This window comes from Microcaecilia unicolor, chromosome 8, assembly GCF_901765095.1.
Source record: "Microcaecilia unicolor chromosome 8, aMicUni1.1, whole genome shotgun sequence".
Taxonomy (NCBI): Eukaryota; Metazoa; Chordata; class Amphibia; order Gymnophiona; family Siphonopidae; genus Microcaecilia; species Microcaecilia unicolor.
In genome coordinates, this window is record NC_044038.1 from 225722326 (window position 1) to 225788945 (window position 66620).

At 44.0% G+C, this 66620-nt stretch overlaps 2 protein-coding genes across 9 annotated transcripts; both read left to right on the forward strand.

Annotated features, from left to right (window-relative positions):
• Positions 1-5091: 5091 nt before the first annotated feature.
• On the forward strand, positions 5092-47073 carry LOC115475562 (ankyrin repeat domain-containing protein SOWAHA-like). Of its 6 annotated transcripts, XM_030211370.1 has the most exons (10): positions 5095-5531; positions 12066-12127; positions 14490-14786; positions 17735-17887; positions 29571-29633; positions 31693-31794; positions 33432-33443; positions 34823-34825; positions 36704-36790; positions 46467-47073. In XM_030211370.1, the coding sequence occupies exons 1-10, from the start codon at positions 5408-5410 to the stop codon at positions 46572-46574; spliced, it is 1011 nt and encodes a 336-aa protein (XP_030067230.1). In that variant the 5' UTR covers positions 5095-5407; the 3' UTR covers positions 46575-47073. The 6 variants fall into 6 exon arrangements, with proteins under 6 accessions (XP_030067235.1, XP_030067230.1, XP_030067231.1 ...); XM_030211375.1 differs by lacking the exon at positions 17735-17887 and having other exon boundaries at positions 5092-5531; XM_030211371.1 differs by lacking the exon at positions 33432-33443.
• A 194-nt stretch (positions 47074-47267) lies between these two features.
• Positions 47268-51881, forward strand: LOC115475563 (ankyrin repeat domain-containing protein SOWAHB-like). 3 transcript variants are annotated; one of them, XM_030211378.1, is made up of 6 exons: positions 47268-48252; positions 48731-48803; positions 49127-49219; positions 50668-50691; positions 51238-51450; positions 51488-51881. In XM_030211378.1, exons 1-5 carry the CDS (start codon positions 48112-48114, stop codon positions 51432-51434), a joined length of 528 nt encoding a protein of 175 aa, XP_030067238.1. In that variant the 5' UTR covers positions 47268-48111; the 3' UTR covers positions 51435-51450; positions 51488-51881. The 3 variants fall into 3 exon arrangements, with proteins under 3 accessions (XP_030067238.1, XP_030067237.1, XP_030067239.1); XM_030211377.1 differs by having other exon boundaries at positions 51238-51881; XM_030211379.1 differs by lacking the exon at positions 50668-50691 and having other exon boundaries at positions 51238-51881.
• Positions 51882-66620: the final 14739 nt, after the last annotated feature.

Consider the following 66620-nt stretch of genomic DNA (forward strand, 5'->3'; position numbering starts at 1 on the left):
TGCTATGCCAATTATTTTTTCAGTACCATAGTCACTTCCTGAGGGGTGATGGGAAGCTCTTTCCAGTTAGCACAAGCACCTCCCATCTACCCCAGTTTCTGATACTTCTGTCTCAGAACTCCTTTTGCTAATCTTTATGTGAACTGGAGTAGCATGGCAACATTACTCCTCCAAAACAGATATGCTCATCATCAGGAATGAGGAAGCGATATCCTATGTCTTTGATGGCCGCCATAGATAATTAAGTCAAGAATCTAGCTGTGATTTTGGATCCTTTATTTAATCTTTAATTATATTGCTGCTAAGTTGTATTAATGACTATTTTTAAGCAATAGTTTATTATGGAGACATCACCCTTTTTGAAATTTGAACTCTTTTTGTACAGTCAGTGGGCCATGTTTTAACAGCAGCCCAATAGATCTGTAAAGTGCATCAGCAAGGACCGTGTTAGCATGCCCTAAATATACATCCACTATTCCCTGTTAATGTAAATTACACCAGATGTCGATTGGCTTTTGAATGCATTTAAAGATTTTATCATTGCCCTTGCAAACCCTCCAAGGAAATGGTCTTCCATATTTGAAAAATAAATTGAGTTAGAACACCCCTCAACTGCAACTTTGCTTACATTAGAGTGCGCTACTTTCAAAAGCTAATCAAAAAATGTACTGTTATGTCCAATAAAAAAAGGTATCATCTTATTTTCTTTTCCATGTTTTATTTTGCTTTATTTCTATTGATTACCTTTAAAAGTGGACTAACACAGCTACCGCATCTCTCTACTCCTACCTCTAAGGCAGTAAAAAATGTTTTCCTTGTACCCCTTCCCAAATATTAGCATGTACCAGCCATCCACAATTTGGGAGGATAAAAGAAACCAAGGCTACATGCATACGAGAGTCAATTTTATTTACTTACCAAGTACAGATATAATTATAGTTTCTCATGAGAGATCAGTACAGTTACATAAAAAGGTGTTCACTGTCTGCATCTCTGAAATACTGTTCTGATTCAGCAGCTTATATCGTTTGTTTCAAACAATTATTTACATGGCTTTTTCTGCAAATCATCCTTCTCATAGATTATTATCTGGTTCTCACCATCTGCTTTCCTAAACCTGTTTAAACCACATTCTCCCTTTTTGTTTACACTAGTTTCTTTCCCAAGCCTTAACAAGGACTTAACAAGGATCTGGGTTTTCTAGCCCACTATAAACCATAAGTTGTATTTCACTGCTTATCACCCTCCCCTCCCCTCCCCACAAACATCCTGCTAGACTATGGAATGCTTTGAAGTCCCCATGCACATCTCCTACCCACACTGCTAGACCATCTATGAGGGACTGTTATCTACACTGTCAGCTAACACATTTGCTTATTTCCGATCTGATGAAGAAGGGCAACCTTCGAAAGCTAATCAAGAAATGTATTAAGTTATGTCCAATAAAAAAGGTATCATCTTATTTTCTTTTCCATGTTTTAATTTTGTTTGGTTTCTATTGATTACCTTTAAGAGTGGACTAACACAGCTCTTTCCCAAGCCTGCATGCACGTAAGGGTATCATAATAGACCATAAATTCCACAGTCCAGCAGGCTCGTCAATCTCTGATAGATTCCAGAGTCACACAGACTTATCAATCTCTGGCCTTTTTGACCCATTCCATAGTGCATGACTGTGCTCATAATTCTACAAAAAGACGAAAGTTGGGGCGAGGATCTTGTCTGATCGCACCTACTGTGCTTTGTAGAATACATTTGCAGGAGGAGAGGAGCGAATACAGTGGCAGGATCACACCAACAGCTCCTGCTGCCATAAGAAGTTTCGAAGGAGAAAGGAGAACTGGTGGGATAAGTGGGAGGCTTTTCTGAAAACTGGAAGGCGCAACCCCATGGGCTGGAAGTTCCTAACCCTTAACGTAAAAGATGAATACAGAATGGTAGTTCCAAATAATTTGGAATGAATACATTTAATCTGAACACTTGCATATGGATTCCTGCCTTCTTGCCTATACACCAACCCTGTTGGTACTGGTAAACTATGCATGTGGAGGTTCATTTTCATAGATTTAGAAAGTTACATAGGTTAGTTACTATGTAAGTCTGCACTTTGAAAATGGCACCATAAGCTTTTTGCAAAGAAGGTACAGCTGGTTTGAGACACCGGGTGTTTTTTTTTTTTTTGGGGGGGGGGGGGGTTACATCTGACTTATTTATTTTATTTTTTATTTATTTGTTACATTTGTATCCCACAATGTGGCTTACATAGTACCGGAGAGGCCTTTGCAGGCTCCGGTGTGAACAAATACAGGGTGATGTTGTGGTAAGATCAAGTTCATGTGGCACAGCCACATTAGGGAATCAGAGAACGGAAGAGTTGTGTTATGTCCATTACGTGCTTTAGTTTGGTTGTGTTGTTTTTCTAAAATTGATGTTTAGGCTGTATGCACCCGGTGCTTAAATGTCCGTTATGTCCATTACATGTTACATAAGTACATAAGTAGTGCCATACTGGGAAAGACCAAAGGTCCATCTAGCCCAGCATCCTGTCACCGACAGTGGCCAATCCAGGTCAAGGGCACCTGGCACGCTCCCCAAACGTAAAAACATTCCAGACAAGTTATACCTAAAAATGCGGAATTTTTCCAAGTCCATTTAATAGCGGTCTATGGACTTGTCCTTTAGGAATCTATCTAACCCCTTTTTAAACTCCGTCAAGCTAACCGCCCGTACCACGTTCTCCGGCAACAAATTCCAGAGTCTAATTACACGTTGGGTGAAGAAAAATTTTCTCCGATTTGTTTTAAATTTACCACACTGTAGCTTCAACTCATGCCCTCTAGTCCTAGTATTTTTGGATAGCGTGAACAGTCGCTTCACATCCACCCGATCCATTCCACTCATTATTTTATACACTTCTATCATATCTCCCCTCAGCCGTCTCTTCTCCAAGCTGAAAAGCCCTAGCCTTCTCAGCCTCTCTTCATAGGTAAGTCGTCCCATCCCCACTATCATTTTCGTCGCCCTTCGCTGTACCTTTTCCAATTCTACTATATCTTTTTTGAGATACGGAGACCAGTACTGAACACAATACTCCAGGTGCGGTCGCACCATGGAGCGATACAACGGCATTATAACATTGTGTTACAGAGATTAGGCATTTAAGTTGGATCGGTAGGGTATGCCTTTTTAAACAAGGTAAGTGATGACTGATTTTGATTATCTACATTAACCATAGGCTGATTCCCCAGCTTAAACCGTATCTAGACGGAAAGATTTTGCCGCTTTAGTGCTCACGCAAATTGGATACTATAACTGTGCCTCCCTCTGTGTCAAAATGCTCTGTTTTTCCTGGGTGTGTTACAAACCATATTTTTAACTAGCTTGAAGTGATAGCACCACACCTCTATATCGCCCCTGAAGTGGCCACGTCGGTCTGTGTTGTATCCGACTTTCTACAATAAAGGTTCTTTATTTTCTTCACCGTGTCTGCTTCTTCATCCTCCATCCGATTTGGAGTAGCTTGCCCATCTGCTTTTCAGAATCAAAGATTTGCCTCAGTCTGCTACAACTTTTGCAAAATACAGCTGCCAAATTATTGGTCTGAAAAAAGAAAAAAACCTACATAACCCTATTTTGAGGGATTTACATTAGCTTCCTGTGAATGAGATAGGTTCAAAGTATTGTCGAGATGCTATAATTACCCATGGAGTTTGGGGGAGAGGATACCGCTTTCTGCATCGGCCCCTATTTTAGTCATTTATCTGTGATTGCTAACCTTTGGGAGGATCCTGCTGAAGCCTATCTAAACCTCCACTACCCAAGCTGCAAAGGACTCAAATACAAATCAACTTATGCATCCAGCTTTTCCTACATAAGCACACAACTATGGAACGCATTACCAAAAGCCGTGAAAACAACTTATGATCACCTAAACTTCCGGAAATCATTAAAAACTAACCTGTTCAAAAAGGCATAACCTACCAACCCAACTTACTACGAAACCAACGAACGTAACGGATATAACTTAACTCTTCCTCTATACGATTCCCTAATGTTTGTTTCATATGAACCTTATTCTACAATAACCATCACTGTGTAACTGTTTATACCGGAATTGGCGAACGCCTTTACAGTACTATGTAAGTCACATTGAGCCTGCAAATAGGTGGGAAAATGTGGGATACAACACCCATGTGCTCCCAAGGACTTCTCATCCTCCTGCTGCTTGTGGAAGGGTAAAGGACTCCGAAATCATGGCCATACACAGCTGCTGCTCCTCTGCAAATTCCATGGTGGTGTAGCTAGGTGGGGCCACGGGGGCCTGGGCCCCTGCCAGCTGAAGACTTTGCCCAGCACTGGTCTGCAGCAGCGACACCTACCCTGCTCTCTCTTCCCCTCACGTTGGCCACACTCCCTTTAATGAAATTGAGAATGTTCAGTTTGACTAAAGGGAGGCAGCGCTGGCCAAAGTCTTAAGCTGGTGGAGGCTGGGGGACCCCCGTCAGCCAAGGCATTCGTGGAAGCAACCAATTTCAGGGTCTATGCCAGAACCGGTGGTGGGAGGCGGGACTGGTGGTTGGGAGGCGGGAATAGTGCTGGGCATACGTTCTGTGCCAGAGCCGGTGGTGGGAGGCGGGGATAGTGCTGGGCAGACTTATACGGTCTGTGCCCTGAAGAGGACAGGAACAAATCAAGGTAGGGTATACACAAAAAGTAGCAGATATGAGTTTATCTTGTAGGGCAGACTGGATGGACCGTGCAGGTCTTTTTCCGCCGTCATCTACTATGTTACTATGTAACATGTACCCCCTCACCTTGTGCTCTGGCCCCCTCCCACTTGGAAGTCTAGCTACGCCCCTCATCAAAACCAGATCCACGAAAGGGTGGCAAGAAGGCCAAAGATTTCCGTAGCACCATCTAAACGAAGTACTTACCGAGAGAGGCATGAACTTTCCAAAGGGGGTGGGGGTGGGGTGCAACCCGTGGCTCTCTCGGAGCGACTCCTTCAAACTCTACCCCCCCCCCCCCCCCCCCCCATGCCTATTTTTCCAGGCGCAGAAGAGGCCAGATGTCCACGGGTAGCAACAGGTTTCCCCGCGGGCGGCCCCAGTCCGTTACGTTTGCCCGTGTGGTGCGCATGCGCAGGAGGAGGAACGCGTATCAACTCCCCCTCGCTCTCCCTATCCCTGTTCCTCGAGAGGTGCGGCGCGAGCTGGAAGTTGGGCGCGCGGAAGAGCTGTCGGTGGCTTAGTTTAAAAAACCCAACCGAACATACTCGCCGTGCAAAAGAAATATCCCGCTTCTGAGGCAGCAGCTGGGTTGGGCGGGAAAGCCGGCCCTTTGGCGATATTGATTAGGAGTTGAGGTGTGTGAGCGCTGGCAGGGACTGTTGCGATGCTGTAAGGGGATGGGGAGCCTGAGCGAGGAGGAGCTGCTGCGGTTCCTTGCCGCAGAGGGTGGGAAAGCCAAAAATTCCGAGCTGCTAAGCCGATATCGAGAATTCATTAGCCACGGAGACCCCCAGCTCCGAGGTAAGTGAGAAGGAGGAACAGCTGCTCCCGGGGTGGGTGGAAGAGGAACTGTCAGCTACAAAAAGTATTATTATTTGTATAGCGCTACCAGACGCACGCAGCGCTGAACATCTGACACAGACAGACAGTCCCTGCTCCATAGAGCTTACAATCTAAAAAATACAGACAGACAAGACCAGTGGCGTTACTGGGCTGGATGGCACCCAAGGCGGATCGCCGATGCGCTCCCCCCTGCTAAATGACACCTCCCCCCCCCTCTGGCGAAATGACACCCCCCCCCCCCCAGGTGCACGCCACTGGGGGGGGGGGGGTGCCGTGGCGCACAGCTGCTCCAAGTTCGCTAACTTCGCTCATTCGCTGCAGCTCCCTCTGTTCCGGGGCAGAGGGAGCTGCAGCGAACGAGCGAAGTTAGCGAACTCGGAGCAGGCGCGCGCCGCGGCGTGCACCCGGGGCGGACTGCCCCCCCCCCCCCCCCCCCCTTGGTACACCACTGGACAAGACAAGGGCGAGGAAAGAACTGGGTGAGAAGGAACAAGGATAGGGGAATTGTAGTGGTTAGGAGCCAAAAGCAGTGGTGAAAAGGTGGGTTTTCAGCATAGATTTGAAAACAGGTAGAGATGGAGCTAGACGTAGAGGTCCAGGAAGTCTATTCCAGGCATAAGGTGCCGCGAGAGAAAAGGAGCAAAGCCTGGAGTTAGCGGTGGAGGAGAAGGGGGACGACAAGTAAATAGAATAGCATCAGGTGCCCAGTGGGGAAGAGTCTGGCAATGGACAGAGATGGAGGAGCAGTGTAGGTCTGTGCTGAGCCCAGCTTAGGGGCCTGCAGTTGTTGTAGCTACAGTTGGAAATTGGAGGATAGGACACTAGTGGCCCTATTTCTGCAGTTTTATGTGCGCAGTGGAGATTGAGAAACTAATGACTCTAAAGTTGCTGAATGAGGTCATCTAAACAAACAGGCGAAATCATCATTAACTGGTTGGCAAATATTGAGGTCAGGATGTTAATACTGAGTCGATGTTGTGTGCATTAAGAAAACAGAACCTATTCCAGATTTATTGTCCCAACACACCTTTGACAAGTAGAACCTTCCCCCAGCTGGTGTGTCGCCATCCTGTGTCTCTGCTGTTGCTGTCAGATAGTGTATCAGGCCTGCACTGTGGAGTCAAATTCACCCCCACCCCACTTGTTGGAAACTCTTTTCCTTTGCCTGATGCAGTTGTCACAGCCCAGTTCACTCTGTAGTCTTCTGTCCCTGCTCCCAGGTTCCCTCTTATGCTGACTGCCCCCACAATCCATTTGCAGCTCTGTTAACTTGCATTGGCAAATTTGGAATTGAGGAGGACAGAAGCTACTGCTGCATGGGCCAAAGTGGCTACCTGATAGCCTACCTCTCTCTTGCCTCTTTTCCTGATGTTACTACATCTTAAGCAGACCATGGCTGGGCATGTTTTTCCCCCGTCTGATTCTCCCTTTACTACTCAACAGAGATGCAAACACTGATTCAGAAAAGTTTAAACTACATGCCACAACAGGGGCACCTCCCCCAAAAAGAGAAGCAGCCGACTGTGCCAGCCCCAGAGAAGAGCAGGAGGCCAAAAGTAGGGCATCGCAGAGCGGAGTTGATCTTTGCTGGAAAAGGAGCTACCAAGGAGAGGGACATGTGCATTGTAGAAACATAAGAGATGCCATACTGGGTCAGAACAAAGGTCCTTCAGACCCAGGCTGCTGCATCTAAGAATGGTCAGTCAGGGCTACTAGGAAGTATTTTGCTGCCCCCCCCCCCCCCCCCCCAAAAAAAAAAAAAATCTTTCCTGTGAGTAGCCTTCCAAGGTCTACTTGGCTAATAATTTGTTCACGTTCTTTTCCTTTCCAAACCCCTTTAATTCCCAAGGCAAGATAACTAAGTGCCAGAACCGGTGGCGGGAGGCGGGACTGGTGGTTGGGAGGCGGGGATAGTGCTGGGCAGACTTATACGGTCTGTGCCAGAGCCGGTGGTGGGAGGTGGGGCTGGTGGTTGGGAGGCGGGGATAGTGCTGGGCAGACTTATACGGTCTGTGCCCTGAAAAGGACAGGTACAAATCTAGGTAAGGTATACACAAAAAGTAGCACATATGAGTTTATCTTGTTGGGCAGACTGGATGGACCGTGCAGGTCTTTTTCTGCCGTCATCTACTATGTTACTATGTATGTAAATGGGGAAATTATCAAAACTGTCTGCAGACTCCACAACCTATGCCATAACACGAGGGACTGATAGAACAATAGGCAGAACTTGATATAAGTGAAGGGGAAAAGGTGGGTCTGCAGAGAAACATACTACTACTACTTATCATTTCTAAAGCGCTACTAGATATGTGATGAAAAGGGGAAAAAATGAAGAAGTGTTATGAAGAAAGGAAAATTATTTTTAAAAAATAAGGAATTGGGGAACAGATTGCATGTGGATGATACATAAGTATTCCAGGGCAAAATGGCCTGTTTTGCAGTGGTACTGGCTGGGAAGAACAATATCATTAGCTCACTAGTCAGAATTGAGAGGGAGGGAGGGGGGATGCTGGAACTTCCCTTAAAAACATTAATGGCCCGTTTCATTTCAGTGAGAAACGGGCTTTTTTTTTACTAGTGAATTAATAAAAGACTTTAAACTGAATTCTTATCTGCACTGATAACTAGTGGAAATTCTTCAGAATTGGGGACATATGTAAAAAAAAAGTGACTGCCCAGATACCAATCTAGCCGCTAAATTTTAGACAACTTGCAAAGCTCTAACACTGGATTTAGCTAAACCCAGATATAGAGCATTAGAGTAATCCAAGCCACTAATCACCAAACTGTGATCCATCAGCCTAAATTCTTAAGCAGGAATGCAACCCTTCAATCTGCTCAATATCTTCAACTTAAAAAAAAAAAAAAAGAATTCTGAATCACCTTTTTAATATGTGGTTTGGAATTCAATGAGACATCTAGAATAACTCTCAAATTACGAACCTCTGATTTCAAGCACACACCATTATCGCACAATTTAATTGAATCGGGAATCTGTTCTTCCCCACAATTTCCGAACAACATCACTTGAGTCTTATCAACGTTAATTTGAAATAGCTTGTGTGTCCCTTCTCTTGAAAAGTATGGGGACCCCCTGTTCTATAAACTGTCCATTTAAAGCATGAACCTGCATTCGGTCTTAAGCACATAAGCACCGCCATACTGGGAAAAGACCAAGGGTCCATCAAGCCCAGCATCCTGTCTCCAACAGTGGCCAATCCAGGCTTCAAGAACCCGGCAACCCCCCCCCCCCCCCCCCCCCCCCAAAAAAAAAAAAAAAAAAAATTATAATAATGTTCAATGGACTTTTCCTTCAGGAATCTGCCCAAACCCCCCTTAAACTCAGTAAGGCCAGCTGCTGCCACTACATTCTCCGGCAACAAGTTCCAGAGTCCAACTACACGCTGAGTAAAGAAAAACTTTCTCCTATTTGTTTTAAATCTACCATATTCTAGCTTCATCTTGTGTCCCCTGGTTGCATTATTGTTTGAAAGTGTAAACAAGCGCTTCACATCTGTCCGCTCTACTCTGCTCATTATCTTGTAGACTTCTATCATATCACCCCTCAGCCGCCTTTTCTCCAAGCTGAAGAGCCCTAACCATCTTAGCCTTTCCTCATAGGGGAAGTATTTCTATCCCTTTTATCATTTTCATCGCCCTTCTCTGCACCTTCTCCAATTCCTTCATATCTTTTTTGAGATGCGGCGACCAGAATTGGACACAGTATTCGAGGTGCGGTCGCACCATGGAGCGATACACTACTACTACTACTATTTGACATTTCTAAAGCGCTACTAGGGTTATGCAGCGCTGTACAATATAACATAGAAGGACAGTCTCTGAGAGCTTACAATCTAATTGACAAATGTACAGACAATCAAGTAGTGGCAGTCAAATTGGGGCAGTCTAGGTTCCTTGAGAGGTATCAGGTTAGGTGCCGAAGGCAACATTGAAGAGGTGGGCTTTGAGCAAGGATTTGAAGATGGGTAGGTAGGTGGCTTGGCGTAGGGCCTCAGGAAGTTGAGGCGAGGCAGAATGGGCAGAGCCCGGAGTTGGCGGTGGTGGAGAAGGGTACTGAGAGGAGGGATTTGTCCTGTGAGTGGAGGTTTCGGGCGGGAACGTAAGGGGAGATGAGGGTGGAGAGGTAATGAGGGGCTGCAGACTGAGTGCATTTGTAGGTGAGAAAGAGAAGCTTGAACTGTATGCGGTATCTGATCGGAAGCCAGTGAAGTGACCTGAGGAGAGGGCATTATAATGTCCTCGTGTTTGTTTTCCATCCCTTTCCTAATAACACTCAACATTCTGTGCGCTTTCTTAGCCACCGCAGCACACTGAGCAGAAGTTTTCAACGTCTTGTCAACGATGACTCCCAGATCCCTTTCTAGGTCTGTCTTAAGCGTCTCTTTGTAAGGCAGGGCAGTTGCTCTCAGCTCACTGGAAGTGCTGTTTGTGGTATTCCCACTTATGGTCTCGCATGCTTGTAAGCTGGCTGAAAAGGTCAATATGATGCTCTTGCCCTTTTTCCTCCAAGTTGGCACCCAAGGCTGGACTTTTGGCGACAGCCCTTCAGTAGAGAATGGTTACTTGCGTAACCAAATACAGTTTATTTAACATGTAGAGCTTTATCATTTTAATTAATGTTGTCCTGATAGAAAAATACCATGTTGTGCAATGAAACAATGCAGGAGTTGCATTCTAAAACTTTGTGGAAGCTTCCACTCTTATTGTCACTGGAAAGCACCAGTATTTAGATGTTCTGGCAATGAGATCTGGTATACTAATCTCAAAGGCCTTGTGACAATGGGATACATGTGAGAAGGGAAACACGATATCCCTTTGCATTGTTGTTGTGTTATATGAGACTTATCAACCGCCTGCTCTCTGAAGCTGAGATTGAAGGCGAGAATACAATATCAAGAGGCTGATAACACACACATCAGGAATTACAAAGTATTACAGGAATAAAATTATTTTGAAAAAGCATAACATCATATTCTACTTAATATGAAACAATATGTTTTCAGTTCTTTACGAAAAGAGTAATAACTCATTGAGCGCAATTCCACCAGGAGATCATTCCATAATTGAACAGCTAAAAAATAGAAAAAAGTGGGAAATAAAGCCTTAAATCTCACATTCTTGATCATAGGAAAGGCCAGAAGTAAATGATTACACCTTCTAGAGGTTGCATTAAAATTTAGCATTCTCACCAACAGAGATAAATCTTCTGGACAAGCACCCATTAAGGTCTTAAAAACTAAGCATAACACTTTAAAATGAATCCAAGCTTGAATTGGTAGCCAGTGTAACTCCTTCAATAAAGGAGTCACTTGATCTATTTGAGATTTTTAAAAAAATGAATTTTGCAGCCGAATGTTGAATTAATTGACTTTTAGAAAGCAACTTAGAGGAAACATCAGGAAAACAACACTTTGCTGATGTTCTGAGGTCATAAACTGGTCAGATTTTCAAGTAAATTAATCCCAGTTCTTGTTGAAACTAGCTACAGAGGTCTGACTCATTAAGCTTTTTCCCCCATTAACCCAGAATGGGAGCTGAACCTTTGTAAATCAATCCCACAATCCAAGCACAATCACACCTTTTTTGTTATAAACTGAAGGAGCATTCTCCTCAAACAATGGCTTGAAGTATCTATCTACTTATCATTTCTATAGCGCTGCAAGACATACACAGCGCTGTACACCATACACAGAAGACAGTCCTTGCTCAAAGAGCTTACAATCTAGATAAGACAGGTAAACAGGCAGAACAACTAAGGGTAAGGGAATAAAGAGGTGAGGATAAAGGACGGGGCAAGTGAGTTAGGAGTCAAAAGCAGTGGTAAAGAGGTGGGTTTTGAGTTTGGACTTGAAAACGGCTAAAGATGGGGCTAGACGTACAGGCTCGGGAAGTCCATTCCAGGCGTGAGGTGCAGTGAGATAAAAGAAACGGAGTCTTGCATTAGCAGTAGAGGAGAAAGGGACGGACAAGAGAGGTTTATCAACAGAACGGAGCACTCGAGGGGGAATGTAGGGGGAGAAAAGAGTGGAGAGGTACTGGGGAGCAGCAGAGTGAATGCACTTATAGGTCAATAGGAGAAGTTTGAATAGAATACGGAAACGGATATGGAGCCCAATAAGAGAAGTTTGAATAGAATACGGAAACGGATAGGGAGCCAGTGAAGTGACTTAAGGAGAGAGCTAATGTGGGCATAGCGACTTTGGCAGAAAACGAGTCTCGCATCAGAGTTTTGGGTTGATTGAAGAGGAGAGAGATGGCTAAGAGGGAGGCCGGTGAGTAGTAGGTGGCAATAATCAAGACGGGAGGTGATAGGAGTGTGGATAAGGGTTTTGGTAGAGTGCTCAGAGTATGCAAACATGGCTGTTCCATTTAGATTTGCTTTTTCAGTGTTAACTTTTTAGAAATGTGACAAGATGTGCCCCGGGTTTTCAGTCTTCTCCTTAACTGCTTTTTTATTCTGTTTTTTAGCTCAACACCGGGAGACCTTCAAGGATATCATTAACAAAGTGGCAGTTGTGAAGCAAGAGGCTGTAAGTATAGCCAGCTTTCCAAACCATATCATCACTGCCAGTCTGCTTGTCCCTCTGCACATCCACTTGTGCTGTGGGAGCTGACTGCTAGGTGGAGAGGGATTGTGCAAGTGTTAACTCGCAAAGAAGACATGGCCACACATTACATTAAAATATATAGTAATGAGGCCATTTAGTATTCCAGGCAGTGCCCAGAAGGAAAAGTGTCTTTTGCCATGTGGACAATATGGAAACTTTTTTTGCCGGGTCTGGGGCAGCCAATCACAAGTTTTGACTTTTGCAACCAGAAGAAATACCTGCATGTTTAAAAGACTGCCCATGTCAGAACAAAAGTGACAGCACACATTGCATCTGTTCTGCTTGCTTGCTTGCTTGCTTGCTTGCTTATTTATTTATTTATTTGTTGCATTTGTAGCCCACATTTTCCCACCTCTTTGCAGGCTCAATGTGGCTTACAATACATCATGGATAGTGGAAATGAGAAGGGAGTAGACATTTGGTGTTACAGAAGGATTTTGGAATGCATGGTAGTAGAATACATGATAGTAATATAACAGAAGGCATTATTAAACATTTCTGGATATAAATGGGATTTTCACATGTTTTGGTCTTTGTGGTATATCTTGTCAAAGAGATGGGTCTTTAGTAGTTTATGGAAGTTGGTCAGTTCATAGGTCGCTTTTAGGTTGCGTGGCAATGCTTTCCAGAATTGCGTGCTCATATAGGAAAAGGTTGATGAGTGCATTAGTTTGTATTTCAGACCTATATAAATATCGATCTAGCAAAAAGCTTATGTGCAAGAAATTATTGTGAGGCTGATAATTATGTGCAGAATGAGGCACTGATGTGTGCTGACACACACACACAAAAAGCTGTATATATTGCAAAACCTTTGTATGCATGTGTCCAGCAGGCTCCCTCCAATTTGCCCACATTATTTGCATAGACATAACTTGCATTGTGCCAAAGTATTACGCTCACAGTAGAAGCGTGTGGTTCTACCTGCAGCTTTCTGCATCAGCCTCTGGATTTCTTAGCACAATACTGTAGGGTGAACTGCTCCCCCCCCCCCCCCCCCCCCCCCCAGATTCAGTGTGTATTTGGTTACTGGTTTTCTCTCTTAGCCAACCACAATTCAGAAATTCTGCCATGACCACCGACTTTGCTAATAGTATGTTAACAAATAATCTGAAACGGAAGCCAACCAAAATCCAGGTTCGAGTTTCAGCTGAAAATACCAGTGCACTTTTGGCTGACCCTCCCCCCACCCCCAAGCAGTCGCTCTCTGCGACCTCTTGAAGGCCCTTTAAATCTCCTGGTAGTCTAGTGGCTCTTCAGGGCAAGAGTGATCCCCAGTCACTCTTGCCCTTGTCAGTTCTGCAGCCAGCATAGGCTGTTTTCAATCTCGAAATGGCTGTGGATCCGGCAGGGGCAGGAGAAACTGGGGATCGGTCTTGCCCTGAAGAGCTACTTAGACCACTAGGAAACTTTAAAGGTAGGCCGGTAAGGGCCTTTTGGGTGATGGGTGGTAATTGGTGGACGCGGGCCTAAGAGTGATAGCGGGGGAGAGGGTTGTCCTGTTTCTGCTGAAACCGAACTGCAAATTTCAGTTGCTGGTTTGGTTTCAGTTGAAACAGTGGGTGACCAAAACCAGGATTCTTGAACTTGAAATATTCAGTTACATCATGGGAGAAGAGTGTCTAAGCAGAACATAGGTGGCTGTTACAGATGTAAGAGATTTTTCTTTCCTATACACCATCTCGACGTTCACTTATGAGCATCTGACTACTTTAACATTGTAAATGACCAAAGATGAAGACCTGTACGGTCCATCCAATCTGCCCGACAGTTTGGCCACAGCATAGCTTAATCGTATGTTATGCAAAGTCAACATACACAACAATGTGCCATTATATCCATCCCTCTAAAGGGTGGGCCAGCCCCCAGAGTCACATAGTTACAATACCTGAAAGCTACTGATTTTGGGGTTCTTTTCCAGAATTAAGGTGTGCTTGTGAACTATAGAAGTCTCTATACAATGTCATCATCTTTTCTTTACATTTATGGGACCACCTGCTTTGCAAAAAAAAAAAAAAATGCTTCAATATGGTATATAGGAAGTTAGTAAAAAATACAATATAGTACAGCATAAGCAAACTCCTCCCCCCCCCCCCCCCCCCCCCACTTTTCACTAAAGGGTAGAGTTATATAGCCATATGTGAAGGGGAAGCCCAGGCCTTCATAATTTCTGGGACACTTCTCTCCAGATTGACAATTTGTAGGGTTAAGAAGCTTCTGGAACAACTGGGGTGGGGAAGGAATGGAATATGTTTGCATCATCTTGGATACATTTTCTTTCTAGGGAGAGAAGTATGTCATCCTGAAGAAAAAATATCAGTCCTTGATCACCAGCGTGGAAAACACTGCGAAGCATGGTACCTCAGTGGACGCTGTGATGCCTGATCACCCTGAGGGCATGGTGTTGATGGAGAATCAGCTTGCCAGTACTGTACCCAAGCTAATTGTCTCCATGTTGGAAGAAGGATCTTGTGAAGGGCCAGATGGAGAAGCTTCCAGGAACTCAAGTGGAAGTGTCTTACACACTCCAGAGATCCATGTTACGGACTGTTCTGTCTCTCAGGTGGACTCCACTGCCCAGGTGAGCAGGTAAAAACCTTTGGGTTATAGCCCTCAAGCAATTCACACTAGAGATACAGGATATACCTTTAGTAAAGCTAGAGAAATCTCTGGACGATAAACCGGAGCAGGGGCATAGCCAGACAACAGATTTTGGGTGGGCCTAGGCAAGAAGTGGGTGGGAACCAAGTGATCCCCCACCACCACCCAAAAAAAATATATCAGCTGGCGGGAAAACACTTCTTTCCACCTTGGCAGTCTGCCGCAGGCATGCGCTGAAAACTGAGCATGCGCAGGTGCCAGTATCATGGAGAGTAGTGTTTTCGTTACCATCAGCTTCAACTGGTGGAGCTTGGGATACCCACCAGCTACCACTAAACATATGCTACTGTTGGGTGGGCCTTAGCCCTAAATGGGTAGCCTAGCATTGCCCGGTTGAGTAGCTTGTAGCAGACTTGACTGCTGAGCTGCCTCTATGGTGAGTAATATTAAATGGCCACAGGGGAAGTAGTAATTTGTGGCTTACGATGAGGTTTTGGTAGGAAAAGATTGGTGAGGTTACTTTTTAAACAGTTTTGGTTTTTTTAAGGTTTTATACTGTGAAATCTATTCAACTGTAGTACCAGTTAATGTGTAAAGGTCCAGAATGCTAGCATATACATGCCAAATATTCAGCTATTTTATTTATTTATTTATTTGTTACATTTGTATCCCACATTTTCCCACCTATTTGCAGGCTCAGTGTGGCTTACATATGTGCTATTCTGTACATACGTGCATCAGGGCAGGGTGTAGCCAGACCGGCAGGAGGGGGGGGGTCCAGAGCCCGAGGTGAGGGGGCACATTTTAGCCCCCCCCCCCCCCCCCCATTTTTGGCCCCCACCACTACCCACCCCCCCCCCCCCCCCCCCCCCCGGGTATCTTTGCTGACGGGGGTCCCCAACCCCCGCCAGCCGAAGTCCTCTTCTCCGGCGCGGCCGCGTTGCTGATCTGCAAGGCTTCTGTTTCTGTGAGTCTAACGTCCTGCACATACACGTACCGCAAAGGTACCTAGTGGAGGGGGAGGGATGGCGGCGGAAGGGGGGGGGTCAAAGGGGTTGGGGGTCAGGGCCAAATCTACGGGGGCCCATGCCCCCACATAGCTACGCCCCTGACGTGCATATCTTACATGGCACGTATTTTGCAGGTGGGAGTCTGAGCAGGAGGTACATTTATGTGCATAGACTGCCACCAGTATTACACTCGGAAATTCAGTCCCGTGTCCGGGCTCCAGCATTGAATTTCCGGGTATAGGTTGCCGGCTAAAATATAGCCAATTAAGTGTGATGTTTGGCACTTAACCGGCTATGAAGAACTGCATAAAGAAAGGTCTGCGTATTATCCTGTCTTGTTTATGCTGTTATCTTATCCAGTTAAGTTCTGAATATCGGCACTTAACCAGCTGAGTGTTGACTCCGCCCCTGGGACGCCCCCAAAATGGCCAGTTTTGGCTTAAGCGCTAACTGGACGTTTTCAGCCGCACTATCTGGTTACGTGCCACTGGAGGAGTAGCCTAATCATTAGTGCAGCAGCCTGAGAACCAGGGGAGCTAGGTTTGATTCCCACTGCGGCTCCTTGTGACTCTGGGCAAGTCACTTAACCCTCCATTGCTCCGGGTACAAATAAATACCTGTATATACTATGTAAACCACTTTGAATGTAGTTGCAAAAACCACAGAAAGGCAGTGTATCAAGTCCCGTTTCTCCTTCCTTATTTGAGATTCTACATGGAATATTTCATGGAATATTGCTACTATTTGAGGTTCTGTTGCTACTATTTTTAGATTCTACATGGAATGTTGCTAGTGGAGGAGTAGCCTAGTGGTTAGTGCAGTGGGCTTTGATCCTGGGAAACTAGGTTTGATTCCCACTGCAGCTCCCTGTGACTCTGGGCAAGTCACCTAACCCTCCATTGCTCCGGGTACAAATAAATACCTGTATATACTATGTAAACCGCTTTGAATGTAGTTGCAAAAACCACAGAAAGGCAGTATATCATGTCCCGTTTCTCCTTCCTTATTTGAGATTCTACATGGAATATTTCATGGAATGTTGCTACTATTTGAGGTTCTGTTGCTACTATTTTGAGATTCTACATGGAATGTTGCTAGTGTAGCCTAGTGGTTAGTGCAGTAGACTTTGATCCTGGAGAACTGGGTTCGATTCCCACTGCAGCTCCCTGTGACTCTGGGCAAGTCACCTAACCCTCCATTGCCCAAGGTACAAAATAAGCACCTGTATATAATACATAAACCACTTTGATTGTAACTACAGAAAGGCGGAGTATAAAATCCCATCCCCCATCTTAGTTAGTCTTGGACAGGTGATTTAGATGGTGAGGAGCTTCCCCTGGTTGTTTAAATCATTTTGAATATTAGGCCCTAGGTTTATAGCACCAACATTTCGGTGCACACACTTATGCCAGCTCTATGGCTGATGTAAGTGCTCACACCTAAGTGCATATGCAAGTATATACCTGACTGCACTAGTATTCTGGAAAAAAAAAAGTAGTTGCCTGTATAGAGGCACACAGTTACAGTATTTTCCCCTGTGTATCTTCTCTGTTTTGTATTTAGTGGATGAGAGAGGTACATAAGAATAGCCACAGTGGGACAAACCAAAGATCCATCAAGCCCAGTATCCTGCTTCCAGCAGTGGCCTGTCTAGGTCACAAGTACCTGGCTGAATCCCAAAGAGCAGCAAGGTTCCGGAATCCCAAAGAGCAGCAAGGTTCCATGCCATATCAATCTCAGGGACAGCAGTGGCTTCCCCATTTCTGTCTCAATAGCAGACTCTGGACTTTTTTCTCCAGGAACTTGTCCAAACCTTTTTTTTTTTTAGAAAGAGATGGACCAGTGCAGGATATCATCACAGTTTTTATAGCAGCTTTTATAACGTCTTTTATGTGTATTTGTTTCCATGGCATCAAAGGCGTATTCCAATGTGGCTTGGGACAATTTATCAGAACTGTCTGTTGGCAGCAGCCCAACTTATTTTGACGATACCAAAGACGAAAGCCCCAAAGAAAGGTCAGAAGAGGGACCACCAGTGCCTGAGGAAGATGAGGCCGATCATATCAACAAGGTGAGAAGCTGCTGTCTGGAAGGCTGTGCAGGGACTTAGAAGGCAACAGCATCCAGAGTGTTGGTAGCAAGGCCCTGAATATGTTGAGAACATAATTTAAATGTCTCCTTTTAAGGCTGCATAACACCATTCTTTAGTGCTGGCTTTTGGAATCTGATAGGTTGAAATGCTTCATTAATATACACTACATAACGTTGTCCAGTATGTGTCGTTACGCTGTTTGTATTTTCACCATATTGGGGGGGGGGAGGGGGAAGATAGATGAATCATGAGAGAGCCAGAGCATCCAATAAGTTAAATCTTTTCTCTCAGAAGGCATCCTTATCATTGTAGATAGGATTTATAACGTATACGTTGTATGCGTTTTTACAAACTATGCACACCCCCTGAGCGCTATATGCATGGGTGGTGCTATACCAGTGTATTTTTTACTAAGAGGCACTAATCGCAAAATTAGAGCATTTGTTTTTAAAGCTTTTTCTTTTCGCTTTAATATTTTTGCAGGTCTTGTGCAATAATAATGCCTGCAAGAGCCTAAAAAGAAAAGCCTGCAAAAACAAACATTCTAGTTTTGCAGTCGGTGCCGCTTAGAAAAATAAACTGATATAGCACGCATGAGCGCATTATACCAGTTTATTTTTACATAGACTCACAATTTGCACACGTTATATGTGTATGCTCTTTATTTACATGGGGGGGCGTTATTTGCGTGAAAATATGGTAAATTGATTTTTTTTAAGTAAAATTGACTTTAATTTTATTTATACAGTATTTGTATGCATTATTTACCACAGATCCAGCAATCATAAAAAATAGATTCTCTGTACACATCTGGCCTCGCTTGCCTCAAAGAAGGCATATAAAGCAGACCTTTCCCAGATGATCTCAAACTTCAGGTCTATAAATTCTTAAAGTAGATATTAACACAAAGAAAATATATCATTCAGTGCCTTTAAAACCAACTTAAAACAATCCTCCGAAAACACTAGCAGCCAATGTAATTGTATCAAAATCGGTGTGATGTGGAGGAGTGGCCTAGTGGTTAGAGCACACAGGTCTTGCAATCCCCAGAGGTGGCCGGTTCAAATCCCACTGCTGCTCCTTGTGATCTTGGACAAGTCACTTAACCCTCCATTGCCTCAGGTACAGACTTAGATTGTGAGCCCTCCTGGGACAGAGAAATATCCAGAGTACCTGAATGTAACTCACCTTGAGCTACTACTGAAAAAGGTGCGAGCAAAATCTAAATAAGTAAATAAATGAGAGAGTCCGGAAATTCGCTGAAGAGCGGCATTTTGAGCTACTTGAATAGCTTTGATCAAATGCATGGGCAGCCCGAAAACAAAATATTATAGGAGTTAGACAAAGGACACAGAGAGAGGAAGCAGAAAAGATTTGCAGACAGCAGGAAGATCCATCTGGCTGGGCAGATAGAACAGACTGAAAATAAATACGGGTGGGCTAATCCTTCAGTAGTTCTGACTGTGGCATCGCCAGTGTGTGGGTGACCCGTGCTGCTTGTCTGTGGAGAAAGCTTGTTCTTTAATCATCTGCAGTGTATGGTGGTTTAGGGATTAGCAGTAGGGCATAAGAATGAAAATCCATCAATTATAGGATGGAGTGGAGTTCAGTTGATGCAGCTGGTGTGGCACTGTTAGTTTTCCTTTTCGAACGGAGCTCAGGCACAGAATAGTAAACAGCAGCATATATATATATATATATTTCCATTTTGCTCACACCTTTATCAGTAGTAGCTCAAGGTGAGTTACATTCAGGTACACTGGATATTTCTCTGGCCCAGGGGGGCTCACAATCTTGGTTTGTACCTGAGGCATAGTTATGGTCTTATCATTGCTGTACCCAGCCTCACTAATTTACTTCACGTCAGAGGCGGAGCAAGCAGCAGTAAACAGGACAGCCATGTCAGTGTAGCACTGAACAGCGCTGATGTGCCTGCAGAACTGGAATGAGGAGTAGGCATCCTTGTGCAGGGACTGAAACGGGGCCTGCAGGGAAGGGGGTGGGGACGGAGACAGAACTCACCGGGGACAAATTTTATCCCCCCCTGTCATTCTCTAATTACAGACCCTTGTACCTCATTCAATGAGGCATTTAGCCAGCTGGTGCTAGAGAAACGGAAAAAGGGTATTACAGAGTTCTGATGATTAGTCAAGATATTTCAATCTTAAGCAAAAAGTAGGGATAGATGGAAAGCCTTCCAAGTGAATCAATCAGGGGGCACTCCGGAAAAAATGATGAAAAGCAGTCAAATGTTTAAGCCTCAAACTGGTGAAAGACTCGACACGGAGCAGTGTTTCGGCGTACATTGCCTGCCTCAAGAGTCGTAAAACTTGCCAAATGATGCACAGACTATACTGCTGATGATTCATACATAAAATCTTCAAATATCCCCACAGGGGATACAGTGTAAATACAGAATAATCTTAGCAAGCAACACTGAGAGAATACACAAACATCTGTTAAGACTAGAGGAGGTGTTTTATTTATTTACCAATAAAAGAGGCCCATTTCCAACAGAAAGGAAGCGGGCGCTAGCAAGGTTGCAGGGCCTCCTCCTCCCCCCTCCTCACCAGGACCCCCCCCCCCCCCCCCCCACTCTCTCATCTGACGACCTCCACCCCCTCTTTCTCGTCTCAGGACACCCCTCTCCGATTTCCGCCGCCCAGCGCCTCCCTCCTTCTGTCTCTGTGGCCTCCGAGTGCAAGGAGGACGTGTGCGAGTGCCCCAGCCCTTCGTACGTGGTAGCTGCTGTTTAAAATGTTTTATCTCCTGCTCGGCCGGCAACACTCAAGTCCACCAAGTACAGACACCGCTTCAGACAGGCTGTGGTTCGCTGTTCCTCTGGTCCCGCCCTCATTTCCTGTTTGCAGACAGTTTGTGTGAGATGAGGTTGAGTGTGTTGCTTGCATGGGTGGCCATTTAAAATCCCATGAGTGCAGGAATTCCTTGCATTCACGTGCGTTCGTAGAATTTAGGTCTTCTAGGTGGAGGTTGATGTCTCTTAGTACTAGTATATTGGAATTGGTTATACAGGTGTTTTGAGATGAAGTCCATGAAGTTTGGCTGGCTTTTGTTCCAATTACCTGGTGGTCTATAGAACAAGATACAGTTTAGATGATCAAGTAGGGTTTTGTGGTGGATTCTGATTGATGCGAGTTCAAGTTGGGTTGTTATAGACTCGGCAGTGGTTTCGGTGGTAAAGTGAGATTGGTATATTAGTGCTTTGCCACCGCCTCTCTTTCCTTTCTGGTCCAGTGGGAGATTTTGTATCTTGGAGGGCATAGGTTAAGGATTATGGGGTCGTTTTGATCATGGATCCAGGTTTCGTTGATGAAAAATGAACAGTAGATCGAGATTTTCTGACATGATCCAGTCTGTTACTAATGCTGCCTTATTTACTACGGATCTGGCGTTGATGTAACCCACTTGAATTAGTTGCTATGGGTCTTCTGTGTTTGGTGTTATGCGGATTTTAGTCGGTTGTCGTTTCTTTGTTAGTGTGGGCTTGTTCTGACCTTTCTTTCTCTTGAGTTGAGGTTGTCCGCATGTTGGTATTCTTCCTTTGGTTTGGTTGATGACTGTTTGATGAGGTGTGGTGTATCTGATCTGTCTGTAATGAGTGTGGAGTATGGGTATGATATTGCTTTCTGCGAGTGGTGTGGTTAGTGTTAGGTGGATCAGAGATAAGGAGTAGATTGTTAGGAGTATATTGACGGTATTCATTATGGTATCAATTTGCTTTGGCTGCTAGTGGCCATGTTTGATATGGTACATGGTCGGGCTTTGTTGTTTGTGGTGGATTCTTGAGTGCTAGACTTTTGTTTTTATGTATTATCGGCTTGCCTTGGGTTGTAGGGATCGGTGATTGCTCCGGTTCCTGTGTAATGTTCCTGGTTTTTTCCACTGGAAAGTCTCAGTGGCTTGGAGTAATCCTTGGTGTACCGGGGCACAGCAGAAGTCTCTTTCTTTCTGGGGCTATTGTTATAGAAATAGATATAGTTTACTCACAGTTAGGTGTTAGGAGAATTTACCCAGGACACAGAGGCTCCGTAGTTCTGAGAGCTTTATTAGTGGTTGGGGGTAGGAAGCTGAGGAGAGACAACTGTGCTGCAGAGGTAATTAAGCAGTCGGGCAGGTAGAAGGGGGGAGGGTAGTCATAGATTGCATTTTCAAATTTTGATTTATATTTTTGAAGACTTTTGAAAAGTTTGAAAATTGCCTTCTCTATGGCGTTAACCCTGCATAGTCTTCATAGTTTGACCCAAGCGATAAAGCCTATAGGGGAGATGCCATCAGTCTGTCTGTACACAAAGACACACATGCACAGGCCTCACACAGCCCCGGTCACCCTAATGAGCAACCATGCTTTTTCACACCCAGTCCCTGGACAAGACTATGCATGAGTTTGCAAATGGAGAAAGGGGAAGCACACCCTTTTGTTACAGTATAGATTTATTTATTTTATTTATGACATTATTTATTTATTAGGGTTTATTTACCACCTTTTTGAAGGCATTCACTCAAGGCGGTGTACAGTAAGAATAAATCAAACATGAGCAATAGACAATTACCGCAGTAAAAATATTCAAATAACAATACAAAGTATGTCATAGTATACTACTTACCATGTCAACACAATACGTAATAGAACATTTTAATTGACAGTGTAGTCCAAGAAAAGCTAGGATTCAACGTGGCTTACATAGAAACAATTTCAGAATAATAGATATGTGCATTTTCCATCTTATTTTAAATCATGGTTGGGAAATGTGCATTATACATCTTTAGATCTTCAGTGTTGCACTGGCTTTTGAAGGTTTCTGCTTGTAATTTATGGTCAGTTTATTTTGTGGTATGGAGTGGGGTATCTTCATGTATGTACGTAATTTCTGTGTAGCTGTCCAGTTTACTTTGCTTTTCTTTCATGTACCTCTTTATTAATAGGTCTGCTGTTCTAGCACCTTGTTTCTTTCCTTTCTTTCTCTTATCTTTTTGGCCCTCTGATTGCATCTCGCAGCATGTGTTTCTCCCCCTCCCCCTCTTTTTCTTCTGCTTGTCTTCAGATTATTTGGCAGCTGTGCTGGGTTGTCTCTCAGGGGGGCACTTTATTCTCTATTGGTATTAGTAGGATGAAGTGGTTGTGTTATTCTTTTTTTTTTTCCATTAGCGATAATTGCTAAATGGCTCTGATCTTTGCCAGCTGTGGGAAGGGGGCTGTACTTTCCTTGTTCCCAGGATGGCATGATAAATGTCTTACTCCAAATGAGGCCACATGTTTATACCCATTAAAAAAAAAGTGATTTATCCTGGCTCTCACAGGCTGCAAGCTTGCCAGGGCAAGGTTGTTTAATTATACTTTGGCTTTGACATGGAAAGAAGCTCTCTGTGTGTTGTATGGCTAGTTTTTTGTTGTTGTTTTTTGCAGTGTGACACTGTAGAAGGGGTGCACAATTTCTGTCACCAAGTGCCACAATCTAATCAGGTTTTCAGGATTTCCACAATGAATATGCATGAGATCTATTTGCATGCACTGCCTTCATTGTATGAAATAGATTTCATGCATATTCATTATGGAAATCCTGAGACCAGCTCTCAAGGATCAAGGTTGTACACCCCTGGTCTAATGCAGGGATAGGCAGTTCTGGTCCTCGACAGCCCCAGGTTTTCAGGATATCTACAAGTAGAGAGGTGCGGTAGCCGTGTTAGTCCACTCTTAAGGTTATCAATAGAAATCAAACAAAATAAAACATGGAAAAGGAAATAAGATGATACCTTTTTTATTGGACATAACTTAATACATTTCTTCGTCAGATCGGAAATAAGCAAATGTGGTAGCAGATAGTATAACACCTTACCTAGCACCTTGCATCTAAATCACCCACCTCCAGCTTATTATCGTCTGTATTTAAGATCATGTAATGACTGCATCATCATAACACTCTGTAAGCCACATTGAGCCTGCAAAAAGGTGGGATAATGTGGGGTACAAATGCAATAAATAATAATAATAATAATATATGATGTTTCTCTTATATATACTATCTGCTACCACATTTGCTTATTTCCGATCTGACGAAGAAGGGCAACCTTCGAAAGCTAATCAAGAAGTGTATTAAGTTATGTCCAATAAAAAAGGTATCATCTTATTTTCTTTTCCATGTTTTATTTTGTTTGATTTCTAAGGATATCTACAATAAATACACATGAGAGAGATTAGATTAACATGCACTGCCTCCTTGGTATACAAATCTCTCATATAGTAACATAGTAGATGACGGCAGAAGAAAGACCTGCACGGTCCATCCAGTCTGCCCAACAAGACAACTCATGTGTGCTACTTTTTGTGTATACCCTACTTTGATTTGTACCGTATAAGTCTGCCCAGCATTATCCCCGCCTCCCAACCACAGGCTGTGGCACAGACCGTATAAGTCTGCCCAGCACTATCCCCGCCTCCCAACCACCAGCTCTGGCACAGACCGTATAAGTCTGCCCAGCACTATCCCCGCCTCCCAACCACCGGCTCTGGCACAGACCGTATAAGTCTGCCCAGCACTATCCCCGCCTCCCACCACCGGCTCTGGCACAGACCGTATAAGTCTGCCCAGCACTATCCCCGCCTCCCAACCACCGGCTCTGGCACAGACCGTATAAGTCTGCCCAGCACTATCCCCGCCTCCCAACCACCGGCTCTGGCACAGACCGTATAAGTCTGCCCAGCACTATCCTTGCCTCCCACCACCGGCTCTGGCACAGACTGTATAAGTCTGCCCAGCACTATCCCCTGTATTCATCGTGAATATCCTGAAAACCTGACTTGCCTGGGACTCTCGAGGACTGGACTTGCCTACCCCTTGGTCTAAGGACAATTAACCGTGAGGCTGTGCAGAACTGAAAAGAATATTACCTTATACAGCTACAGTGGAGGAGTAGCGTAATGGTTAAAGCAGTTGGCTGAGAACCAAGGAAGAAGCCTGGCTCAATTCCCACTGCAACTCCTTGTGATCTTGGGCAAGTCACTTATTCCTTCATTGCCTTAGTCACAAACTTGCCTTGAGCTACAACTGAAAAAAAGCACCAGCTAAATCCAGAAAACCTTTTCTCCCAGACCCCCCCCCCCCCCCACCCTCAACCTACAGTACAGTATCAATACTGTTTGCTGTAAATCCTTATACTGCTGCAGTATCTTCACAGTGCTGCTGGGTTATTTGTGCATGATATGGTCAGTAATACAGCAATTTTGGAGAAAACTGGACACGTTGTAAAAAAAAAAAGTTTAATCCCTTTTAATGTACCACTATCAATTATTCAGAGTTGCAGCGTATACATACTTCCTTTCTTCAGTAGTGTTACAATTCCACTATATTGTTGCTGTTGTAGCTCCATAGCAGCATGTAAATAAGGCGAACGGCTCCTTCCAGAGCCTGCCTTTAACGAGGGAGTGAGCGTCACCCTCCCTTTGAATGTGCCCACATGAAATGGCGGGCGCTGTGCTTAGCGTCTCGCGTCGGGCAGGCAGGGGAGGGGAAACGATGATGAGCGCCCAGGAGCTGGGCTGAATGGTTGGCATTTTTTTTTTTTTTAACGTGTTTAGGCACAAGCCTCTGACCAATCAGCGGCGGCTCCCGCTTAGAGAGGGGAGGCGTTGAAGAAGCAGAGTTGGGGAGCCACGGAATGTGGAGGAAATCTTCCTGCTTGAGCAGAGAGAAGAAAATAAATATATATGTTTTCTTTTTTTTTCTTTTCTTGGTAGTTTGGTGGGGGGTAACCACCAACTTACTCCTCACCAGCCTCCCACTTAACCACCTATCCCCCCTTCAATCTGTTCAGAACTCTGCTGCATGTCTCATATTCCGCCAGAACCGATATACTCACCCCTCTCCTCAGGTCACTTCATTGGCTTCCGATCAGATACCGCATTCAATTCAAGCTTCTCCTTCTTACCTACAAATGCACTCAAGTCTGCTGCCCCTCACTATCTTTCTACCCTCATCTCCCCTTACGTTCCCGCCCGAAACCTCCGCTCACAGGACAAATCCCTCCTCTCAGTACCCTTCTCCACCACCGCCAACTCCAGGCTCCGCTCATTCTGCCTCGCCTCACCCTATGCTTGGAACAACCTTCCTGAGCCCATACGCCAAGCCCCCTCCCTGCCCGTCTTCAAGTCTTTGCTTAAAGCCCACCTCTTCAATGCTGCGTTCGGCACCTAACCCTTACCGTTCAGTGAATCCAGACTGCCCCAATCGGACCGACCGTTCACTTGTCTATTAGATTGTAAGCTCTTTGAGCAGGGACTGTCTCTCTTTGTTAAATTGTACAGCGCTGCGTAACCCTAGTAGCGCTCTAGAAATGTTAAGTAGCAGCGCTGTACACTTGAACATGAAGAGACAGTCCCTGCTCGACAGAGCTTACAATCTAATTAGGCCAGACAAACAGGACAAACAAGAGATAAGCTTGCCAGGTGCCCTTGGCCTGGATTGGCCGCTGTCATGGACAGGATGCTGGGCTCGATGGACCCTTGGTCTTTTCCCAGTATGGCATTACTTATGTACTTATGTACTTAAGCATCTGCCACTCTTTCAGTAATAAACTGGTTTTTTTCATGATGTTTTCAAGTCTACTCCCTTGGAGCTTTACATTTATTTATTTAACACATTTATACCCCACATTTTCCCACTAGTAGTAGGACTACTACATTGTGACTCCTAGTCTTAGAACCTCTTTTCCACTCAAACTTTTATAAGTCTCCTGTCATATCCCCCTTGTCTGTCCTCTATAGCAGTGTTTCTCAGGCCACTCCTGGAGAATCCCCAGTCACATATTTGCAAGGTCCCGTTGCATGCAAATATATTGTGCATATTCAGTCTGGATATCCTGAAAACCGGACTGGCTAGGGGGTACTTGAGGACTAGCTTGATAAACACTGAAGACATGTGTAAGTAGATTCCTGAGTTTTATCTCATTTGACTTCTGATGCAGCCCCCATTGCTATTTTGGTTGCCTTTTCTCTGGACTCTCCTCCAGCCAGTCTTTATCTTTTTTTGAGATGTGACCTCCAGGTCTGAACACAGTATTCTAGCAGAGGTCTCGCCAATGATCTATACAAAGGCAAGCGTAAAAGATGCAGCATGGGAGGCAGAGGCTAATCTGAGATGAAATGTGGCATTTCATCTCAGATCACCGAGCATTACCAAATGTCCTGACCCACAAAAGGGCTGATAAGGCCCCCCTCCCCCAGTGCACCTCTTAAGTTGGGAGGCAGGAGTAATGCCCATTTGCACCTGACCCTGCATGATTTGTTGGAATTCACCATGTGGGATTGGGCAGTGCTTTTGTTAAGATAACCACATGGGGGCAGTAGTGAGTGGACATTACTCCTGCCTCCCAACTTAGAGCTGCAGGGTGTGGGGTCCACTTGAGTTATCAGGGTCATTTGTGGTGTCAGGTTGGAAGGCCTACTTGGGCCACTAGGAACTTTTTTGAGGTGGGAGTATGGGAGGCCCACATGTCCTACCAGTCTTTTTGTGGGTAAGGGGTGGGGGATCTGAAGAGTCAAGGGGGAAGAAGAGTGGGAAATGAGTCCAGCTTGTTTATTATCTCCCTTCCTGTCAGTGTAGGAGCCAATTTCCACTCTAACTGACAGGAAGGGAGATAGTTACAATGCAGCAAACAGCTACATCTTACTGCCCCAGCGTGAGGCTGTGTTTTCCAACAGCATACACTTTGCAATGCAGCAGTATTTTGCATGCTGTTTCCTTACAGCAGTTGTGTTAAGAAACTTTGTGCTGAGCTTTAGCACATGGCTGTAATGCAAGGTAACTGTGCGAGCCCTGGGTTAGAAACTGTTTTGTGTGAGAGGCAGCAAAGGATGATCATAAATGAAGGTTCATGCTGAGCAAAGGGGGGGGGGGGGGTTGCAGTGATATGCCACAGGGATTGCTCCTTGGTCCAGTTCTTTTCAACATTTTTACGAGCGATGTCATGCAAGGGCTGTTGGGAAAGGTTTGCCTCCTTGCAGATAATAGGAAAATCTACTATAGAGTAGGCACCCTGAAGGCATGGGGAGGAATCTAGCAAAGCCTGGAGAATGGTCTAAAGTTTTGGCAGCTAAGATTTAATGCAAAAAATTCAGGGTCACACATTTAGGCTGAAAAAATTCAACAGTAGTACAGTATTGGGTGGGGTTGGGCATGAAAGAGTGGAGTCTGAGGGTGATCGATAGTCAAATAAGGAAACGTCAAGATCCAGAAGGATGCTTGGGTGCATAGGGAGAAGAATGGCCAACAGGAAAAGGTGATAACTTCTCACCAGAGATTTTTTCAGAGGCACCATTTGGAGTACGGTGTACAGTCCTAGAGTCTAGAGACTGCACTTTTCGAAAGGCTATAAACAGGATGGAGTCTGTCCTGCGGGTAGCTACTAAAATAGTTAATTATCTATATAAATAATTCTCACCTCAAACATTCTGAAGCTCACTCTGTGGCAGGAAAACACTGGAACCCTGCATTTAGGCTGTCACCACTCACTGTCAGTCAGGCACCACTCACTCTCACTGATAGACCCGCCCTCAGCCACGCCCCTTCCGCACATAATTCGCTACCTCAACGTTTTAATGAAGCTGCAACTTCCGGTTTGTGAGGCGGCATAGATCGGAATTTATCCCCATTACTGTTTGCCCTGCCCTCACGTCAAACGTGATGACGTCGAGGGCGGAGCAATGACACTTGACCAATCGCATCGCTGCACCCTCAACGTCATCACGTTTGACGGGAGGGTGGGGCATACATCGATCTACTACGTGACGACGAACGGAGGGAGTGTGAGGCAGGCAGGCTGTAGGTCACACGCGAGGGAGCTAGCCAGCTACTCTGTATGTCGCGCGGCGAGGCAACCACGACCACCCTCAAGCACGGAGGGTAAGTCCACCAACAAGGGGAGGGGGATGGTAACCAAAGTGCCTTGCTAGCACCCGTTTCATTGGCCTCAGAAACGGGCCTTTCTTACTAGTTTCATAATAAAATGTGTGTGAATAAATGAGCGCTGAGCTGACAACCAGGGAAATCCAGTTCAAATCCCATTGTTGCTGCTTGTTATCTTGAGCAAATCACTTAATCCTCCATTGCGTCAGGTACAAAGTTAGATTGTGAGCCCTCCAGGGTCAGAGAATTACCTACTGTACCTGAATATAACTCAATAAGCTACTACTGGAGAAGGTGCGAGGTAAATGAAAATAACTGTATTTTTAAAGTTGCTCCTGCATTGGTTGTGATAATTAGTCACCTTACTTTCTAACTCTTCTTACTCTCTTACCTATCTATATGTTCCATCTTTGCTTATAGCCTTCACTGTCAATTAAAATGTTCTATTACGTATTGTGTTGACATTGCAAGTAGTATACTATCGCCATACTTTGTATTGTTCTTTGAATATTTTTACTGCTGTAATTGCCTATTGCTCATGTCTGCTCTTACTGTACTCCGCCTTGAGTGAATTCCTTCAAAAAGGCGGTAAATAAATCCTAATAAATAAATAATGCAGCGTATATGTTTTCATCTCTGATATCCTCCCTTGCTTTCTCACTGCTTCCTTTCTGCCCATCTGATGGAGCTTAAACAGGAGGAACCAGCCAATATATATATGTTTTAAATTTTCTCCTATACAGGATGAGATGGAGCCTGACGCATCAGAAGATGGTGGGAGCAGTGGAGGATCTGCAGCTATTGCCGTGAGTACAGGTTCAAGCAGACTGGGAGGACAATCCATTATCCTATATAATAAAACGCACCTCCAACATTCTGAAGCTGACTGCATGGCTGAGGCATTCCTGCTCTCTGTATCCATCTCCTGAATTGACATCACGTACTTCCAGGTTTGTCACAAGCAGAAGTGACCAACCACACGAGGTTTCTCGGCTTCAGAATGTTGGAGGTGCATTCTATTAAATAGGATTGGTCAGTTCCTTGAAGCACAGCCAGAGCTCAGCAACGCTCAGACACCAGAGAGAGGGGGGGGAGGTATCTCTGTCACACATGCACACTCTCTTTTCTCTCACAGTCAATGTCTTTCTCTCTCTCTCTCTCAAACACTGTCTCTCACACACTCTATGTCTCACACTGTATCACATTCACTCTCTATGTGTCACACAGTCACTCACACACTCTCTTGGTCTCATACACTCAGTCTCACAGAGAGTCTGTGTCTCACACACACTCTTTCTCTCGCACACACTGTATCTGTGTGAAACACACTCTCTCGCACACTGTGTCTCACATACGCACTTGCACACACTCTCATTCTCACACACACACATTCTCTCACAGACACACTCGCACCCAGATTCACTCTCTCTCTCACACACAGTCACTCTCACATACACTCTCTCAAACATACACACTCCGAGGAAAACCTTGCTAGCGCCCGTTTCATTTGTGTCAGAAATGGGCTTTTTTTTACTAGTGTATATAATGTATGTGGGTTTGTAGATGAATCTGTGTGTATCACTCTTTCTCTTCCCCTCCTTTCCCCTTCATACCTTGTTACTTTCTGGCTTTTTACCGATTCACTGACACCCCCATAGGAGAGCTGTTAATGGCCAATGTTAATCACATACAGATGAGTTTTAATATGGTTTATGAAGTTTAGCATGTTAATGTGGATATTTATCACAAAATCTTACATTTCTTGAACGTGTAGGGTTTTCTTTTGGCATTATGAGTTTGTGTTCAGTCTTGTGAGTTCTTTAAGGTTGTTGTTTTTCTGTGGTAAATAGGTAAATCATCACTTCGCATCTTATTACTGCAGCATTAAAGCTCTTGTAAGCTAATTTAGTGAAAGTGTTTTGAAGATGCTTAAGAGGCTGTACGTGCTAGTAATGCTTTTAATACATTAGCACTTGCACAATTATCATAAATGTAAGCACATTGGCTTCTTTTGTCAGTACGTTGCTTATGCTTTCAACAGCATTTAGAAAAAGGTCCATCTTGCCCAGTATTCTAACCGGCTAATCCGGGTCAGAAGTGCCTGGCAGAATCCAATTGGGAGTGATAGAGGCATTTATTGTAGTATTTGTGTTATTCTCTCTTCCTTTCTTAGTTAGTCCTGTGCAGGCCTCTAAGACTTGTTGCTATAAGTCCTATATCCCGCCGTACAACCTTGGCACACCAGTTCGCACCTGGAGACTCTGTCTCTCTGAAAAAGTCCTTTATTGAATAACAATGTTTACTCACAGTTAACTGCAGATCAGAGGTTCTGCCCCATTGGTAGAGAGTCTCCGTGGTACTGAGATTAGCAGTAGCTCAGAGCTGGCAGAATGGTGTGCAATGCCCTTTTCCAGCTTCCTTCAAGGTAAAAAAAAGTAAGTACACTAACCAAGGGTAACACAAGAAAGGGTTCTGAACTGTCTTACAAGATGGCCAACTACCTCATGACTAGAGGGAATAAAACAGGGGACGCTCTGACCCAGTAAGCAGGGGGGAAACCCACCAATGGGAACAGAGCTTACCAACTGGCAACAGCTTAACCTAACATTTAACAGATCTAAACAGACAGGCAAGTGGAATCACAGTGCCCTATATCTACACCCACCATAATGCATTGCTGATGTGACTCTGCAGTGAGCATAACAGAAAAAGTGTAGTGTCGCACTCACCCCAGAGCCACATCACAACCAAGGAAAGGCTGTCAGAGGACAGAACAATTCCTAACATTGTTTTCTTTTTTTATTTGCATTTCTTTTGATATTTGTGTTTGCTTTTCTTCCAGTAATCATTTGTTTTCTCTTGTAGCTAGATCCCATCGAAAAGGAATGGCTTCAGGGAGCAGCGAGTGGCAATGTCCCAACCCTCAGCCACCTGCTCAAGCAAGAACCTTCCTTGGCAGGGAAAAAGGCAAGTGCAGATCTGTTGTTCACATTACCCTTCAGCTTCATGGCAGTAGAGGGAGGGGATTGTGTGTGTACAGAAACTTATTACTAACCTTAAAACTATTTGGGCCATTGGGTTTCGTTCAGCAAGCTTCAGAAGAGTTTCTGCTATTCTGTTCAGCAGAAAACAACAGGGCAATCAATCTGCAAACTCCATAATGGAGGCAAAAAAACAAGCAGACCAGAAGAAAAAAAGTCAAACCAAACATTTATGGAAACCATATATATTCAAGACTGCCCAACACAGGCCGTGTTTCGTCCACATTAGGGCTGCTTCAGGGGCTCTATATAGTAGCAGCGATAAATTTCACCTCAAGGGTTTAACAAAATAACCTGAAGATGGCAGCGTCTGATCAGAAAAAACAACTCATACAACACACAGCATTACTGCCACCTTCAGGTTCTTCTGCGTTGTTGCGGCGCTATTTTTATGGTGCTATCCGGAACAGCGCTGGATTTTGAGCATCAGGGCTTAAGTCTCTGTGCCAAAGAGCAAATGGTGCTGGTGGCCAAGCTCTGATAAATATTATTTATTTCACCGATATCTCCTCCATAAAAATCATATGTATACAAACAAGATATTTTTTTTTGATGACGCATATAATGGTGCCACAAGTTTCGATTGTTTTAAAGTGTTCATGTACATCAGTCGTTCAGAAGAGCATTCTATCACATGTGCAGATGAGCGTCAAAACTGTTTTTCTGCCCAGATGTGTGCACAGCTCTAGCTAGCCTTAGTATGAAACCATGTGCACATACTACTACTACTAATTTCTGTAGTGCTACTAGACATAAGCACTGTACACATTATAACGTTTCAGTGCGGATTCCAAAAGATTAAAGGAACCAGACGTTCACTGGGAAATACAAAAAAATTAATAAACCAGGTAGTTTCTCCATCCCTAGGGGGCTTACAGTCTGTCCAATGTGCTCTCCTAGGTCAGCACACAAGTTTTGCATAGGGTCTACTACTACTACTATTTAGCATTTTTATAGTGCTACAAGGCGTACGCAGCACTGCACAAACATAGAAGAAAGACAGTCCCTGCTCAAAGAGCTTACAATCTAATAGACAAAAATAAAGTAATCAAATCAATTAATGTGTAGAGGAAGGGTAGGTGGAGGTGAGTGGTTACGAGTCAAAAGCAATGTTAAAGAGGTGGGCTATTGTTTGGTTACTGCATCAGGGAGCAAAAATTTGATGACATGCTTGCATTAGGGATTCGTGTGGTAAGCGTTCCATGCATGGCTCTAATGCAAGCTAACTGCATTGTTCCCATAGTTTTCCACAGGCACTAGGAGAATATTGGCTTCCATTGCTTGGATTTTGGAAGCAGTTACTTCCAGCTCCAGGCAGATTACCACTGGGATAACAGTAAATGATCCTGCCCCGGAGGGTTTGTAGTCTTAAAGCTGCACCTGAGGTAGTGGCAAATTAAGGTCACAAAGAACATTGGTGGAGAAACATGATTTGATCCCCGAGGTCCCTGGTTCTCTTTCCATTGCTCAAATCATTGACACTCCTCCATTATTTTTTTTTCCCCCTGATCTCCCCCCTCTGTTTTTCTCTTTCACTGTTGCTGTCGACTTCCTGGAGAGAAGGATTTCACCTCGGTGAGTAGAGGTAGTTTGCTTATATTTATTTTGAACGCTTAGGAGCTCTGGGTTTTGGCTTCTGTGATAACAGCATGATGGATCATTCATCAAGCATCTCTCACTATAGAGAGAGTTCTGCTATTCATTCTTTAATATTATATTAAATACCAGGTCTCAGGAGCCTCCAATAGTGAGGAATAGAGAAGAGTGAATATATTGTAGAACTGTCAAGACATAGTTGTATTTTCCAGGGATTGGAAACATGTCACTCAGTCTCATTCTCCTAAAGCAGCCAAGCCAAGCATTTGTATAAACATGCAATCAGATGGACGTGCTGCATACCCTCGATCACATGGCTCCTATCTTGATAGAGATTTATTTTGATGCTGGCATGCATGTCAGTCTCTTTTCTACTTAATGGTAAAAGTCCAGTTGATTTTTTTTTCTGTTCTCTTTCTTGCTTCCTTTTGGTGACCTTTGTTCTGATTCTGGCTCCGGTTCTGGTGCTGCGGCTGATTTTAGGGGGTAAGCACTTAAGAACTGTCTTTATGAAACCTTTACACCCCACATAATAGAGCATGCCAGATTTTCCCCTTGTGCTATATAAAGCTGGAAGTGCATAGACTCAGGATCATCCTTGTCACTACACAGGCTAGGCATCGGCCTAGAGTGGCACAGTTCAGGGTGGCAGCATGCCAGGACAGGGCCTGCCTTCGCCACTTTAAAAAGGAGGTTTTCAGATGGCATTACAGTTCTGATTCCCACATATACTTCCCTGAAATCATCATCTAACGACATGATACAAAGTTTCACTAGACCCAGCAGTACAGGGAGGATTGAGTGGCCTCCACTGCAGAGTGATAGTGTTCATCCCCCACAGTGGATTTGCTGATACTCGGGTCATGGGATTCTTTCCATTCTCCCTTTGCCATTGCACTGACATTTTATGTATTCCTTATCACAATCTCAAACTCCCCATATTTCTCGGATTTTTTGTTGTTGTTCACGTGTCATTTCTGTAAACTGCCTTCAGCTGTCATCCTGCCCTCCATCACCTCTCTCCTAGCCGTTACGGCAGACACAGATTTGTATGTCATATAATGGATTAATATCACAAGGGGAATCGAGAATTGAGAGCCATTGCATTATTGGATCTAAAATACATACCTGGGAAGGGACATGGGGCCTGTGGCACACATACTGGAGAAATGGGGAGAAATTTGTGGTGTGTTCTTGAGGTTAAAGTATATTGGGTTCAGTGCCTGAAATTATATGCTATTTGCATGTCACTAAATATGATTGTGTGTTTTTCTTATTTTCTTCCTACTTTTTTCTTTTTGAAACTCGGGGACTTCGTTCCATCCCTTGTTGTGCAACACTTGGGGCCTGAAATCTAGTTTGTAAGTATCTTGCGCTATATCCATTAACGTTCTTGCTGAGAATGAGTTGCTGACAAGGTGATGACCCTCGCATCTCACGTCATTGCTCCTGTGTCCCTAATCTAGGCAAGAACGGTAGCAGTACTGTTCCTTTGTGCCACATATTACTCAGCTTGTGTTCTGTTGCCACCATTGAGGGCTGTACTGAGCAGGAGCTTGCGCACACACAGCTTAAACAGGAAGGGGACAATTTCCGTACTGCGTGCATAGCTGCAAAGTCTTCGTACCTTTCATCTGCAGACTTGGGGGGAAGGAGGGGTCAGTTTTCAAAGTGAAACCGTGCTTACTTTCATTTTGAAAATCATTTAAGGAAAAAGTACTTTTCCCCATGGTTACTTTTTTCAACTAAAATAATGCACGTACATTTGAAAATTTAAAGCTTCTGCGTTGTTTCAAACCTCACCCGGGAACACTTCCGCTAAATACAGGCAAAAGTGTCCCCGTTGTTCTACGAAGGGCATACTTTCACCTCCATACAGGATGGATAATTTTCAAGGGTAAACAGTGCTTTTATGCATGGCAGTGGACTTGAATCCTCCCTGTATGCAGGTTAAAATATGTGCTTTCGCTGAGGTCAACTTGAGATGACCCTCTCCATATTTCCCTTAAATTCTCAACATCACCAGTCACTCACTTGACAGCTTTTACAACAGGCATGTCCAACCTGTTGCCTGCGAGCCAGAACCCGGCCCACCAAGTGCTTTTTACCGGCCCTTAGAAGCTTGGCAGTTCTTGTGGTTCTTTCAGCGGGATTCCTGTTTTCCCACCATGACTATGATCTCTGTAAGCTCAAGCCACATGATGCTGGACGTTTGGGTTGATATTGCAGACTTGAAACCGTGAGACCAACCCAGATCAGACACAGCATGGCTTAAGGTTGCAGAGAGCCAAGTCATGGTGAGGAAACAGGAATCCCAATGTTTCTTCTGCAGCTAAAGCCAGGTGAAGGAAAAGAAAATGGGTGAATGCTTGGGGGGGGGGGGGGGGATTACATGAGAGAGAGAGACTGGATGAAGTCGGGGGGCGGGGCGTTTACATGAGTGAGAGCAAGACTAGGTGAATCTGGGGGGGGGGGGGGGGGGGGTTATATGATTGAGAGCAAGACTGGGTGAAAGCTAGGGAGAGGATGATGCACGGTCATATTTTGCCACTATTTGACGGAGCGTGAGGTAAAAATCGATGGTACGTGATTTGGCCCACCAAATGTTACAAAATAAAAAATCATGTCCCCCAATAGAAAAGGTTGAACAAGCCTGATAAAGCATCCCTTTCGTGGGTGGATTTGTAAATATTAGAAGCATCGTATCTATCATTGAGCACTTCCCAGCAGTGTTTTGTTTTCTTTTAACAGCGATGTGCACAGCTCATTGGATTTTGGGATAAGTGCTTTATTCAATCATACTGGATGTTATTATTGAAAAGGAATTTTGTGGACTGCAATTTGCATCTGGAATTCTGATAATACCAAGAACTGCTGTCTTAAAATATGAGGAAATGCTATGATAGATAGCGGTGACCATTTGTGTGTTTTGTTCACTTTTAAGGTCACAATGGTTTTCTGAGCACCTTCGCACAAATTTTAAATCTTTATACATGTTCGTTGTGGATATCCTGAAAACCTGAATGGCTAGGTGTGTTCTGAGGACCGGGTTGAGAGCCCCTCCTCTGACTAGTCCACTCCTCCTCCTGGTTTCAGCGACAATGTGACTTTTGACAGAATAACATGGAGCCACTGTTTCCTGACAGCATTTTCCCCTTTGTCTTAATCTGATGTTTGATTATAGAATGTCTTCTTGAATGTGGTTTCATTTCTACCTTTTTCACCTCCTCCCTCTACAGACAGCACTGCACTGGGCAGCAAAGCATGGCAAGAAAGACATGACTGTCCTATTGCTGAAAGCAGGAGCTGATGTCAACATCAGAGCTGTAAGTAAGAGGCTCCAGGTAGAAGCAGTAGAATTAAAACAGTTGTAAAGGTGATGGCAGGATAATGTGGGGTATAAGTGCAGAAAAAAAGAAATAGTTTTTTTATTTATTTTTTGCATTTGTATCCCACATTTTCCCACTGTATGGCAGGTTCAATGTGGCTTACAGTTCAAAAATAGCAACTCAAATTTTTTTTTCACTTGCTTCCTTTTTTATTTCTTAATCTTAAGTGTGTCCTAGTTGTCTTCAGTCTCATTTTTAATTAAAAAATATTCACTTTGATTCGTTTAGAAGAGACAATAATCTTTGCTTCAGAAACTTCTTTAAAATTCGATGATAATAAATCCAGAGCATTGGGAATAATTTTAGATTCTCAATTATCATTTGAAAGTCAGATTAATGATTCAGCAATTATTTATTTATTTTTTAATTTACAGAAATTAAGGGTGATTAGATTTTCTCTGAGGTCCCCTTTTATCAAGCTGCGCTAGCAGCTGCCGGTGCAGTAATGTCTTTGTTGGCATTACCGTCCGACAGCCGCTAGCGTGGCTTGATAAAAGGGGGCCTAAGTCCTTCTGCATTTAGAATAGTTGCTCAAGCAATTTTGCTGCCTTTTATGGATTATTCTAACTCTTTTTATATTCTATAAACAAGCATTTATTGAAGCGACTTCGGTTGTTACAAAACACATCAGCAAGATTGATCTTTAATATAGGAAACTTTAGCGTAGCTAGTCTAATCTAATCTACACTGGTTAAAGCTGGAGCTCAGAATTCAGTTTAAAATTGCATGCTTAATGTATAAAAGTTTCTGTGGTTTGAACTCTGAAATGATTAGCGAACTCCTATTTGTTTCCAACTCATAGGAATCATTTGAGAAGCTTTAAAAAATTAACTCTCAATTTTTTTTTTCCATCTCTGAAGAAGGTGATGTTAAAACAATATAGGAGGGACTTCCGGCGGAGCCGAGCGGGAAGATGGCCGCCGACTAGAGGGCTCCGCGACGCCGCGCGAGAGATCTCCTTCTCCCCCCGCCAGCTGGGTTCGCCCGTGGCTACAACGCTGCATAAAGGTCCCGAGAGCACGGGGACACAAGCGGGCACTAGCGGAAATTCCCCGCGGTGCCGTGGCCGAAATTAATTGCACCGCGTGCGCCGCGATTCAAGATGGCGGCCGGAAGAATCCTAAAGCGGGCAGAGGAATGAACGGCAACATAACAACGCGGCGGATGGCGGCTTGGTAAAGAAACGGGCCCAAAGACAGGGAAGAACGAGGAAGGTAGGAGAGACTAAGAGACACTCCTTTTCTGCTGCTCCCCCCCCGATTTGAAGAGGGCTTTAGCCCGGTCCCTGGCAATACTCATAGTTGAAAAGGGAAATAAACCAAGCCCAACGCAACAGAGATGCAGTGACACAATTAAAGAACTCGCTGTAACAGTCACGCAAATCCTCTAGACAAACTAACTGCACATAAAGGAGAAGAACTGTACTCAGCGTGATTCTATAATATACGCTGGATAAAGAACCAAATCAAAGAGAGTACTGCCCGGGTTATAATATTCAAACTGTCCCAGAAGGTGGAATAGCGGTGCGCGCTGGGCATAGAAAAATCGGCTCCACGTTTCTGATAAGGACGCCAGCTCCATAGTGCAGGTGTGCAAAACATAGCACAGGACGAAACATAGACTGCATGGAGCAGTACCTGAAGCCTAAATCTGCTGGCACAACCCGAAGTGGCACCAAATTCGACAAGGGGAAAAATACTCCTCCACCCACAGGAGCAAGAATGGCTGAAGGGAAACTCGAAAAACTCGGGGACTTCTCTGAAAAGCAATTGGCCCAGATCACCATGGCAGTGAGCGCTGCACTTAACCCCAGATTTGATTTGCTAGAACGCCAAATGAGTAACATGGAAGCTAATATGGCAGATACAGTGAAGAGGCTGGGAGAAACAGAAAGCAGAATATCTGCCTTGGAAGATACCAGAGCGCAGAACACCCAAGATGTAGCTCGGATGACAGAGCAACTCAAGGCACAGCAAGACAAGATTGAAGATATGGAGAACAGAGCAAGAAGATGCAACCTCCGCATTGTGGGTCTACCAGAGGCAATTCCAGAGAAAACTTTAGGGCACGTGTTGGAGCAGTGGCTTAAAAAAGAACTGGCTCTGTCTGATAGTTACGGAGAACTGTGCATTGAAAGGGCTCACAGGCTGGGCCGGTGGCAACAGGGACAGCAAAGACCCAGAGTGGTGATAATCAAAGTTCACAATTACTTGCATAAAGAAGAAATCATGAGGGGCTTCCGTTTAAAAAGAGACACTCTGAGCTATGACGGAAACCAGATAAGAATATTCCAAGACTATTCTGCAGGAGTGCAAGAACAAAGGCGCAGATTTCACCCGCTCTGCACGACATTAGTCAACAGGAAAACAAGATTCTTGCTACTTTACCCAGCTGTTTTAAAGATCCAGCACGAAAACAAATGGCGCTCCTTCCAATCAGTGCAAGAGGCCCAGCAATTTATAGACACTGAATTGAAGGCACCTGATGATGCGCCACCTTGACTTGGAGAACAGAGAACTCCTGGTGAAGAACCGCATAACCCTTGCAAGTATAGGAGGAAATATGATGATGTGATTTACTAAGGTTGTATAAGGCAGTTGCTTATGTTACATAGTTAAAGTGATAATATGATATCTGTCAGATTGATAAAACTAATGGTGGAGGAAGTTTAAATATTTAAGGGCCATTTTAGAATTGATCTAAACTAAGAAGGGGGAGGAGCCACCAATGGGACCGAGAAGAGGAATGGGGGGGGGGAGGGGAAATCTCATAGCGGTAATGTGTCACCTGGAAGCAGAGAAATAACGATAAGGGTTGGAGGGGAGGGGGGTTTAGGTAACCGGATAAGGGGACAGAGACGGGGGAAAAATCAATGGTTCAAGGGGGGAGGGTGCTCCAGAGCTAAAAGAATTGGGTCACACACACGGGTTAGGCAAAAGGGGGGAACACATAGGAACTGCGTACCAATAAAGGAAAGGGAATATATGAAGCCACTGGGGAAGGGCTGGGACCCAGGGGCTAAATTATTAGAGTATAAATTTTGGAAAATAGCAAACCCACACAGTCACACACTGTAAAATAGTCACTTGGAATGTAGGTGGCATTACGTCTCCCATTAAAAGAAAAAAGATTCTGGCACACCTAAAACACCTCAAGGTAGACATAGCATGTTTACAGGAAACAAAGTTGACGGCAGCAGAACATGAAAAACTCAAACAGGGGTGGATAGGACAGGTGATATATGCATCCACAGATGGGCGAAAGGGAGGAGTTGCAATATGTATTAACCGCCGACTGGCCTGTAAGGTAGAGAAGATCTTGCATGATCCTAAAGGAAGATTCCTCCTGGTTAAGCTATGGTTGCAAGGGAGGGAGGTATACCTACTGAATGTTTATGCTCCTACCCCTCCAGATAGCTCCTTCTTCCCAGGGTTGTTGAGGAGGCTGATACCATATGAAGACAAACACCTGATTGTAACAGGGGATATGAATATATCCATAGACCCCAAGATGGATTACTCAGGCGAGGGTAGCAGGGGAGTAGAAGGTAGGAGGGGATCACTGATGTTAAACGAGTTTACCAACTCTCTCTCTGTAGTGGACACATGGCGTAATTTACACCCAGATCAAAGAGATTATACACACCGGTCCAGGGCCCATGGGACTTGGGGAAGATTAGATTACATATTCATTTCAGCAGCCTTGTTCCATAGTGTAAGGGACACGAAAATAGAAGAGGTTCTGATATCTGATCATAGCCCTGTCTGGTTGGAGCTGGAGGCCCCAGGAGGCTTTCAGCCGTCCAGACGGTGGAGGTTCCCGGGACACCTGATAAAGGATAAATCTTTTCAAAATTCTTAGCGAAAAAGTGGGAAGAATATGAAATGTTCAATAAAGACCACAAATCGAACCCACAGTTATTTTGGTGTGCAGGAAAGGCGGTGCTGCGGGGGGACCTGATAGCGTATGTAGCAAGTAAACGGAAAAGGAATGCAGCTAGCCTTTTACAGTTGAATAGGCGACTGCGGAAAGCCAGACGTCAGTATATAGCACAAAGATCCACGGCTACTAAGGAAGCTTATTTGTCTTTACAGGCCGCGGTAAACTCCCTATTGCATGAAAAAACATTACAGAACAGAACTTTCCAAAAATACAAGTTCCATCACTTTGGAAACAGAGCAGGGGGTATGCTGGCCCGGCTAGTTCGGAAGCGGGAGGGAAATAGAACAATACCGGCCTTGAAAGAAAAGACAGGTGACCTTACTAATAACCCAGAGAGGATCCTCCAAATATTACAGGAACATTTCAGTGACCTTTACAGGGCCAATCGGCCTGCCACGGAGGCTCATATGAAGGACTTTCTCAGTAGGGCAAAAATGCCAAAGCTAGGAGAGTCTGAAATGGCAGGCCTAGAGGCCCCGATTCAACTTAAAGAACTATCAGACGCAATAAAAGGGCTAAAGTCTTTCTCAGCTCCCGGAATGGATGGGTATTCAGGAGAATTTTACAAAATGCTCCAGCCCCAGTTGCTAGGTCCATTATTCGAATATCACCAGGCGGTAATTCGAGAGGGAAGATTCCCAGTGCATGAAAATACTGCCTCTATATCATTACTGTTGAAGCCCGGGAAATGTGGGGAGGAACCCGAATCTTATAGGCCTATCTCGTTGATTAATGTCGATATTAAATTGCTTGCAAAGATCCTGGCCACACGGCTCAATGCTCATCTCCCAAGTGTAATTGAACCTACACAAGTGGGATTCATTCCAAAAAGGCACTCGGTAACACACATTAGAAGAGTCTTATTGACAATGGCAGAGTGCCAGCATGGGGAGATCCCAGGGATACTGGTGAGCCTCGATGCTGCAAAGGCTTTTGACAGGGTCGAGTGGACCTTCTTATTTTGTGTTCTAGACTGGATAGGAATTCCTGCAGAAATGAAGCAAACCATAAAGGCCCTATATTCCGGTATGAAAGCCCAGGTCACAGCAAATGGAGGGATCTCAGAGGGGTTTCCAATAGGCAGGGGAACACGCCAAGGCTGCCCACTCTCCCCGCTTTTGTTTGATCTTACATTAGAACCATTACTACGCTATCTAAATTCGGACCCGGGAATTAGGGGGGTGAGATTAGGGGAACAGGAAGTTCGAGCTTTAGCGTATGCTGATGACGTCCTCCTAGTATTAACTAACCCACAAGAGTCTTTTAAGGTTGCCTTAGCACTGATTAAGGAGTATGGGCAGTTATCAGGGTTTAGCCTTAACCTCGCAAAGTCATGCGCGATGTCCATGGATAGTGACATTAAATTAAATTGGCAAGGAGAGGCTGTACTGAGATGGGAGACATCAAAAATGAAATATTTAGGAGTGTACATAACCAGAGATGGGGCCTCCCTATATAAAGAAAACATAGGCCCGTTGATGGAGATGACTAAAAATAAGTTGTTCATGTGGAGGGAATTACCACTTACAATTTGGGGCAGAATAGCGCTGTTTAATATGATGATAGCCCCCAAGTGGCTATATGTCTTCCAACAATTACCGTTGTTTCTGAAACGAAAAGATGAAAAGTCTTTACAACGTCTACTACAAAAGTACCTTTGGCAAGGGAAGAAACCGAGAATTCCATATCATCTAATGACAGGCCCAAGGGAGGGGGGTGGCATGGGACTTATGAGCATTAAATTTTTGGCAATCGCAAGTTCCATGAGACACATAAACGATTGGTATCGAGGGACATCTGAGTTTTCCATTACGCCGGTAGAGACGCTGATGTTCCCAAACATACACTTCAGTCATCTGCTCCATTCTGGAGCACCACTGCCCACTGGAGCATTCAGGAGGCATCCCCTACTGAGGCCCCTCAGGGAAACGTGGAGATGGGTGTGTAGACGTTATCATTTCTCTGCCCGAACGTCCCCCTGGCTGTCTATATGTAATAACCCAGCGTTCCCTCCAGGCCAAGGGGTTAGTGTCTTTAGTAGATGGGCGCAAAAAGGGATTATATACCTGGCACACGTAGTCACGGAGCAGGGACACATTCTCTCATACCAAGAGCTGCAGACTCGATTTAGGATCCCCCCGACATATCAATTTGCATATTGTCAACTGAGGCACTACGTTGCTTCCCTGGAGTGGACCGACCTCACGGAGGATGTGGTGGAGGTTCTCTCCGAGGAGTTTACTCTGGGAGCACAACTCTCAGTGCCATTGAGATTCCATCATCAGCAGCTGAAGGACACTGCAGCAGAACTAGACTTTAGACAGATTGCACGGGACTGGTCAGGGGACCTGGGTTGCACATTTACACAGGAAGAATGTAGATCATATTTGAAAGCTATGTATAAGCAGCGACTTTCCATACCCCAAAGAGAGAGGTTATATAGATGGCTGTTGAGAACACACATATCTCCTCGCAGAGCACTAAAAGCGGGGTTTGATACTACAGGAACCTGCCCCAAGTGTAACCAGGGAGCGGCCTCACTGGGGCATATGTTTTGGGGTTGTCCACTGGCGGGAAAGTTCTGGAGGCAAATCATAGCGGGAATAGACCAATTATGGAACTGCACTCTCATATATGATCCCTTAATTTTATTTAACCGCTTTAAGCTAACTGCAGAGGCTCCAGAGGGCTTTAAGGCATTTGCCAAGATGGCTATATATTTTGGAATAACCACCATACTGCAATTCTGGAGGGCAAAAGAAATACCCCCCTTACAGGCATGGCGTGCACAAATGGTGCGACAAATGAGAATAGACAGGTGTGGGGTGCCTGATCTGGAAAGCCCCGCAGGTCTCAAGTTTAAGGCTCAATGGGAAATGCTTTGGATTACCCTTCCGGTTAAGGCACAAAGCCTATTGCTGAAATTTTAAAGCCTAAGCAAGGTCTCCCAGGTTTATGAATAAACAGAGGGGCTATGGATTACGGTAAAGGTGGTCCAGTACCTACCGAAAGTCGGGTACGCAATGTACAAGGAGAGATGCCACTTCCTTAGATGCTGACTTCTTGTGTGTACTAAACTACAAACACAGTTGATTTTGTAATGGAGCAAAGGGAGGGGGGGAGGGGGGTGGGAAAGGGCAAAGGGAGGGAGGGAGAGGGCAGGGGGGTTGGGTAGGATACTCCTTAAGATTAATATAGCCAAATAACTCATATAATGTCGAAGCTGAACAACAGAGTTTATTCTGAAGTAATTTAGCCAGATGTTTGTCAATTGTTGGAGGTTTTCTGTTACATTTGTAATACTAGAATGTGATAAGATATAGGGAGTGCTGGGGTTGGGAGGAGGGGGAGGGAAGGGAGAAAATGCAAATACTATACTGTAATAAGATAAGCTGTTTCAGCCTGTGGGTTGACAATTTATGTATAAATTTCATTTTTCGGCAAAGAAAGGTTTTAATTGTCTGTTACAATCAATAAAAATGATTTAAACATAAAAAACAATATAGGAATGTTCATTTACATATCAGAGAGCAAAAATATGGATCAGTATACCTGTAGAGATTCGATTCGTTTAAGTATGCCTTTTATTTTTTCCGTAAAACTCTTAAATACTTGTTTTCATTTCAGTGATTTTAATTCGAGATGGTGCATTGTTTACCCATTTTGATGTTTAGTAACCCATTTGGAGATCTTCTTTTTACTTTGTAAACCCCTTTGCACTGTTAGGTTAAAAGCATTATAGAAATGGCTTAACACAATACAAGAGGAAAAATCATAAGTTCCTGACAGCCAAGGCCAAGGCTTGCCTTTCACTTGTTCATATGTAACGTATTCAAATGATTTGTCTATTTACTCCCTAATTTTATATAAATCACCCATTAGGTGCCTTATATAGAATTATCTTGTTGGGCAGACTGGATGAACCGTCCAGGTCTTTGTCTTCTGTCATCTACTATTTTACTATATAAGTGCCTAACCTTTGGTGCACTTAAGGCACTATGCTATAACTTTGCGAAAGTGAAGGTTAACATGGGAGAGGCATGGGCAGGTCACGGGCATTCTATTTGTGTGCACGCTTTATTGAATATTGTCAGGTGCCTAACTGCTGCATTTTGGCGTGCCTATTTACGTGCCAGAGCTAGTGTAAATGGTCACACCTAAGTTTAGGTGCCTAATTGCAGAAAATATCATCTTTTAAGACAGTATTAAGTTTGCTATTAGTCGGTAGCATATTTTAAACTAGATGCATCTGTTGCCTACACATCTCCTCTCAGACCCGGCCCCCCTGACCCCCACCTTAAAATCCTATCTGCTGCCGTCTTCACCCAGACAGCGGCATTCACAGGCTGCCTGTAGCCTGCGCCAGGACTTCCTCCCTGAACCGTCCCACCCTTCACAAAACAGGAAGTTGCATAACAAGGGGTGGGACGGTTCAGGGAGGAAGTCCCGATGCAGGCCACAGGCAACCTGAGTACTGCTACCCGGATGAAGACTGCAGCAGAGATTTTTAAGGTACCGGGGGGGGGGAGAGGAGACAGGGGGCAGTAGTGCCTGGGGGAAGGGGGAGATGTACTCCCCCCTGGAAAAAAAAATCCTAGCTACGCCACTGCTATTATGGTATGTCTTTTCTCTTGTATAGGTCTGTAAATTCCTAGATACATAATCTAGTTTGTAATCTGTTTAGAACCGTTGACAGGAATTAGCAGAATATAAAAGGCATAATTGTAACTGTATTAAGGGCACAAATTTGCCATTACAGAATACTAGCTTAGCGCTTTGATTTTGAGCACCTACCTTTTAGCACCCTTTATAGAATTGCACCCCTCCCCCCTTTTAATATTTAACTGCTGCTCTGGACAGCTGAAAGTGGAGGAGTGGCCTAGTGGTTAGGGTTGGTGGACTTTGGTCCTGGGGAACTGAGGAACTAAGTTCGATTCCCACTTCAGGCACAGGCAGCTCCTTGTGACTCTGGGCAAGTCACTTAACCCTCCATTGCCCCATGTAAGCCGCATTGAGCCTGCCATGAGTGGGAAAGCGCAGGGTACAAATGTAACAAAAATAAAATAGATACTATTGGAGATTCTACATGGAATGTTGCTACTATTGGAGATTCTACATGGAATGTTGCTATTCCATTAGCAACATTCCACGTAGAAGGCTGCGCAGGCTTCTGTTTCTGTGAGTCTGACGTCCTGCACGTACGTGCAGGACGTCAGACTCACAGAAGCAGAAGCCTGCGCGGCCACATTGGTGATCTGTAAGGGCCAACTTCTACATGGAATGTTGCTAGTGGAATAGCAACATTCCATGTAGAATCTCAAATAGTAGCAACAGTGGAGGAGTGGCCTAGTGGTTAGGGTGGTGGACTTTGGTCCTGAGGAACTGAGTTCAATTCCCACTTCAGGCACAGGCAGCTCCTTGTGACTCTGGGCAAGTCACTTAACCCTCCATTGCCCCATGTAAGCCGCATTGAGCCTGCCATGAGTGGGAAAGCACGGGGTACAAATGTAACAAAAAAAAAATAAAGTGGAATTCAATAAGGATCAGTACAGCAGCATCACAGTTTAATTTTTTATTTTTTTAAATATATACATTTTAATCTAGCAATTGATTTTCTTTGTTCCATGTGCCTCTCATTGGTTTGTGCTGTGTGTTCTGCAATCAAACTCAGCATGTAAGTAGCACCACTCCTCTGTACACACGCTTGGATTGTCCGAGTTATGGGCTTCCTTGCCAAGGGAGCGCCAGTAGCGCACTAAAAAAAAAACCAAGGAAGTAACTGCGATTCCTATTTCAGAAATGCATACCCCAAAAGTTGCTACCCAGAAATTGTTGTAAAGTTTCAAAGTGGGGACTAGTGCAATTTTAAAAGCCCAAAATAAAGTTTGTTAGTCTTGTTCATTGGCAATGGTGAATTTGAATAAGGAGTAGGAACCCACTTGACTTGCAGTTCCTTGGCTGATTTATTTCCTGGATTCGCTAGATTTTCATGGTATGATAAGGGCTAGTTTTTGAATGCTGCCCTCCCCCCCCCCCCCAAGGTTTTGCTCTGACAAATTCTAGGCCCCATCAAAATTTTCAGAAAGGTCTCCCTTCTGTGAATCGGGAGGGGGAGGGGCATTGGGAGAAGGGCTGTTTGATGATCTGACTCTTCGCCTCAATATTTGTTACTGGTCCTTAAGTCTCTGCACCTATAAGAATGGAAGCATCTTGTCCAAGCCCCTTTACTACTACTACAAATCATTTCTATAGCGCTAATTGAACATGAAGAAAAGACAGTCCCTGCTCAAAAGAGCTTACAATCTAAATCAGGACAGACAGACAGGACAAATAAGGGATAAGGGTAGGACAGACAGATAGGACACATAGGGAAAAGGGACTATTGAAGAGAGGAAGACAAGATAAGGTTACAAACAGGTGACAAGTTAGGAATTAAAAGCAGCATCAAACAGGTAGGCCTTTAGCCCGGATTTGAAGGCGGCCAGGGATGGAGCTTGACGTAATGGCTCAGGAAGCCTATTCCAGGCATAAGGTGAAGGGTTTAATGGGCCTGTGTAATGCAGCAACATTCAAGGTGTTGGCATCTACAATTTAAGCATGGGACCCATGTGCCAGTGTCTTAACAACATCCCTGCTTCTCCCCATTCCATCCTCCACTCCCTCCTATTTTTTTCATTCTCACTTTTCCTCATGTTGGGTTGGTCCAAAGCATAGTGACGGGAGACGGCAGAAGGGAAATCTCCATGGGGCTTGTCCATCAGTATACTTGTAGGTTCTGCAACCAGGGGCGTAGCTATGGGGGCCTGGGCCCCCGCAAATTTCGTCCGGGCCCCTGGTTTGGCTGGTGGGGGTTCCCAACCCCCGCCAGCCAAATCCTTCAGTGCGGTCTCTGGCGCAGATGCGTTCGCTGCCTGCCCCCCTGCTCTTCTTAAGGAGCAAGAAGAAAGAAGGTCAGGGGGCAGGCTGCGAACACAGCTGCGCCAGAGGACCACGCTGAAGAAGGCTTCGGCTAGCGGGGGTTGGGGACCCCAGCCAGCAAACGTATTTGTTTGTGAGAGGAGAAGGCGAGGCATGGGGGGGCGCACTCAAAATGTGCCCCCAACCTCGGGCTCTGGCCCCCTCCCACCGTGAGGTCTGGCTACGCCCCTGTCTGCAACAGCCCTGCCCCTATACATGGGTTTCCCATATGACAAATAAAAAAAAAAAAAGTCCATGTCAGTAAAAGGAAGTGGGCTTTGCACAGGGCCTGTAAGCATGCATCTAATCACTACTATTACGGCCACCTGAGGCCTTTTCACAGTCCCTAATCAATTGGTATGGGGGTGGTAGGTAGATTTGAACCACTGCCTTTATTGTATAATCTACAGTATTACCTCCAATTAATTTTTGTTTTTTTGCTTTTTGTTTTCTGTCCTCCCTCCTGCTTGTTCTCTGTGCCTGATGCCCTTGGAAAGGGAGTAAGTATCTAGTGGAAGTCCCTCCCTCTTGACCTAAGCCTTTAAGAAATTTAAAGCTCAACTTTGAGTGCTTCTTTTAGTAATGCATTTTTCCCTTCCTACCTAATTCGTTTCTCTCATTATTTTGACGCTTGTGCCATCTCAGTCCCAGTGCAGCTTTCATGATGTCTAGGTGCTCTCTGTTCACTTCCTTTCTTCCCATATCATCACTTAATTGTAATTATTCCCATAGTTCCCCAAGTCCCCGAATATGAACTAATTGTAACCTAGCTTCCCCATGTTATCTTCTTCCTCCCTCTATATATTACTTCTGTTGTAAACTGCTTAATTACTGCTATAATTTGTGGTATATTAAATAAATATGAATATTGGGGGGGGGGGGGAAGGGCGGACAGTAAGCACAGAAAGACACAAAAGGTAGGACGGTGGGCACAAGGACCTCCACATTCGGAACTGACATTCTGTATTTTCTCTACAGGGTTACACTCCCTTGCACATTGCTGCACTCCACGGTCACCGAGAGATCATGGAACTGCTGATCTTAGACTACGGTAAGGAATCTGTTTGCCTGCACTGTGAATGCTCCTCTCATAGGTTTCTGTTTACGCACCCTGATGGAGACGGAACGGGAAGAATTGAGGAATGAAGAATTGAGAGACGACAAGGGCAGACATTTGGAGGAAGTTAAAAGCCTTTTTGCTTTTGTTGGCATTCAGGAGGGACTTTGTGACCATGTTGTTGTTAATATAGAGGTGCATTCTCTGATGTTGGGGCAGAACATGGGTATGGGAGGTGAGCGTGACGTCCACTCTTGGCAGCAAAGGGAGGTGTCAAAGACGAAGCACAGGCTGACGTGTGGTGTGATTTCACGCAGGTGCCAAACAGACTGTGCGAGATTACAGTGGCCGCCTCCCAGCACATTATCTGAAAGTGGAAGGATGTACTAATGGAGCCACTGGAAGCCCTCGTAAGTGATCGGTACTGACTGGGTGTCTCCTGCTGAGAATAAGGCTGGTGTGGGGATGCTAAAGAATGGTGGTAGACGGGGTTGGTTAACAGCACACCTTAGAATGGCCTCTGTCCAGATCTGATTTGCAATATTTCTTGTGTGTGTACTTGATCACACCGTAGTATCTTCTGATATTGGTTTTGTGGTATGCAGGAGGTGGAACATTGCCCAAATTGCAGGATTTAGGACTGAAAACTTCATACAGTTTTCATCCTGTGTTAAATCACCATGCCACATGGTGAAAATAAACTTACCACTCACTCGTTTACTCAGCATGATATAGAAACTCTAGTATTTTTCTCTCAGAGTATATTTAGAGCTGTCACTTGTGTATGTATCACTGTTAGATGCATGTAGACAGGCTGGTTTAACCGGGACATGCAGGAGGCAGGTTGGATTATGGAGCCCAGCTTCTATCTGTGGGCCCAGAAGGCTGCAAAGGCATTGTTCTGATGAACCTGGGTGGAGAGAGCTTCAGCCATTGCACAACTGTGCTACCTATTTGCAAGACTCTTGCACTCATGCCAGGTACCAGAGGGACCAATGATTTGCCATCTCTGACTGAGAGGGCTGTTGCTCTGATGACGGGGTTAAACCAGGGGTTCTCAACCCAGTTCTTGGGTCACCTCCTTTGTATGCAAATTTATCTTGTGCATATTCGTTGTGGATATCTTGAAAATCAAACTGCCTTGGTGTGTACCAAGGGCTGGGTTGGGATTTAAAGGAAGAAGAGGGAGGGAGAGTATCAGTGGGAGTGCTGTGCACGGCTATGCAGGTGTACCTGGCTTAAGGTCCGAGTCAGGTCTTCCATTCCCTCAGTTGGGCTGGAGATGCTGCACAGGCAGTGTTCACAGCCCCTGATTGGCCAGGTGGGTTGGAAGGGGTGAGAGTTGTAGAAATCATGCAGTGGTGACACCTACTGGCCAGGTGAAGGGTCCAGGATGGCTGAGTTCTAGAGGGAAACTCTGTGCAAAGCCCCCAGCAAAGGACAATTTAGGAGGGGATATAAATAGGGGGTGAATAGCTGGATCAGTCCAAATGAAGGTTTATGATACCAGAACCCAACCCAGGTTCTGACTAAGCTGGAAGAGAGTGAGTGAGTGTGTGGGGGGTGTTCTGTGGTGTAAATCTGCATGTGTAATGAGCTATGGCCTATTTTGTAAATTCAGAGGTGCCCTAAAATTTCACGCAGGAGTAAATCTCTAAGGCTCGGAGACAAATATCTCCCAGGCAAGCTTTCATGCAGTTTCCAGCTATGTGACCAAAGGTTCTGCAAAACAGAGGCCCATGTGTGTTAGGCATGCAACCTCTTACTGCCATTCAGTGGCTGCCTCTGCTTCCGCCCTTTGCTTGTTCCTGTATTCATTTAATATTAACACTTTCTCTTGCTTTGCTTTCTAAACTAGGTTTGGAGCTGCAGATGGTGCTAGGTAACTCATGTGCTTCTTTCATATTTTAATTTTACTAATTTTTTTTGGGACGCTAAAGAGATATAACAGTTTTCAACTAGTAAAGCATAAGCATGTCTAGATGTTTGTTTAAGTGGTCACTCGGAAGGAATAAAAGTAGGATAGAAAGGTGCTCATTTTCAGAGCAAATACACTTAAAAAGTTCCTTTGGAAACTCTGGCTAGGTGTGCACATGCTTATATTGATATGGAGTTATGGTTTGTCTGTCACTTTGTCAGGGGGAGGGGAGACTTTGATAAATCAAGTGTATAAGGTCTACTATAGAACCAGATTCACCTGCGATATATTAATTGAGCTACTCCATCCTTCCTGCATAGTCTTTGTTAACTGATTTCTCACTTTCGTTCGTTGTAATTGTTTCACCCAAAGTCTTCTCTGAGTCACTGTTCTCTCTCTTGTGTATATTTGTATGGGTACATGTATATTCATTTCGTATCTCTTTATCTTTCTCATGCTTTTATCTCTCTCTTTGTTCTTTCTCATCTCCTCCACTCTTCGCCACTGCAGAATTCCAGCATCTGCGAGGTGAACGCAGGAATCGGAAGCTAGCTTGTCTCTTCCTGCCCAAGAGCAGCGGCAGTCATTCCAAGAAGCGATGGGGTTCTGCAGAAGACCTGACTGAAGAGGAGGAGGAGAAGGGGAACGGGAGTTCACAGCACTTGAATCTACCAGCACCATACCGTGTGCGAAAATTTTCCCGGTAGTCTCAGCAGCAAGCCGCCCTGCACAGTATTACCAAATCCTTCAGAGGCGGTCGTATCCAACCTCTGCCCGGCCTCTTATATTCACAGCAAGAGACACTGAGGCGGTCTAGCCTTGTGCAATAGCAGAAGAGACATGAAGAGTGTCACTAGTCATGTTTAGAAACGTTTGTACATCTGTTTGCTACTTGTTAAGAATCTGATATAAATCTGACTTCTTTCAATTCTATTATTCATCACTTCGCAAAATGCTTTTTTTTTCCTCACTGGGGACATAGTCATACAGGGCAGCATCCAGCAGTGGGCTTCTAAGGTTCTGCCAGTGCACAGCCATTCTTTCCTGAAGCATTGTTTCTAATGTGTCCCCCAGGCTGGACCTCTCCTAGGCCCAGATGCACTAAACCTAACGAGCCAGCAATGTGGTTTTTATACAAGTAGTAAACGAGACACGCACAAAAGGGTTCTCAGAGCTATTTTCCTGTCACGGTAGCAGCTAACGAAAACGGAATGCAAAGCTATTAATGAGCTAATTACTATACAAATTTGCATGCAAGGCGATGCACAGCTGTTTTTTGACCTGATGCATAGAAGCAGCCCCTACCTTTAGCGCTGAAATTTAACGGGAGGTCTGGAGCTGTTGGTAATGCCTGGCTGGAGCTCATTCAACGTTGGAAAGACTGGCTGGCTGCTTCCCTCTTTGCTCTGACAGCAGTGTGAAAGAGGCTTCTTCCATACCACCTCTCTGACCAAACTTTTCTCTGCTTCCTGTTTAAACTGTAGCTGACAGGAATGCGGGGTCAGCACCGTGCACCGGAGGGAACTGCTGGTACTTGAAGAACTTTACAGCAGTTGCACTCTGCTTGTATATGGAGTTGTGCACCAGCCGCCTGGAACATTCTTTTATTTTATGGCCGGGCGTTAGGCAGTGACTTAGTGGATTGCACTTTTGCACTGGGTTCCTGGAGATTTTAAATTAGGCACTTTGGCTTCTCTTTTTTTAAAATATTAATCTACGGTATATTTTTGCTGGTTTGGAGTGACCGCTGGTCTGCTGCCTCCTTTCCTCTGATCGCCAGACAGGACCTTTCACCCTCTTCCCCCCCCCCCCCCCCCCCCCCCCAGACAGACCCATCAACTGGGAACCCACTTGCCAAAGCTGTGTGATCTCCTCTCCCCCCCCCCCCCCCCCCCCCAAAAAAAAAAAAGGCTACCTCTGCTTTTATAGATGCAGTTTGTCTGTGTGTATGCCAGCTGCCTGTTGCAAGCACAGAGCAGCTACATTTAGCGATGGGCTGTCCTTTGCATGGTCGGCTGGCTGACAGGCTTCTCCCATAGCGCATGTAAATGAGAAATTAATGAGCAGCTCATTTGCATGTGATTCTCTTTGGGAATTCCTCTATAATTCCAAATCAATAATTTTTACCGATTTGGAAATAAAGGGATTTTTATCTGGGACCTTTGTGCATCTGGGCCTTAATTTGTTAAATTTTTTTACTTGGCAGGAACAGAACGACACCCACCAGACCCATTGTTTTTGTGAAGCATGGCAGCTCTGCATTCTGATCTGTGGAAGAAGTAGTATTTCTAGGCATGTGTATAGCCCCCAGTCCCCTTATCCTTGTGTTTCAAATGATGTTTCTCTCATTTAAAAAATAAACTAAACAAGAATAATTTTGTAAAAGAAAGAACAAGAAAGCCATTATTATAAAACATACATCAGAGAAAGCACAGACCCAAAAGTTGTATCATTTTACAGAAGGTTAGTAGAAGAGGATGGAACATTTGTTAGTTTATTTGCAACGCTCTTGATACCTTGGGTAGATATCTTTTAGTTACGTGCATGCAAACAGGGGCAAGTATTTTTTAAGCAAAATTTAAAATGTTATGAGGTTTATTTTCAAAGCACATAGACTTACATAACTTTGTAAATTTGTGTGCTTTGAAAATGAGCACCTCTGTATTTCTTGGGTGATACTCTCGCGTGTGCCACAAAACTGTATTACAACATCTGCTAATTTTTACATTATCTCCTGTGCACAATTCAATTACACGCTGTGGCATTGACTCTGTATCAGCTATCTATTTTTATGTATTTTTACCTATTTATAATAAAAGAATACAAGATGCTTGTTTGTCTTTCAGAGAGAGCAATAGCTTGGCAGGTTCCCCTCATGCCTAATACACGCTAATGAATGCCAGATATGTTTGCAGTTCTTCACTGTCTGGGACTGTATCCTGGATTACTTTTCACAGGATCATCCATCGTTTAATCCCTACCCATCTTCTTCCTCTATCAGCCTCTACTCAAAGGCATTCCTTAAGCACAAGAGAAGAAAAAGATTTTGTTGGAGTCTTGCATGGATTTATTTTGAAGATGCTCCTAAAACCAAAGTGTGCAACAAACATTCAGCCAAATAAGGTGAACTCGATTAACTGTGATAGCTAGCTGACAGTTATGATTTAATGTTGATCCAAACCCCTGCAATATGTTTAATACAGTTGTTTCTTCTGTATACACCGGTGTAACTGAGTTCCTGTGTGTTTTATAGTAATTGTGAGAATTAAAGTTAATTAGGCTGAAGCAAAACCCAGTGTAGATTCAACACTACACAAACACTTATTTTGGAATTTATTTTTAGAGAAAAGACCACTATAGTCCCACAGACATACATGTAAAAAAAAAAAAAAGTGGGAATGGACTATGGCTCCCCAAGGACAAACGATGCAAACTCCAATTTACCAAGCAAAGAATTTATTGATGATTACAGACTCAACACAGTATCATGTTTCAGCCAGGAAGGCCTGCTTCAGTAGTGAAAATATACATAACACTAAGGATAAAATATGATTTAACATACATTGAATGGCTGAAACTTAAAATATGATATAAATAAATATATACAAAACACCAAAGATAAAATATAATCTAAACATTCCTTAAATCAAAGTATATAAAATAAAATTTGACATACCCAAAATAAATGATCAATTGAAATATACTTTGATAAAGTGACATATATAATTTTGATGCCGAAACCTGCTCGTCAGAAAACATCTCTGTCATGAACATGCTTTAAGTATAAAGCATAAAATATATATTTAAAAAAATCTTTGAAGAGAATGGTTATAAGTAAAACCATTAGTTAAACGCTTAAAGCAATTTTGTAGATATGTTCCTTTTTTGTTGGTTGGTGTGTTTATGTGTGCAATGGATAATTAACACAAAAGATGATTTATAATAATTTCACTGCTTCCTTGATAGTTACAATTAATCCAAAGACCAGAAGGAGCTGTGGGTCATATGACGCCCTCTTTGCTGTTGTCATCTGAACCACAGCGCTTCTCTTCACTTGCCTGGGGTTAACTGGACCTATTGAGCAGCATTTAAGCAGTTTAGCATCTAAGCTGGAAGCTGCTGTTTTGTAGGTGTTCCAGGGTGGAGTCTGCACTTAACCAGCTAAGATGGTCTTTTACTAAGGCGCGCTAAACGCTAGAGACATCAATGTATTCCTATGGGCGTCTCTAGTGTGTGCTAAAAACACTAGTGTGTCTTAGTAAAAGACCCCCTAAGGTGACTTTATAAAATACAGTTCTACCTTCATGTGGCTCAGCTTAGCCAGTTAAGTGCTCAACATCACACTTGGATAAATTTTTATCTGACCACATATGTCCCGATCTTCAATGTCTGTATTTTGACGTGGCCAATAGTAAGAGGATTACCATACAGGACTCCAAGATGTAAGATCACCGAACATATAAAGAGGAATCCAATGAAATTTATATGGAAATATGTTTGATTTTAACAAATTATGTCTAAAAAGCAAGGAAAAGACCTCAAAACGCCCGACCGCTTACTTTCAGTTTTCAGCGGCTTTAACTGGGGTGTGGTTTTCATCACTGGTCATAAAAACCTTGCTTGGAAAGAATTATTTTAATTTTTAATTTATTTCCAAATAGATTTTAACAATTTTGCTCTTTTTGCAAGAAACCTTTTTAAAATATATTGACAATATCAATGCTAACTTCAAATTTTATTTGGTTCATGAAAACCTTCAGTGATTCTCATGAAGTGCTGTAAAGCAGCTTTACAAAGATAAAGTAAAGTCGAGCACTTATCTGTTGCCCGACGGTGGCCCCATCCGTTTCGCTTGTGGGCTTTTTCAAGGGCTGTGCTTCGACAGAGAAAGCATTGAGAAAATTGTTTTCCTCTCTTGATCTGACCATAAGCAGCACTAAGTTATGGTCAGAGCACTTCATGAGAATCAGTGAAGGTTTTCATGAACCAAAGAAAATTTGAAGTTAGCATTGATATTGTCAATATATTTTAAAAAATTTTCTTGCAAAAAGAGCAAAATTGTATTTGGAAATAAATTAAAAGTTAAAATAATTCTTTCCAAGCAAGGTTTTTATGACCAGTGATGAAAACCACGCCCCCAGTTAAAGCCGCTGAAAACTGAAAGTAAGCGGTTGGGCGTTTTGAGGTCTTTTCCTTGCTTTTTAGAAATATTTTGTTAAAATCAAACATAATATTTCCATATAAATTTCATTGGATTCCTCTTTATATGTTCTGTATTTTGACGTGGCCCAGCATTGGATATCCAGGAATAAAGCCAACGGCAACCAAAAATCGCAGACAACTGCCAGCTGATTATCTTCCTGAAAGTGTTTACTTGAGTGTCCTATTTCAATGCTTAAATAATTATTTCCAAAGAACCATAATCATAATTTAGTTATGTTCACTCTGGATTGCTGCCTCTTGTCATCACTTCTGTTTACAATAGTTGTAACTAGATAGTTCAGTCTGATAATCAAGTCAATGCATGTGTAAACCATATATTAACTGAGAAGGTGTCTCCCTAGGAGCTGAGCTACGTTATGCTATGTCTGAAAAACTATTTGTACATTCAATAAACAGTATTTTGCCACCTTCTTAGGCGGTATCTCAAATACCATTCCCTTTTTACAAACAAACAAAAAAAAAAAAGGCTGCAACTGTATGGGCTCAGTTTATTAGAGATGGCTGTCACCCTGTGGCCACATCAGACACTACATCGAAACATAAGGGCAGATAAAGGCCAAATGACCCATCCAGTCTGCCCATCCTCTGTAACCAGAACAGCAAAGGTAGAGGCTGACAAATGCGCAAACCAATAGGGAGATAATCTCAAAAAACAGTTTATTCAGAATATTCATATCAATATCAAGGATCCGACACAGTCCGTGTTTCGGCGCCAAAGCGCCTGCCTCAGGGGTCACAATCAACTTTCTCTGAGGAGAAGCTGATAGGCTTGAATTCACATGGTGTTTGCTGATCGGTTGGCTGTTCCTTTGTTCTCTCTGTGGATTAACTTGCATATATAAAGGAATTCAAGCCTATCAGCTTCTCCTCAGAGAAAGTTGATTGTGACCCCTGAGGCAGGCGCTTTGGCGCCGAAACACGGACCGTGTCGGATCCTTGATATTGATATGAATATTCTGAATAAACTGTTTTTTGAGATTATCTCCCTCTTGGTTTGCGCATTTGTCAGCCTCTACCTTTGCTGTTCTGCTTTGACTTTCCGTGGAGGCTCCTCCTGTCTTCTTGGATTTGACATCCTCTGTAACCCCCAATTCTACCTGTTCCTAAGCAATCCTACATGCTTATCCCATGCCTTTTTAAATTCTAGAATAGTCCTCGACTCCACCACCATTTCTGTGAAATAATATTTCCTTAGGTTACTCCTAAGCCTATTCCCTCTTAACTTTGTCATATGCCCCCTCATTCCAGAGCTCTCCATTTGGTAAAGGCTCTCTTCCTGTACATAAATGCCCTTGAGATATTTAAACGTTTCTATCATGTCTCCTCTCTCCCAGCTTATACATGTTGAGGTTCATAAGCCTGTCCCTATAATTTTTGCATTCAAGACCGTTTACTAATTTTGTAGCCGCCCTCTGGATAGTGAAGTCATTTATGTACAATCAGCAATTATGGAGAATCAGCAGCTATTAAAATTCATAACTTCTCCAACTTTAAGAAATTATAGACACCTTTTGACTGCTTCTACAAAAAAGATCATATATATCACTTATGCTCTTTATTCCTCTCTCCAACAGTATATTCCATATGTTACTGTTTGGTTAAACATATGCTTGAATGTTGTATTAGTTTATATATTACCTTTTGTAAAACTCAATAAAGAATCATTGGAAAAAAAAGAAAAACTGCAGTTCATGGAAGCCATGTTTAGTGCTTTTCAAAATGCTCTTGAATTTTCAGGAAAAAGGACAGGAATGCCAAGGGCCAATGAAAAAGCTATGGGAAAAGGAAAGAAAGACTGAAACAAAACAACTTTCTAATGCAATAATTCAAGTAACATGAAACTTTACTCCGAGAATGGTATGGGATTTGCGTTACAAGACGTATGAGGAGAGACTTGCTGAACTAAACATGTATACTCTGGAGGAAAGGCGAAACATGGGTGAGATGATACACACGTTCAAATATTTGAAAGTATTAATCCGCAAACGAACCTTTTCCGGAGATGGGAAGATGGTAGAACGAGAGGACATGAAATGAGATGGAAGGGGGGGGCAGACTCAAGAAAAATGTCAGGAAGTATTTTTTCACGGAGAGAATAGTGGATGCTTGGAATGCCCTCTCGCGGGAGGTGGTGGAAATGAAAACGGTAACGGAATTCAAACATGCGTGGGATAAGCATAAAGGAATCCTGTGCCGAAGGAATGGATCCTCAGGAGCTTAGTCAAGATCGGGAGGCGGGGCTGGTGGTTGGGAGGCGGGGATAGTGCTGGCAGACTCATACGGTCTGTGCCAGAGCTGGTGGTGGGAGGCGGGGATAGTGCTGGACAGACTTGTACGGTCTGTGCCAGAGCCGGTGGTTGGGAGGCAGGGCTGATGGTTGGGAGGTGAGGATAGTGCTGGGCAGCCTTATACAGTCTGTGCCAGAGCCGGTGGTTGGGAGGCGGGTATAGTGCTGGGCAGACTTATACGGTCTGTGCCCTGAAGAGCACAGGTACAAATCAAAGTAGGGTATACACAAAAAGCAGCAAATATGAGTTATCTTGTTGGGCAGACTGGATGGACCATGCAGGTCTTTTTCTGCCGTCATCTACTATGTTACTTTGCTTGAATGCATCACAGACGTAATGTGGCAGAAAGAGTCGATGCTGGCGAAGGGCTTCCCAAAGCTATCCTGGGGCTTCACAGCCAGTCAGGTTTTCAGGACATTCATAACATGAGATAAATTTACATATACTGAGCCTCATGAAGATTCACTGTGGATATCCTGAAAAACCAACTGGTTATGGAGGCTCCAGGACAGGTTTAGAAGCCCTATGCCAGAGGGATGTTTTTTTTTTTCTAAGGTAGCGGTTATGTGCTAGACAAGATCCTACAGAAATCCAGATATACATATGGGGGGGGGGGGGGGGGGAATTATCTTCGTAAGACAAACGTGGGCAGATACAGCTCTCTAGACATTTGCGTTCAGAACCTCGTCAGGCACAGGATCCATTGTCAGTATCAACTTTAATAAGTGTAATCACCAGCACTGTCTGGCAAATTTGCAGACTGCTGCCAACCTAGTTCTTTGCTCTTATTATCTTTTTGATATGGGTGAGGAGATCAGAAAGGATTACATTTTATTGGTAGAATGCTACAAAAAATGTGTACATCTTTCTTCAAGCTCATATTTTATCAGACTGACTGATGTGTAACTATGGTTATGTATATTCATTTTCACATTAAGGAGAGATGCTGTTAAAGTCTATGGAACCAAATATTCTGCTGAAGAGGTTTACTTTTCTCCAGATAACCTCAGAAATGGGAGCTGTTGAGTCTATACAATATTTTGTCTTTTTCTTTTTTTTTTTTGGAGGTGGGGGTTATACAAAATTCTTCTTCTTGGTTGCAAATGAAAACGGTAACAGAATTCAAGCACGCGTGGGATAAACATAAAGGAATCCTGCTCAGAAGGAAGGGATTCCCAGAAGCTTAGCCAGTGGTGGGAGGTGGGGATAGTGCTGGGTAGACTTATACGGTCTGTGCCAGAGCCGGTGGTGGTAGGCGGGGCTGGTGGTTGGGAGGCGGGGATAGTGCTGGGCAGACTTATACGGTCTGTGCCAGAGCAGGTGGTGGGAGGCGGGACTGGTGGTTGGGAGGCTGGGATAGTGCTGGGTAGACTTATACGGTCTGTGCCAGAGCCGGTGGTGGGAGGCGGGGCTGGTGGCTGGGAGGCGGGGATAGTGCTGGGCAGACTTATACAGTCTGTGCCCTGAAAAGGACAGGTACAAATCAAGGTAAGGTATACACAAAAAGTAGCACATATGAGTTTATCTTGTTGGGCAGACTGGATGGACCGTGCAGGTCTTTTTCTGCCGTCATCTACTATGTTACTATGTTACATTATCAGCCTATTTACCAAGTGTGTTAAGCAGTTAATGCAGCAGCTGACACTCACCTATCAGTGTTTAGCCTGCAGCAGTCAGCAAGCACAGCATTTAAAAAAACACTGACCGCCACAGGTATTCAATGCCGGAGGCTCCGCATTGAATATCTGGGGCAAATTCGGCATCAGGCCTGCCACTACAGGTCATGACAACTATTCTGAAGATGAAGTCACAATAGGCAGGAGTGGACATTGTTCTTGCCCATGCCCCCACTAGACCACCAGGGACCAGGTAGGCCTGAGAGGATCATGGGGGGGGGGGGATGTTTGGGGTGGAAGAAGGGGAGCATTTGTGACCTTTGTTTACCTTTACATACTCAACTTACTCATTCTCAAAACCTCACTTTCACTGCTTATAATATTCTCCTCTAAGACTTTGCTATTGTAATTGTATTAACTATGTAAGCCGCATTGAGCCTGCAATGTGTGGGAACGCGCGGGGTACAAATGTAATAAATAATGTTCAGAAGGCAAAGGGGATCAACACTTAGGCTGGTACTCAGAGGCTTTGTGGGTACTGGCTTACATTCACTGCTGGCATCCACACGGCTAAGGTCCAAAGATAGGATTGCTATTTATGCGGTCCTATTTAGTCACTTAGCTATGTGGACTAAGAAACAAACAGGGAAGGAACAGCAAAAGCCTGCTCAGAGGGAATTTGAGGTGCAGCAGGAACCCAGCAACTGCGTATGCTGCCAAAGGGAACACCACCAGTCCGCCGCCACCGGCCCAGAAGCACCCCTCAGAGGCCTTGGACCCAGGAGCTGAAGAAAAAAACGTCCACCACCTGCTGAGACAGAGACATACTAACTGAGGAAGGAGCTGGTCGTCTGGCATCACTGCCTTTAGTTTGTTTATCTCTATCTCCACCTGCTGGTAGGCGGACTTAACCCACTAGTTCCCAGAGTCATCTGCTGCAAGTGACAAGGAAGTCACTTCCTCCCTGCCTCCACCCTCAGAATGCCCCATCTCCAGCCCACTTCAAAAACGTCCAGTCGGAGCCGACATTCAGAGGCATTGTCCAGTTATGTGTCGCTGAAGATTGGCGGTTGACCTACTATGATTTAAGTGGACAGGAGCATCTCCCGCCTTCCTTAATTGCTTTGAATATTGACCAGTCAGATTATATTATCATGTTAACTGCCAAGGCATGGGGTGGGACTGTACCTTAACGTGCAGTATAGCACGTTAATGCAACAGGTGTTCAGTGCATCCACATGCAGTTAACACAGAGGCTTTACAATATCTGCAAAATGTTAACACAGATTCGTAAAAAAGGCCCCACATTCAGACTTCTTTCTTTCTAGCCTAAAGAGGCTCCAACCTTTACAAAATATGGCTGCCAGGTGTTAAAGAAAAAAATTTGAATCATGGTAAACTGATCCTGATTCACTGGTGTTGGTTTATAAATTTCTTTTAAGTCAGAAGCCAAACAGTCAGCTTCAAAAATCAACTTAAAACATTTAGTACAATGTTTGCATAGTTCAATTCATCACAAGACGTATTAGTTCTTCCTTCTTTGATAGAGGTGTGGTAATCCCTAGTAGCGCTTTAGAAATGGTTGTTGTTGTAATCTACAACACAAGAAGGCTGCTTCAAAAATCTGGAACAATCTTCTGGGCTCTTCATTCTTTGTCATCTTACCTACTTTTTAGAGAAAAAAAAAAAAGCTACAGACCTGGTTATTTAGCCAAGCGGTTGCCTAATTGTTATCATTTCTATCACAGTTTATGTCTTCTGTGTGTTTTCAGTTTTGTTTGAATCAATTTCTTGATCTGATTTTATTGTGTTGTCTATTTTTATAAGCGTTGTATGGCACGCTTCTCTGTTGCCATTATCACTGTTGAGAAGTCAATCAAAATTGTGGAGTGGAGGCATAGCCTAATGGTTAGTCACTACAGCTCACTGTGACTCGGGGACAAATCACATAACCTTTCATTGCCCCGGGTACCAAATAAGTACCTGTATATAATAGGTAAACTGCTTTGATTGTAACCACAGAAAAACCAGTACAGCAAGTCCCAGCCCCTTTCCCTATTAAACAGAAGTATAAGCAGGATATTCTTGAGGTGATCAAGGTGACAGTCATTTACTGCATCGAGGCAGCAAAGGTTACCAAAGTATTGTTTTTCATTCCAATTTCTTTTCAGCTCCTGTGCATTCAAAGGTTTGCCTGCAGTTCTAGAATACACTGGAACTAGCATTAGAAGTTTTTTTTATCACTGAAAAAACAATGTCAGAAACAATGTTATAGACACAGCCTCTAGTTTCTTGGATTCTGCAGCAAGAAGTAGCAAAGTTTCTAAAAAGTATTATAATTGGATGCAATTATACAGCACAACCTGCATATTATATAATGTAAATTTGTATTCTACTTTGTAAACAATGTAATTTTCTAACATTTCTTGTGTATCTGAATTAGTTTGCCTTTTTGAGGAGAAAGGAATCTTAGTGATAATTATTTAGGAGGAATGAGTTAGACAGGACAGAATTGGGGGGGGGGGGGATGTAAATGAAAGGGTCTGTACGCCTTCCAATTCTCTCACTAACACACACATACACCCCACACCATATATACTTTCACCTCACACCCTCTCATCCCCCTCACTCTTCACCTAGGAGTAGCCTAGTGGTCAGTGCAGTGGACTTTGATCCTGGAGAACTGAGTTCAATTCCCACTGCAGCTCTTTGTGACTCTGGGCAAGTCACTTAACCCTCCATTGCCCCTGGTACAAAATAAGTACCTGAATATATATAAACCGCTTTGAATGTAGTTGCAAAAACCTCAGAAAGGCGGTACATCAAGTCCCATTTCCCTTTCCTTTCTGACTGCTCACTTGCTCAACATTTCTAACCCCTTCACTCACTACCCCTTTTTCTTTGATTCACTCACATTTCCATGAGCCCTCACAACCCCTGATCTACCCATATGAGTCTCAACCCAGTCCTCAGGACACCTTAGAATATCCCCAATGGCTCTGCATGGGCTCAATTTGCACCTAATGAAGGCAGTGAATGCAAATCGAGCTCATGCATATTTATTGGGGATATCCTGAAAAATCTGACAGGCTAGGTATCTCCCAAGGACTGGGTTGAGAACTCCTGCTGTATACCCTCTCTGATATCCTCCACAAACATCCCATTGCCCACACCTCTTCTGATTCCCCTAGTCCTTTCCTTTATTCTCAAATATAACCAATATTTCTTCCAATTTCCTCTGGAAGCTCACTTGCTCCCTTTATTTATTCACTCTAAACCCCTCCCCTCATATATACCCATACCCCTTTCAATTCCCTCACCACACCATCCTTATATTTACTCATCCTCACTCACCCTCTTCAAGCTCTTCTCTCATACTTTCATGCACACACAACTTCTGCCATCCATTGTCTCTCATCCATACACCCTTGGATCACTCTTACACTCTGATTCCCTCACAGACGTCCTCCATCACCTACATCCCTTTGTCCCCTTATTCCCCCTACACTTCCTCCAATCCTCTCATATACATCCATACCCCTTCAAATCTCAACACCCCACATCTTATTCAACCCCTCATTCACCCATACTTTCATGTATATATATATATATATATATATATATATATATATATATATATATATATACACACAAACACCTGCTCAAATCTTCTCACCCACATGCCCTCTTGATGCTCTTACCTACACCCCACTTCTCTTACCTAATGTAAAGGTTTCCTGGGAATCAAACCCATAGCCTCATGGGCTAAGGATTGAAGCCTTGTGACTGAGCCATGGGGGCTGCTTAGCTGCAACCTGCGCTCCCTGAAAGGTGACCACAAGCGGCAGAAGCCAGCCAGCCAGCCCCCCCCCCCCCCCCCCCAAGGAGCCCATTGGACCAGAAAGAGGTGTCTTACCAATGGCAGTATATAAGGAAGTCCAGCCAGACACACCCTTGCTGGTTCGACTGTTTTTTAGCGGACCTGACCAGCCATCTGCTGCTATTACAATGCCATGCACTGCTTCAGTGCAAGTTTTTCCCTTCATTTCATGCTTGATTTTTGTTTCACACCCAATTCCTACACCACAGCTGGTTCCCACTCTACCTGCTCCACATTTGGTTCCTGCCTTGCTCAACACTGTCTCGGGTCTAGTTTTCTCATCCAGAGGTCTTGACACTTCGTCACCCTCTACACACATATGCCACTGACCTTCCTCCCTCTGATTTCCTCTCACCCCATTACTCAATCTCACAGACATGGCTCACCCCACCTCTTCCAATTCCTATACAAACTCCTCTTATCACCCAACTTTCCTATGCACATGACTGCTACTTCTTCTAGTTCAATCTGGTCCATGATCTCTCATGGTAATTGTACAGGGAATTGAGAATTCCACAGCAAGGATTGGATTTTGCAACCTTTCCCATAGTCAGGGAATTGAGGGAGATCAGGGATAGAATTCTACAGCAGCAGAAAGCTCACTGTTAAGACTGCAAAACAGACTTCCCATTTTATCATGTTTTAATCAACATATTACTTCTTGTAAACGTTTCCATAAAATTACCAAAAGAGCCTCAGCTCTGCTGTTTGCAGCATTCCACAGGAAATAATGCCACACTCAACAGATTTAGGTTCTAAATCTTTTAATGGTTTTCTTAAGCAGCAGCATCCATAGAAAGAATATTCTCCTTCAGACTTGGGACCTATATTTTCTGAACAGAAATGCACACTCCCATCTCTTTCAAAACAAAGTTACTCTGGGGCCTTCACATCTTACCCTACTTCATTTTCCTAACTCAAAGAGAATTTTGTCCTTACCTCCTTCCCTTCCTTGTGCCATCTAGTGACTGGACTCATAGTAAAAATGACTGGCATGGGTCATGGTACAGCACAGTCTCAATTATCCAGCCTTCGGTAATGTGACCTTCTGGCAAATCCGATAGCCCGCTCCCCTCCCCCTCCCGCAGACGTCGTGTTGCCGTTAAGAACAGATTTTCGTCCTGTTTTCCGGCTTCACTCACTGCTGGTTACTATTAAAAAACAATACTGTATTTTAAATACAGATACCCTATACCTGTTCTTTATGCATAAAGTATGTTTTCTGTGCATTTTTTAAGGGGTTACCATTGTTTTCCATATTATCTGACTTTTTACTTGTCTGAAAACGGCTTGGTCCCATTTATGTCGGATAATTGAGACTGTACTGTAGTTGGATTTTGCCAGTGATGTGCTGGAGGGAGTTTGTATGTGTGTGTGGGGGGGGGGGGGGGGGGGGAGGGGGGTTCTTGGAAATTCCTTGTTAAAAGTTTTTACAACAAAGTGCTTTTCACCAAAATGAAGCAGATTTGGTGGGAGCTCTGGGATAAGAAATTTAATAGCACTTTGCACATCTTAGTAACAAAAACAAATCAACAAAGTTCATTTAAGTCCCAAAACTGGAGGGCTGGGAAGGTGGTCTGCTTTGGCAGAAAAGTACTATGGAGTTATCAGGAATACTGGAATGAACCAAAAATATCTCAATCAGACTGCCTTTCAGGGAATCAAATAAAGTGCTTGAATCATCAGCGTAAGAAAGAAAAAGTAAAAAGTAGAGAGTCTGGCATTCAGTTACGAGCAAAGATACACGTGACCAAACTTGTTTCTTCACGAGAGCAATGGCTTAGAGTCCAGCTGGGTCTTGATCCAGTCCAGTCTAGGAAAAGCTTCCCGGTTCAGACTTGTCCTATTTAATCCAGTTCTGTCCAAAACTCTTCTAGACATGCATTCCTGGGGTTTCTTCCACTTTTGTTTCTTTGCTTTTTAATACCTTGTTCTGATCCAGCAGAAAGGACTTCATGGCTGGTACTAAAACAGGAACTGGAGACACAGGGCTATGCAGTAGCCCAAAGTGTTTTTCAGGAACTATGGCACTTGACTATCCAGGATACTCTGGCCCATGAATGCGTGTGTTCCTATGTGGATATATACGTGTATATGTTCAGAAGCATGGACCAATGCAAATTTTATATGGCACTTATCAGTACAACAGGCTGAGTGGAAGAAGTGTGTGTGTGTCTTTGTACATTAGTGTGTGCATTCACAGATGTGTTTATGTGTGTTTGCATGTTTGAACATATGGGCATCTCGTTTCCATAGCACAGTAAGCTATGACATTTAGCAGGGTCTCTGCCTCAGCAGGGGATTGATGGTGTTTTTGGCTACAAGGAGGGAGTAGAGTTATTACTAATAAGAAATAATGAAATCTTCAACAGACAGGATATAATTATTCACACCTGCCACAGGTTTGCTTACAGAATACAGGCGTGAAGAAAATAGTTGTCTTTCCACAGATTCAATGACTTCCTTATATCCCATATGAATTACATTTATATGCTTGGTGTAGGCCAGAAACTCCTCTCACAAATACTCAATGTGTACCTGATACATGGATGGTGCAGTATACTGCCACAGATAAATTCTGTGGGGGCCATTAACACTTGCAACAGGAAAAAAGATATGCTAGAGACAAGAACACATGCAGTAGGGGAGCTGCAGCATAGGCAATGTCTGTACATCTTCATCTCTTAATGAGTATATCTGTACCACATGGACAGTGTGTCTGACATATGCACAGTGTACATCTCCCAAATTACAGCATATGAATGCACCTATGCAGTGTACATTTAGCTACTGATGTGGCATACAGGTTTCAGCACTGCAAGCACCCTGAGTAAAGCTGAAAGCCTACTACAGAAACAGGATAAAGAAATCCCCTAAAAGGGCTTA

Coding starts and splice junctions, on each gene's coding strand:
- LOC115475562 (XM_030211370.1), top strand. CDS start 5,408: ATGGGGAGCCTGAGCGAGGAGGAGCTGCTGCGGTTCCTTGCCGCAGAG. Junction 14,787..17,734: donor AGGTGGACTCCACTGCCCAG/GTGAGCAGGTAA, acceptor ATGGCATCAAAG/GCGTATTCCAATGTGGCTTG. Junction 36,791..46,466: donor CTGATGTCAACATCAGAGCT/GTAAGTAAGAGG, acceptor AATCAAACTCAG/CATGTAAGTAGCACCACTCC.
- LOC115475563 (XM_030211377.1), top strand. CDS start 48,112: ATGGGGGTGGTAGGTAGATTTGAACCACTGCCTTTATTGTATAATCTA. Junction 48,253..48,730: donor CTGATGCCCTTGGAAAGGGA/GTAAGTATCTAG, acceptor TTTTCTCTACAG/GGTTACACTCCCTTGCACAT. Junction 48,804..49,126: donor ACTGCTGATCTTAGACTACG/GTAAGGAATCTG, acceptor GATTTCACGCAG/GTGCCAAACAGACTGTGCGA.